The sequence below is a fragment of the Phascolarctos cinereus genome, unplaced genomic scaffold, assembly GCF_003287225.1.
Source record: "Phascolarctos cinereus isolate Bilbo 61053 unplaced genomic scaffold, phaCin_HiC Scaffold_2;HRSCAF=192, whole genome shotgun sequence".
In the NCBI taxonomy this organism is placed as follows: Eukaryota; Metazoa; Chordata; class Mammalia; order Diprotodontia; family Phascolarctidae; genus Phascolarctos; species Phascolarctos cinereus.
In genome coordinates, this window is record NW_027555625.1 from 16,253,063 (window position 1) to 16,325,151 (window position 72,089).

A 72,089-nucleotide genomic window follows, 5' to 3' on the forward strand; every position below is an offset into this window, starting at 1 on the left:
TCCAAATGGGGTCATGGAGAATTAAACATGATTCAACAACAATAAAACTGTGTGACCTCTGAGGGCTCTTCTCAGTCAAAGTTCCAGTGGTTCTGTGGGGGTGGACAGTTAATTTTACAGAAGAACATGAATGAGAGTCATACAGCATGAGTAGGTATATAATGTTTGCTACCTGTATCATTGGAACAGATACACACAGATGGCATCATGGAATCTTTTGAGTATTCAAGTTTCCTTAACAGTATTAATCATCTTTACCACAAGAAATAAAAATGTTAAACTATCATTTCCAATGAGCACTACCACAATTTAAAAAAAAGTAACAACCTTCTCAGAATGACCTCTTTGCCTTTTTGTGGTAGCAGATTGCTGAAAGTAGAATAATCAATATATGAACTCAGTTAATGTCAGTGAGGAAGGCAAAGGGAGAAAGGCAAAAGGCATTAATACTAATTGGCAGGAATTCAGAATGTTTTTTTTTCTTCATAAAGTCTTTTCTTTTTTTGTGAGATGATTAAAGAGCACTTAATATATCCATTTTGGGAAAGTTATGGATCTTGGGGGCTGCTTGAAATAGAACTGTCATTGTGAAAATTCCATCAGACACTCATTCATACTAGTGGCTATAATAAAAACAGGCAGGATTAAGAGGCTGGGACCATGGTGCAAATAAATTTTTCTAAGGTAAAACTGCACTAAAAAGGCATCATAAACAGAGTGAATGCTGGTGCAAATTTCACTGTAACATGATTTTAGCAGAACAGAGGGCCAGGCAGCAGGATGGATTCTATACTCTATTTGTTCTTTTAAGAAAAGGATAAAGAAGACCCAGGAGTAGAAGATAGAAGTATTGAAACAAGCTAGAAAGGGTCCAACTCCTCTGGGCTTTGATCTTCTTTGAGAAAAAGGAGGTTAGGCAGTAGTTGGAGACCCAGTGACAACAGAGAATGATATTTTTTTTCTTTCCACTTCACTAGTTGAGTTATATAGAGCAGAACAGGTAGTCATATGCTCAGACAGTTTTCTGAATTTTGCTCTATGTCTATTTCTGGTTGGAGATTGTGTGTATAATGAACCAAAGAAATCCAGTCTGGTCTCAATGTCATTTTATATGCAATATTTATAACCCAACTATCTCAATTACTAAACTAACATTGTATTTTCCTTACATGTGTAGCCCTTGGGGACACTCATCTGTGCCTACAGGTGCTCAGTACTCTTAAATGAAATGTTCCCTTCAATGGGACTGTAACCTCACCGATTTGGATCATTTGTCCCTCCCCCAAAAAATATGAAGATTAAAAGCCCCCCACACCTCCTCTTCCTATGAACCCCTCATTGCCATAGCCCTACATTGTCCTTTGGGTATCCCTCAAATTGAATTCCTTGGAGACTATGGAGTTCCAGGACTTGTGGCAAAGAATCACTAAAAAAAAAATTGGTGTTAAAATAAAGGGTTTTTTTTTTAATTTGATGGGGAAACTTGAAGCCAATGAAAGACTGCATATTTTCCTTAAATTTCCACTGCTTGGGGAAAAAAAGGAAAGGAAATGAATAAAGAGGATAGGAGAGAAGAAGAATAGACAGGAGGGGAGAGGAGGGAAGAGAAGAGGAGAGGGAGGGGAGGAGAGGAAAGATGGGGAAGGAGAGGAGAGGAAGAAGTAAAAAAGAAACACATTTCAGTGTTGGTTTGTTCAAAATCATTTCTTACCTCTCTTCCTTCTGTCTTTTCTGGGGAACCCCTTCCCTAACAAAATCTCTGCCATAGGACATTGTGAGGCCCTAATAGGTAAAGATTGCCATTTTAACCCTTCTATCGTCATTTATTTCATCTTTCGCTACTTCCACAGGGTAGCTATGTGGCACAATGTATACAGCACTGGGCCTAGACTTAAGGAGTCTCATCTTCCTGAGTTCAAATCTGGCCTCAAATACTTGCTAGTTGTATGACCGCGGTTAAGTCATTTAACCCTGTGTCTCAGTTTCCTCATCTGTGAAATGATCTGGAGAAAATAATGGCAAACTACTCCAGTGTCTAGAGCACTGCCAAGAAAATCCAAAATAGGGTCACAGTCAGATATGCCTGAAAAACACCTTAACAACAACTTCCTTACACCGTTTAGTGTCAAGAGCAATTGGTTTAATATTTAAGTATATAGATTCATGTCTTGGTTTCTTTATCTACTTAATGCAGTTCCAGGAAAAAAGTTATGAAACATCTACCATGTGCCTAAAATTCTGCTAGACACTAGGGATGAGCATTCTCTTTCTCTCTCTCTCTCTTTCTCTCTCTCTCTCTCTCTCTCTCTCTCTCTCTCTCTCTCTCACACACACACACACACACACACACACACACACACACACACACACCCTAGTCCCTGTCCTCATAGATTTTACATTCTACTTGAGGAATATAATTAGTACCTACTTGACCTGGAATAAGTCACTCCAACTCTATTGGTAATTTTTTTCCTTTCACTGTGTTGTACTAATGATTATGAAGGACATTCCCATTTTCAACCCCTCAGAAGCCAGACATTTTTCTGGCCATAGCTTCTGGTGTTGACTTCTACCAAGCACCACTCTCAGGCCTGCCCCAACCTACATTGCTGATTCCTTCAAAATTACCTTTCTGTTCTGTGCTTAAATAGAATGGTGCATTTCTTGAGATTTGAAAGACATAATTTTTGTTTTTTGATTTATATTCCTCGCACTTAACACCTTGGTACATGGTTACCTCTTAATGGATGCTTTATTGATCGATTGAAATGGGGGGAAAGTGATTGTAAATGCCAAGAAAAAAAGAACTGTTTGCAAAAACAAATTATTCCATACTGTTGTCATTTCTTTTCTCAGCATGGCTACTTGACTGGTAAGTGAGGGAAACTCTGGATACAGTATTGAAATAATATTAAAGATCTATACAAAGTCTTCATTGTTATTGTACAAAAGATAAATGTGGACTAGAAAATGTTATAATTAGATGTGTTTGAAACTGATCAAAAGGCCAGACTAAGGAGGGGAAAAAACAGCCAATAATCATTTAACATCAATTTTAAAGGAAGTCTGTAGTGGGGAGATCTTGAGATTTATGCTAGGAACAGTATCATTTAACATTTTGATCAATGACAATTTTAAGGTGTGTGTAGAGGGGGCCAGTACGGAATGGGGAGGCTAAAGCAATCTTCAGTGTGGAAGAAGTTGTGGAGCTTCTGGTGGTGTATAATGGTGGTGCTCTGATGTCTGATTTAGACCACACCAAGAAGTTTAATAATTGATCTATTGACCACAATAATGATTCAAATTTCAATTGGCTATGCAGCTAAACCTGGGAGTATTTAAAAAAGTAAATCAGTTCTTTCTTGATCTGGCTTCTTCCCTGTCTGGTTATGTTCTAATGAGAAAGACAAGAGTATAAAGGAAAGTCCTTGGGCCCTTCCCCATTTGAGAATGACATGTAACCTCTGAAAATAAGCTTTGGTTCTTTGACTTTTGTGTTTGTTACTTCTTATTTTGGGTGAAGGAAATTGGAGATGAATATGATTTTGTGAGCTTTGAAAGGGGGAGAGAATGATCCAACAGAAGGCTGAAAGCCAGAATTCAGGCTGGAATTTTCCAAATACCAAAGAGCAAGGAATGAAGTTGAAAGTGACCCGCTGACTCTTCCACGCATTGTCAATGTTACACTTGGAAGGGCAAATGCTATGTGGAAATTGCATTAAGTTTTATCCCACTGTCTTTGGGATTTGTGGGGAATAAGGCATGTGTGGAGTGGGAAATTATTATAACTCCTATTCTTTGTATATCTTCAAAGGGAATATCCCTTTGTAAAAGCTAATCATTGCCATTTATTAAATGGAACTATGATGCTAATCACTGGTAGTTAACAGTATTAGGAACACAGCATAATGACAGCTGGGGCTGATGCCATTAGATAAAACCATCCCATCAATCCTTGGGCTTACCCTAGAACTTTGAGATGTAGCAAGTTTTTCTCTGCAAGTGTGATTTCAGAGTATGGGTATACTTATATAAAGCCATAGATAACACATTTATTTGAATTGCAGGTCTCTCAAAGCTGGAAAGTAGTCAACACACTGGATGGATGGCAGAATTAGAATCCTTAAAAATTTTGATTAGCTAAAACACTAAGATGATTTAAATAAGATGAATTTCAGTAGGCCTGTGGATAAAGACTTATCTAAGAGAAATTGAGAGAGAATGCTGAGGTTGGGGAGCAGTTACTAGGCCAATTTGTTGATTAATATGTGGGAGAGCTTCCCAGCATGCCTAAGTGATAATATATTTTGTGAAGACGGATGCTCATTTCTTCCCAGAATTATGGTGTTCCTTGTCCCCTCCCCCTTCATGTCTAAATGTTTGTGTCATGAATGTGTGCTGTATGCTATTAGCCAGCTGTTATTCACTTCCCCTAAAGGTGGCTGGCCTTTGGTGATGAGTAAACTGCCACCGAATGTCATTCAATAGAGAAAAAGGAAGGCAATTTTGTAGATTTTTGTTATTCACATCTGTCTTCAATTATTCCTACAGCACCATGCAGATGTGCATGCCTTTCCTCATGTGAGTTGCCATATAAATTTAGAATTAAAAAAATGGTTTGACATTACGTGAATCTCAGTGACTTCAAGAAACTTACTGGGATATGTGCAACCACTCTGATAGCTAAATCATAGAAAAGGGTAAGAGATGCAGTGACTTGAGAGGAGGGACTCATCATCATCATCATCATCATCATCATCATCATTATTATTATTATTATTATTATTATTAATTATTATTATTATTGTTACTGCACATCACAAACTGTATATCTAGTATGTATTAGAAAAGCATGCTCATGGAATCATAGATTTAAACCTCAAAATGATACAGTGGGCCATTAAATTTGGCTCCTTGAATTTTAAAGGAGAATAAATTAGGGCTAGAGAACGTTCAAGATTTGTTTAAGGTTACTGACCTGGTGGGTGACAGAGCAAGGAAGTGAATCCAGGTCCTCTGTCTCCAAAGTCAGTGACCTCTCCATGGTACCACACTGCCTTCTTCTGGAATGGAGAGAATTAAACATTATACAGCATAGTGGGAAGATCATTCATTGGACAAAAAAGCAGAGAAGGTGATTTTATTTGTCTCTGGACTATTTCATCTTTGGTGAAATGAGAAGTTTGGACAGACTGACCAATAACATCTAGTGCTAAATCCTATGATGCTATCACTTTAATTCTTTCTTCTTTTTTAAGTTTTATTGTTAATTTATGCAATAAAACAAACATTTCCAAAACAGAGTACAATTGGTTAGTTGGTTGGCTGGTTGTTATCCTTCATTCTCAAAGAAGACCAAAATGATATCACTATGCCAGAATCAAGTTTCAGTGTCTCTGACTGTAGCTGATCAGGCCAATACTAGTTTGGAATGTTCTAATACAGGTTGTACACAAGTAGTCCATGTGAACATTTGGGGTGGTTTCTCCTGCATTCCCTTTGAGTTGTTTCACTTCTGCTTTGTTCATGGAGGACAGCACTTCTCTGATGGGGACATGCCATGCTGGGTGGTCCTGTGCCAGTGTCTCCCACGTCACACAATCAATTCAAAGTTCTTAAGAGAACCTCGAGAGTGTCCTTGTATTGCCTCCTCTGACCACAATGTGAGCACTGCCCAGTGTGAGTTCTCCATAAAACAGTCTTTTTGGCAAGCATACGTTTTGCATTTGAACAATGTGATGAGCCCACTGGAGTTGTGCTCTCTGAAGCAGAGTTTGAAAGCTTGGCAGTTTATTTCAAGAAAGGACCTCAGTGGGGGCAGAGCCAACATGGCTGAGTGAAAACAGTGACTTGCTTGAGCTCTTCCCCAAACGCCTGCAAATACCTATGAAAACGGCTTTAAACAAGTTCTAAAGCAGCAAAACCCACAAAAAGACAGAGTGAAACAAATTTCCAGCCCAACGGTTGATTGGAAAGTTCTATCACACTGGGCGAGGAGAGGAGAGCAGTTTGACGTGGGCATGCAGGCCTCAGAGGACAGAATCAAAAGCCGCTGTTTTGGTTTCCAGATTTCTCAATCCACAAATGTCAAAGACAACCTAGAACATCAGTGGGAAAAGTCTCTTTCTGCAGTGCTGAGAGAGGAGAAAGGGTCTCAGTTCCAGTTACCCAAGAGAATGGCCCTGGGCTGTGGCTGCTTCTGGCCCACAGACTGAGAGGGAATTGAGTGGCTGATCAGAGTGGGATTGTAGGGATCACTTTTCCAGTGCTAAGGCCAGAATCTCTTGCTTTGCCCATTCTTAGATATGAGTCACAGTTCTAGGTGTCAGTCCTGAGGCCAGGAGGAGCGCTTAGAGTGGTGGAGATTGTAGGGGCTGTGAAGAGAATATCCTCACAGTTTCAAGGCAGAAAAGGGTGCTTGTGGTGACTCATAGACAAGAGCACAGGCCAGAAAAAGAGTAAACACCTCGCCCTTGATCACAACACCTTGGAAGAACAGAAAATTTACAGGTCCCTAGAAGTATCTCTGAAAACAGCTGCACAAAACCCTGAAGCTTGGGACAGTACATTCTCCATGTTGGAAACAGACTCCTACCTTAACAAAGAGTTTATAGCTCAAATAATTGGCCAGGATCATGCGCAAGCAGTGCAAAAAGAATCAGGCTATATTATCTTAATTTTCTGATAAAGAAGATCAAAACATGCAACCAGAAGACAGTGAAGCCAAAGCTCCTACATCCAAAGCCTCCAAGAAAAATATGAATTGGTCCCAGGCAATGGAAGAGCTCCAAAATGATTTTGAGAAGCAAGCAAGAGAAGTAGAGGAAAAACTGAGAATGATGCTAAAGGAGACCACCCAAAAATGCTGAAGAAAATAACACGCTAAAAAATAGCCTAACTCAAATGGCAAAAGAGGTCCAAAAAGTCAATGAGGAGAATGCCCTAAAAAGAAAAATTGACCAAATGGAAAAGGAAGTCCAAAAGATTAATGAAGAAAATACTTCCTTAAAAATTAGAATGGAGAAATTGGAAGCTAGTAACAAATTGAGAAATAAAGGCACTGTAACGCTAATACAAAAGAACAGAAAAAAATAGAAATGTGAAATATCTCATTGGAAAAACAACTGATCTGGACAACAGATCCAGGAGGCAGAATTTAAAAATTATTGGACTATCTGAAAGCCATGATCAAAAAAAGAGGCTATACATCATCTTTCAAGAAATTATCAGGGAAAACTGCCCTGATATTTTAGAACCAGAGGGCAAAATAGAATTGAAAGAATCCACAGATCTCCTCCTGAAAGAGATCCCCAAAGGAAAACTCATAGGAATATTGTAGCCAAATTCCAGATTTCCCAGGTCAAGGAGAAAATATCACAAGCAGCCAGAAAGAAGCAATTTAAGTAATGTGGAAACACAGTCAGGTTAACACAAGATTTAGCAGCTTTTACATGAAATGACCACAGGACATGAAATATAATATTCCAGAGGGCAAAGGAGATAGGATTACAGCCAAGAATCTCCTATCCAGCAAAACTGAGTAAAATCCTTCAGGACAAAAAATGGTCATTCAGTGAAATAGGGGACTTTCAAACATTCCTGAGGAAAAGACCAGAGCAGAATATAAACTTTGACTTTCAAATGCAAGACTCAAGTGAAACATTGAAGAGGTAAATATGAAAGGGAAATCATAACAGACTTATTAAGGTTGAACTGTTTACATTCCTGCATGGAAAGATGTTATTTATAACTCATGAGTGTTTTGCCAGTATTAGGGTAGTGGGAGGGAAAAAATTATATGTATGCATACATAGATACAGAGAACAGGGTGAGTTTAAGATGAAGGGATGATATCTGGAAAATACAATTAAGGGGTGAGAGGGGATTATACTAGGAGAAGGAGAAAGGGAGAAGTAGAATAGGGTAAATTATCTTACATGAAACAGACAAGAAAGGGCTTTTACAGTGGAGGGGAAACAGGGGAAGGTGAGAAGGAATGAGGAAATCTTATTCTCATAGGATTTGGCTTAAGGAGAGAATAACATACACTATGGGGTATTGGAAATCTATCTCACCCTACAGGAAAATAAGAGGGGAAGGGGACAAGAGAGCACGGGATTGATAGAGTAGATGGCAGACTGGGGGAGGGGATAATCAAAAGCAAACACCTCTGAGGAGGGACAGGGTCAAAAGAGAGAATGGAATAAATGGAGGGTAGGATAAGATGAAGGGAAATATACTTAGTTTTTCACAACAGGACTACTAGGGAAGTGTTTCTCCTGACTACACATCTATAACCTGTATTGAGATGCTTGCCTTTTCAATGAGGGTGGGTGGGGAGGGAGGAAAGGAGAAAATTTGTAACCCAAAGTTTAAAAAAGGCATGTTAAATATTTTAAAAATTACAAAAAAGAAAAGACCTCAGTGTCTGTATCTTACCTTGCCAGATGATCTTCAAAATCTTCCCAAGATGATTCAAATGGAAGTGATTGAGTTTCCTGACATGGCACTGGTATATTGTTCAGGTTTCACAGATATGCAACACTGAGGTCAGCGCAACAGCTCTGTAGACCTTCAGCTTGGTAGTCAATCTAATACATCTTTTCTCCCATACTTTCCTTTGGAGCATCCCAAACACTGAGCTAGCTCTGGCATTGCATGTGTTAACCTCATTATCAATGTGTACCTCCCTGGAAAGTGCACTACCAAGGTAAGTGAACTTATGCACAATGTTCAAAACTTCTCCATTTGCTATAACATGTTCCAGGTATGGATGGCATGGTGCTGGCTGATGTAGCACCTGTGTTTTCTTTTTCTTTTTTTTTAATATATTTTATTTTTTTCTCTATTTTTTATATATAAATTTCTTTATTTTCAGTTTCCATTATTTACTTCCACAAGGTTTTGAGTTCCAAATTTTCACTCCATCTCACCCCTCCCTTCCCCCCAAGATGGCATGCATTCTGAATATCCCTCTGTCCTCTCTTCTATCTCTTCCCCCCTTCTCTTATCTCCTTCCACTTCTATTTTCCTATAGGGCAGGACAGATTTCTGTACCCCATTTCATGTATTTCTTATTTCCCAGTAGCGTATGAAAACATTTTTTTAAACATATGTTTTTAAAACTTTAGGTTTCAATTTTTCTCCCTTCCTCCCTCCCCAACCGCCCTCATTACAAAGGCAAGCAACTCAATATAGGTTAAACATGTGCAGTTATGCAAAACACTTCCATAGTAGACATGTTGTGAAACACTAACTCTATTTCCCTTAATCCCGTCCTGCCCTCCATTTATTCGATTCTTTCCTTTGTCCTCCTCAGAAGTATTTGCTTCTGATTACCCCTTTCCCAATCTGCCCTCCTCTCTATCATCCACCTGCTCTCTTGTCCCCTTTTTCCCCTATTTTCCCATAGGGTAAGACAGATTTCTGTACCCAGTTGAATGTGTTATTCCCTCCATAAGCCAAATCCTATGAGAATAAGATTCCCTCATTCCTTCTCACCTTCCCCCATTTCCCCTCCACTGTAATAGCATTTTCTTTTCAGTTTTTTTTGAGATAATTTGCCTCATTTTACCTTTCCCTTTCATCTTCTCTGAATATAATCCCCTTTCATCCCTTAATTTTATTCAACAGATATGACCCCTTAATCTTCAACTTACCCTGTGCCCTCTGTCAGTCAGTCTATCTATCTATCTATCTATCTATCTATCTATCTATCTATCTATCTATCTATATCTGTCTCTCTACCTATACACACATATTTTTTTTTTCCTCCAACTACCCTAATACTGACAAAGGTCTCATGAGTTACAAATATCATCTTTCCATGCAGGAATGTAAACAGTTCAACTTTAATAAGTCTCTTATGATTTCTCTTTCCTGTTTACCTCTTCATGTTCCACTTGAGTCTTGTATTTGAAAGTCAAATTTTTTATTCAGCTCTGGTCTTTTCATCAAGAATGCTTGAACATCCTCTATTTCACTGAACAACCATTTTTTTCCCTGAAGGATTACACTCAGTTTTTCTGGGTAGGTGATTCTTGGTTGTAATCTTATCTCCTTTGCCCTCCAGAATATCATAGTCCATGCCCTGTGGTCTTTTAATGTAGAAGCTCCTAAATCTTCTGTTATCCTGATTGTGTTTCCACAGTACTCAAATTGTTTTTTCTGGCAGCTTGTAATATTTTCTCCTTGACCTGGGAACTCTGGAATTTGGCTACAATATTCCTAGGAATTTTTCTTTGGGGCTGTCTTTCAGGAGGAGATTTGTGGATTCTTTCAATTTCTATTTTGCCCTCTGGTTTAAATATCAGGGCAGTTTTCCTTGATAATTTCTTGAAATATGATGTCTAGGCTCTTTTTCTGATCATGGCTTTCTGTCTCCTGGATCTATTTTCTAGGTCAGTTGTTTTTCCAATGAGATATTTCACATTCTCTTCTATTTTTTCATTCTTTTGGATTTATTTTACAGTGTCTTGATTTCTCATAAAGTCACTAGCCTCTAATTGTTCTATTCTAATTTTTAAGAAAATATTTTCTTCACTAATCTTTTGGAGTTCCTTTTCCATTTGGCCATTTTTTTTTCTTTTTAGGGCATTCTTCTCCTCATTGGCTTTTCGGATCTCCTTTGCCATTTGGGTTAGGCTATTTTTTAAAGTGTTATTTTCTTCAGCATATTTTTGGGTCTCCTTTAGCAAGCTGTTGACTTGTTTTTTTCTGATTTTCTTGCATCACTCTCATTTCTCTTCCCAGTTTTTCCTCTACTTCTTTTACTTGCTTCTCAAAATCCCTTTTGAGCTCTTCCAAGGCCTGGAACTGATTCACATTTTTCTTGGAGGCTTTGGATGTAGGAGCTCCGACTTTGTTGTATTCTTCTGGTTGTACATTTTGATCTTCTTTGTCACCAAAGTAAGATAATATAGTCTGATTCTTTTTGCCCTGCTTGCTCATGATCCCAGCCAATTACTTGAGTTTTCAACTCTTTGTTAAGGTAAGAGTCTGCTTCCAATGTGAAGAATGTACTGTCCCAAGCTTTGGGGGTTTGTACAGCTTTTTTGAGAGATTCTTGTAGGGACCCGTAAATTTTCAGTTCTTCCTAGGTGGTATGATAAGGGGCGAGGTGTTTACTTCTTTCCTGGCCTGCGCCATGGTCTATTAGTGACCTCAAGCACTCCTTTCTGTCCTGGAACTGTGAAGAAGATGTCCTGTCCACAGCCACTACAATATCCTCCATGCCAACACTCCTCCTCACCCCAGGACCCCCGTCCAGAACTGTGACCCAGATCCAAGCATGGGCAAAGCAAGAGATTCCTGCCTCAGCACCAGCAGAGAGATCCCTGCCATACCCCTCTGATCAGCCACTCAATTCCCCCTCAGTCTGTAGGATGGAAGATTGGTAAGCAGCTGCCCACCCCAGGGCCTCAATCTTGGGGAACTGGATCTGAGACCCCACCTTCCTCTCTCAGCACCGCAGAAACAGACTTTCCCATTGAGCTTCTAAGTTGTATTTGGCATTCCTGGATTGAGGAGTCTAAAAACTTGCACAGCTGCCCATGACTCAGTCCTCTGAGGTCAGTTTCAGGTTCTCTGCAGCCTGCATACCCATGCCATGCAGCACTTTGCTCCCAGGTTGGCCTGATGTACCTTTCTGATCAATCATCCAGGTTGTCTTGGGCTGGAAATTTTTTTCACTCTGTCTTTTTGTGGGTTCTTAGAATTTGTTTAGAGCCATTTTTATAAGTATTTCTAGGGGTTTGGGGGAGAGCTCAAGGAAGTTGCTGCTTTCACTCTGCCATCTTGGCTCCACCCCCTCCAGCACCTATGTTTTCTTGATGTTAATTATTAGACTAAGAGCAGAGAATCGATCCATACTTTCTTGCATCTTAGCTTCAGAGGCTGCATTGAGTACACAATCACCTGCAAACAGAGCAATCATATATGAAACTACAAACTATACTATGCACAACTTGCTATTCCTTTCAAATATACAACAAAATTATCATGCAAATTTTTCTCGATCCCCTGCCCTAGAGATGGCTACCATTGGACACAAATTCTACTGTGCTGTAAGAAATTATGAGCTCGATGATTTTAGAAAAAAAAAAAAAACCTGGAAGGAATTGCATATATAACATAGAAATGACCAGAAACAAGAAAATGTTGTATATAGTAACAGTTAATATTGTTTTAAGAATGACTTTAAGCACATAAGTTATTTTGTCTATTATAAATACCTAAATTGACTTTAACTCTTTCATAGGCAAGTTGGCCAACATCAGTGAAGTCATTAAGTTTAAGCATCATTTCATCTGTAAAATGGATATAAAAATATCTCACTTAATTCTTCAAAGGGTTGTGATATGGATCAGATTAGATAATGATTGTGATGAAGGAATATATATGTGTGTGTATGTATGATAGAAAGATATAGATATGTATATCTATATATACACAATTAAATGCTATATTAATCTAAGCCCTTATTGTTAAAGAGGAAACATAACATAGTAGATAGAATCCTATATCCTGTCAATTGAAAAGTTCTCTCATTTATACTGTCAAAGTATCTCTTATACCATCCCTTTATCTCCTGTGATACAGTCACCTCCCTAGTACAAACCCTCCTCATGTCACACCTGGACAATTCCAACCTTACTGCAAAGAGCCCAACTGCAATAGGCTGGTCATGTTCAAATGCCAAACATATGTTTGTCTGAAAGACTATTTTATGGAGAACTCAGACAAAGCAAGTATTCACCTGGAGGTCAGAAGAAGCAATACGAGAAGACTCTCAAGGTCTTTCTGAAGTACTTTGGAACCAGTTGTGAGATATGGGGAACGTTGGCATCAGACCACCCACCATGACACTCCTGCTTTTAAAAAAAAAAAGGTGCTGTGCTCTATGAGCAAAGTAGAATTGCAATAGCTCAAAAGAAATAGGAGATGTGCAAATTTAGATATCTCCATTCCAAGTATTTACATGGATGATTGCTATCTGACCTGTGGTAGAGGCTTCCAAGCTCGTATTGGTCTGATTAGCCAAAATCAGATTACTGTACACATAGTGATATCATCTGGGTCTTCTTCTCACACTATGGATAACAGCCATATATTATCAGTGGACAACTTCTACCTTTTCTACCTTCAAACCATCTTTTAAATTCACTTCTTTTTCTGCTTTGATATAGCTACTTCCCTGGTACGAATCCTTCTTACCTTGCAACTGGACAATTGCAATAGCCTACTGATTGATCTTCTTGCCTCAAGTATATGTCTCCCCAATGCAATCTATCCTCCACTCAAGTGTCAAAATGACCTGACTTCCTCATGCCAGCCCCTACTTCCCTACTTCAAGAAACTTTAGTGACTCCCTATTACTTCAAGGATCATATATAAAATTTTCTGATCTTCAAAACTCCTCATAGCTCCCCATTCTTCAGTATCTTTTTATACTTTATACCCCAACCTCTACTCCCATGTACTATGCAATCCAGTGACACTGGTCTCCTTGATTTGTTTGAATACAAACTTCATTCCCCACATCCATGACATTTAAATTGACTCCACTCCATGCTTGTAATACTCTCCCTCTTTACCTTTACCCCCTGGCTTTCTTGATGTCTTCAGCAAAAATCCCACCTTATGCAAGAAGTCTTTCCTCGTCATCTTTACTGTTAAAGTTCTCTTGTCTATAGCTTGTTAGGACATAGTTGTCTCCTTGTTATATTGTGAGCTCCTGGATGAAAGGGACTTTCATTTGCCTTTTTTATATGCCCGGCACTAATCACAAGACTAGGCACAAAGTAAATACTTAAACAATGTTTATTCACTTGACTTGGAGTAATAATGCCCAAATCTAGCCTCAGACACTTGCTAGCCATTTGACCTGGTGAAGTCACTTAAATATCTTTCAATTTCCTCATCTGTAAAATGAGAATAATAAAGTTTGTAGTCCTTACCTTATAGAGTCATGAGAATTCAGTAAGGTAATACCTGCAAGTGCTTTGTAAAGCCCCAAGTGATGTAAAAACCTGCCAATTCTTCCTTAAAAATCTTCAATATTTATCTCCTCCTCTATTAAAATGTTCTAGTACTCTAACTGAAAAAACAACATGTCACCTTTATTCAATCCTTTATCTTTCTCTTAGATGAAATAGAAGCAAAATATTGCAATAAATCTGCCTTTTTCTTGTTACTCGATTTTTGTTTCTATGCTTTAAAATATTGTAACTAATCTCTTTATTTTATCATTGTTTACACTCTCTCTGAGAAGACAGTTTTTAACAGCTAAATTGTCAGAGTCTAACCAGCATTTGACAATCAAGACTTTTAATTTGTTCTTAACTTGTTTCTGATTTGAAAAAAAAAATCCATTCAAAAACCTACTTGCCAGATTAGCATAGTGCCTGAGATATAGTGATGCTTAATACAAAACATTTTGGAATAGCTTTGAGATCTCTCCTGGAAAACAAACAAACAAACAAAAAAACCCAAAAACATACAAAACAAAACAATGTTGGTGGTTTTGGTTTAATCTTTTTGGACTGTCTTTCTCCTTTCCCAGACAAATATTCATACAGATGTGTGAATGGGAGACCAACCCTATGCAGCAACCCTATGTGGCACTATGAATGACAGTGTTGGGTTTGGAGTAAGGAAACTCTGAATTCAGGTTCCACCTCAGATACTGACTTGCTGGGTGATCCCAGGCAAAAATATATAACCCTCCTCAGCCTCACTTTCCTCATCTGTAAAATGAGGATATTTCTTATATAATTCTTAGCTAATTTGTCATATAATATTAAAGTGTATTTCTTAGTTACTAGTAAGAAATAGCATCCATGCTTCTTGTAAGCATCAAATGAGATAACCTAAGGATGGCCTGTAGCATATCTTAAAGCAATATGCAAATGCTATTGTTAGTTGTACCATTATTAGCTAAGAAATAGTGTGACCAACACGTACAATACTGTGCCTAAACTACTGAGGAAATTTAAGAGACAGCATGTGTAGAATATGACCTTTGACTTTAAGAATTTGATGCTCTAGCTAGAAAGTTAAACTAACAGATTGGCAACTGTGAACTGCCAAGATGTTTTATTCTGAAAAGCAGTCATCTTTGCTTCTTCCCTTTCTCTTACTTTTCAAGCCCATTGAGTTTCTGTGTCTTGTCAATTCTCCCTCCATTTCCCATCTTCACCCGCTTCGATGCACAGACTTTCCTACTGATATAGTTTAAAACTGCCACTATCTCTCATCTCTTACACTGGGATGGACACTGAATTAAAATGCTGAGCTTGGAGACACAGGGACGGCCTCAGCTGGCATCACAACTCTGCCATGCACTAGCTGTGGGACTTTGAACAAGTCATTTCACTTCTCAAGTTCTTAGCTTGCTCATGTATAAAAATGAAGCTACTGGATAAGATCACCTCTAAGGCCTTTTATACTGTATAGATATTTTCTTTTCCTTTCCTTTCTTTTCTTTTCTTTTCTTTTCTTTTCTTTTCTTTTTTTTTCTTTTCTTTTCTTTTCTTTTCTTTTCTTTTCTTTTCTTTTCTTTTCTTTCTTTTCTTTCTTTTCTTTCTTTTCTTTTCTTTTCTTTTCTTTTCTTTTCTTTTCTTTTCTTCTCTTCTCTTCTCTTCTCTTCTCTTCTCTTCTCTTCTCTTTTCTTTTCTTTTCTTTTCTTTTCTTTCCATATTTAATTATTTTCACATTTCAGAATATGAGCTCCTTGGAAGCAGGAGCTGTCTTTGCTGTTATTTGTTTTGCATTTATTTTTCCCCTTTCTTTCTATCCCCAATACTTAACAGAGTGCTTGGCATGTAGTTGACAGTTGATAAATGCTTCCTCAATTGATTTGACTTTTTGCCTTAAGTTCTATAAACTACATGAACATGGACTGTTGAAATAACATTCTTATGACATCCTTTCTCCTCATTTCTCCCTCCCCAATGCATCCTTTACAAAATTTTGTCTCTTGTTTACTACATCTTGTGCATAAGAAATACTCAAAGAATGTTTCTTGAATTGAATTGAATTGCAGTTAAATGAACATTCAAAGAAGGGAAAGGTTGATATGTGGTAAAAATAGGTTAAAAAATTCATATACATAGGTTGGACTTAAATTGGACATAGAAGGTTTCAAAGAATTTAGGAGGAAAATCAAAGCTATTGCAGATGGCGGTGATCATGTACAAAGCCACAGATATGGAAACAAGTATGGAATTCTATGGACTCATGAGTGGTTTTGGACAGTGGAAGTAGCTTAGTTTGGCTACGGTAGAGGGGTCATATTGCAAAGTAACAGAAAGTAAAGTCAGTCAAGTATGGCTGCCCTCTACAGGATACCAATCAAATGTTTAGCTGCATGAGAAATGGAGTGTTTGAAGTCTTCAAGCAAGAAGAAGCTGGATGATTGCCTGTAGTCATGTTGAAAGAGGCCTCCTTTGGGGTCATGCATTACTCCAGTTAGTTTTTGATATCCCATCAATGAATCTATGACCTGATAAGCAATAGAAAACTGTTGTACATTTTTAAGTAGATGAGTTACATTATCACAAATTCCTTGGGAACTTCCAGAAACAACCAAGGATTCTGAAACTTGAGCACTGCAGGTCCTCACTCTCCTGTGACATAGCAGGTCCAGGAGTGGACACTGAAATCCCAACATGGATCCTCTTTTAGCAGAAAAACTTGGGAAAATGACTAATTCTCTGATCTTCGCTTTCGTTAACCATCACAAAAGGCTAATAGCACCTCGCTTTTGTTCAATTATGTCCAAGTACCCTTGTAAGTACTCTTTTAATACAGAGCTAACAAAATTTCCTCATAAGCCAGCAAGTTAATTATTAGCTTTCTCCTGTGTTATTATAGTGCACAGAAAACCCAGAAGAAACTTATTTTTGTGCTTCATCCTTTTTACAGCTCTGAGAAGTGGTATCATTAAAAGCTCCCAGTTTTGGCATGTGAGGTGTGGAAATGGGGAACCGTCCTCATCATGCTCTGACTTTTTACTAATGGTGGGAATTCAGTAATTATTATTTGATGATGTCCTGGGTGCTCATTAGAGTTTCTGAGAGCTTTGTGGAAAGTTGTTGCTGGGAAACAGCTGATATGATGAATCTTAAAAAAAAATGTGATGCCTCCCTTTCTTAATTGTCTATTCATGCCAATTTTTCCCTTTGGAGGACAGGAGAAAATTGAAGTTTGTCTGTTTCTGAGTCCCTGTGTCAGCGTAGTTGTAGAAGAGGACCCTGAATCTGCCTACTCATTCCCTTTAACCTCCATCCCCTCTTTTCACCAAAAAGAAACCTATTAGACACTTCTTCCACTGGCCTTTTAGTTTTCTTCCTAATCCTGCCATATATCCTCTCCTCATTAGCACATATCTTGTTATTCTACAGCTTCCCACCCAGAGAGCAAGCAAATCAGCTGGAGCTTAGGCACTAAACCTGAGGTAAGTTTATAAACCACAGGTGAGTTTATAACCCTAGTAACTTTGAAGTACTCTTGTTCTATGTTTAGGAAATATTGGGTCTGACTCATTAGGGGATAGCTTCATGTTTCTTCTTGGGGGAAAAAGGACAGTCTTAAACAGGATTTTGTAAGTTCCAAATTGCTCAGGTGTAAAAACAAGTTTACTAGAATACTAAGCATCCTAGGAATCTGGCTTCCACATGTTTCTAAAATTTATTCCACTTTTTGATGGCTAGAATATAAAGAACATGGATTATTTCTTGTGTCCTCAGTTAGGTCCTCAGCTGCTGGTAATTAGAGGATATTTCTCAGATGCCTTTTATATCCCCAAAGCATCTCTGAATGTGTGGTACTTCTACTACGCACTCAACATGGTCAATAACCAATGAGCAAACATTTATTTATCACCTACCCTATGTCATGTACTGGATATACAAAAACAAAAAAGAGAAAGACACAGTCCCTGCTTTCAAGATTACATTCCCTTGGGGGAGATAACATGTAAAAAGGTAAATATTTACAAAATGCAAAGCAAACAATCAACCCATCAAAAAATTAAGGACCTACTCTGTGCTGCAGAATGCTAGGGAGTGAGGAGAGAGAGACAGAAATGAAATAACACCTGCCCTTAAATGGCTGGCACAACACATATAAAGCAGCAATTTTTGTGTAAATAAGTAATAAATCATTTAAAATTATCTATTAAGGGCAGGCAGAGCACTGGCCCTGGAGTCAGGAGGACCAGCTTCAAACACTTGACAATTGCTAGTTGAGTGGCCCTGGGCAAGTCACTTAACCCCAACTGTCTTGCCAAAAAAAAAGTATCTATTGAACACTATTTTTTTATACTGCCTAAGGTACTGGGAATACAAAAAGAAAAGAGAAATCAGACAAATCTTCCTTGAGAAATTGATCTCCTATCCAGGGGAGAAGAATGTATACCTATAAGCATATTTAAAATGGATAAATATATTCAAGGTGATATAGGAGAAGATTAGAAAAGATAGAAACTGGGGAATCAGGAAAGTCTTTGTGGAAAGGGGACACTTGAAGTGAACTTTGGAGAGGACTGGTCTTCTATAATTAGTACCCTATTTCAAAAGCAATGGCATTGATGTGAAGTACGCACTTCTGTAGCTTGAATAATCTTAATGAGTGCCAACTTGCTCCCTTCCCATAGCCATTTCCACTTCTTACCCCTTTGCCTGGATCATACATTCACAATAATGGGAATCATAAGATGATGGAACTGCTCTATGAGAACCTGAAGGGGCATAAGAGTAATACAATACAATACAACGCAACGTGACGAGACGCGATGCGACACGACACTACATGACACGATACGATACGATACGATACGATATGATACAACACAAAAGTAATACAACCCCTGTGTTTTACAAGCAATATGACTGAGACTCATGGAAGTTAAAAACTGTGGAAACACAGTTGGTGAGTGGCAGAGCTTGGAGAAAAACATGTCTGTTACCCCAAGTTCAGTATTTTAAGTGCCATGTTTTCTGTATTGTACCAGGTAAGAGATGATGAAAGGATGTTAAGTTAGCAGTAGGTGAAATGAAAAACACAACTCAGAGACATTATTGCAGATTAAAAAAAAAAAACCTAGCTCAAAGTCACTCCAGTAGGGCACAATAAAGGAATTTAAGAGTTGGAAGGGACCTCAGTGACTATTATTTCATACATAAGTATACGATCATAGATTTCATGTTAGAAGGAACTTTAGGAACCATTTAATCCAATGTCTTCATTTTATTGATAAGAAAAATGAAACTTATGGATGTTAAATGAATTACTCACATTCAAACAGCTAATAAGAATCAGAGGTGGTGATAGAACCCAGGACTTGCTGACTTTAAATCTCACATTTGATATGTTGCACCATGTGGTCCCCCCAATCTGTACCCAAGAAAGAGTCTCTTCTAAAACATAGCCAACAATTGGATGTCTAATCTTTACTTGAAGACTTCTACAGTAGGAGAACCCCCTTTTTCCCAGGCAAACTATTCTACTTAGTATAGCTAGAGTTTGGGAGTTTTCCCTGAAATTAAGCCAATACCTGTCTTCTGATTATTTCCACCAATTTTCCCAATTTTTGAGCCCTGTTAGAAACAAACTTCTACTCCTCATCCATATGAGGAAGCCAAGATCTGAAGGCAGGTAACAAAGTAACAGACCTAGGATTCAGATTCAAATGGAAGCCCTTTCACCTTGCACTTGTCAAGGTCTTTACTACAAATGCAAACATATGGCCTGTGGATGAAAATGTGTTATGTTTCAATATAGAATTTATGTAGCTTTGTTGTAGCAAATGGATTTCATTACTGATTTTGTACTCCAACACCTCAAACAGTTTGACACACAGTAAGTGCTCACTGATTCTAATTTAATTGAAGTGAGTTGAATTGGCCACATGGCATAATACAATTTCAACATCCATAAAATCAGTCAATATTTAGTCATTAGGCAAGTACTATTCGTGTATGTGTACATGTGCATATCTGCATGTATGTATATGGTGTGTGATTACATTTATGTATGTGTGCCATATATGTGTGTATGTATTTACAAATATAAATTTATATTTGTATGTATATGTATATGTGTGTGTGTACACATATATACATATACACATGCACACACACATACATATATGAAAAATAGGAAAATTTGTTCACCGATTGGGTATGTTGGGGTGAAAGTGAGAGAAGATTTGAAGGTAGGGGATAGTTGAGGATACTAGCTGCCCAAGAAGGCAGGAGGGAAAAGGATAAAGTGCATACACAGAAGAGTTGGACTTGGCAAGAAAAAGAACCACATCTTTGTCAGAAACTAAGGAAATGTAGAGTGTGGGAAATGAAGAGCCAAGGACCTTCCATGACTTAGTCATACATACCTATATTTGTTCCCTGCAAGGGGGAAGAAAGGTAGCAATAACTGAATCACTTCTACTCTCATTCTTTCACCATATGTCAGAGATGGGTGGCACAAGTCAAGTTCATCCTAAAGAATGAGAAGAGTTTAAATCTGGACACTGGCAAGCTGGCATTTTTCCAAAGTCTCCCCATTGATGCTTTGCAGTGACTTGCTCATTAGCCTGGATCCCAGTATCTTTTTAATAGTGGCCTTTCCCCTGACTTGGAGAGACTGAAACTTTCAAGAGGCCGCTCAGTCTCCTGTGTGGCTCAGTCCTTCCCCTAATTGAGATAGTACAAACAATCCATCCAACTGTGAAGATGACAGGTTGACATTTCTCTGAGTTCTTGTTTGAGAATTGGGGACCAAAATCTACAAGAAACCCCCCCAGTGAAAGAGGCTTTTAGACTCAGCTGGAGTTGAACAAGTGCCCTGTTGAAATGACAGACTCGTAATAGTGTTGGCTCACAGGGAAGGCTCTCTTCCCACTTCTCTTGCTGCCCATCTCATAGAATCACAGCAGTGTAGAGCTTTGAAGGACCAGAGAGATCATCTTGTCCAACCTCCTCCTTTTACAGTGGAGAATACCAAAGTCCAAAGTTGTAATGTGATTTGGTCAAGGCAACACAGAAAGAGTCTAGGCTAGGATTAGAATCCAAGGCCTCTCGTTATAAATCCAGATCTCTTCTCATTGCACAGAGCTACCTTTAATCTATCTGGGTTCTGCAATGCTCAAAGATATTTTGGACGAAACTTACCTGAACTGAAATGTGGAATCATATAAGATAAATAGTTTAGACAGCATGGTTGTGGTGTTGAGAAAGCAATAAACTTGTAGTTAGGAAGATTTTAGTTGCAATTCCACCTCAAATACTTATTAATTGAGTGACTGCAGACAAGTCATTTTACCCTTTGAAAATCAGTTTTCTCATCTGTACACAAGAGGAATGGGAAATCATAGCAGCCATTGTAATAGCAGCAGTCACAATTCTACAGGTATTTAAGTTTTACAAAGGTAGTATTGTTACATATTCTATCATTTGGTTCAAATTCTCTTCTGGGTCTAAATCTATGATTCAAAATCCACAAGAAGGTCACAATGGCAATAAGGAGTTGCTTTAGTGAGCTGCGGGGGTTAGCAAGCAAAAGGCCTATGGGTGGGGCCAGGATCAGAAAATGGCTGCATAACTTTGGATTAATGAAGTGACCTCAACAAATCCTTTGTCTCAAACTTGACAAGGAGGCAGTGAGGTGGTATACAGACTAGAGTACTAGGAGTGGAGAAAGGGAGACCTGAATTTGAAGCTCAGCTCAGAAACTTACTCTTTGGTGCTTGACATGTCACTTGAACTCTTTCTACCTCAGTTTCTTCAACTGTAAAATCAGGATCATAATGGCACTTATCTATCAGGGTTGGTTTCAGGCTCAAATGAGATAACATTCATACGGTATATATCACAGAGAGTGAGACATACTAGGTATGTAATAAATGTTTCCTTCCTTCCCAAAATAATTCTTGCACATAGCTATGGTGAGGAAAGTATGCTAAAAACTGGAATGGGCTCTGGAAGAAAAGAAAAGAAAGAAAAAACTATCATTATTATTTATTTTGTGTGTGGAAATTCTCATTAAGACTTTCATTGGGTGCTTAGATAAAACAGTCTCTTGCCCTATCCCACTTCCTTGGCATAACCTCTTAGAATCACTGATGTCATTTAAGGATCTACCCAGGTAACACCTGTGGTGGGAAATTGTTCATGATCCATCCCCTGGTGAGCTTGCTCTTTCCTTCCTCAAGAACCCTACATAAACTTAGCTATTTACTTGTGCATCCTTTAGCAGAATGTCAGCTTCTTGAGGGAAGGGACTATTGCACGTCTCATTTTTATTGTGTGCACACAGCTAGCACAGTATCTTGCACATAGTAGGTGCTTCATGAATGCTTGCCAGACTGGATTGGCCTGAGTTGGATTAAATTGGATGATCTGTCTCAGGGCCTATACTGTGACATAAGGCTCGCAGTGGACTATGGCTTCCTGTTGCTCATTGTTGTCATGTTGGCCAGAAATTGATAGATTTTCATGAAACTGTTGTGTGTCTTTTGTTTCTATTTCTTCCTAAAGAACAGCTTACATTATTTTTATTTCTTTTTTAATCATATTTCCACATCAGTCATGTTGCGAAAGAAGAATCAGAAAAAAAAAAAGAAAAAAAATAGCAAATAGTATGCTTCAATCTGCATTCAGACTTCATAGTTCTTTCTCTGGATGTGGATAGCATTTTATATCATCAGTCTTTTGAAATTGTCTTAGATGATTGTATTGCTTAGAAGAGCTAAGCATATCAAAGTTGGTCATCATACAATGTTGCTGTTACTGTGTATATTGGAATAGTTTAAATTCTACAATAGTTAAATTATTCCTTAGTTTTAAATTTTAAATGTTCTTTATTTCCACTGAGATTTAGAGATTGGTTTTAAATACATATTACAGCTATAATTTCCAGCAAGTATCCTTGTTTACCTCATATTATTGGTAAATTACCAAAGGTAATTTTCTAGAAATCGACTGTACCTATAAAATCAGTCTTCAGAACAGGCTATGAATGAATGTACACCCCTTGCATTTGCAATGAACTGACTGGTCTACTTCAAAACATTAACTCTGAAAGAATTGAATGTATTACATTACTGTTGAGAGAGATGAGATATGATCTCATCAATGTGAGTAGCCATATAATAGTGAAGTTCAAAAGCTATTCTTACTGTTATAGAATTTGGATTCTATATCTTAGGATTTAGAATTTTGGATTTGAAATTGGAAGGTAAATCATAAGGTGTGGAGTTCATTCTGCTTGTTTGACAGATGAGCAAAATGATGACCAGGGAGTCAAAGTGACTTCTCCAGTATCACAAAGTCACTGAGAATCTGAGGCAAGATTCAAACCAAGGTCCATGTGTCCAAACCACAACTTGTAATCATCATATAGAACACTATTTTTAATTCCTTCATTTAAAAATTGAAAGACCTAATGGTAAAAGAGTTTCCCAAGGTCACACATTACACTTTGGTGCAATATGATAATGTGTCTGAGCTGGAACTTGAAATATGACAGCCTTTCATCTTAAGGTTTTCCCAAACCCCTACTCAATGGCAGATACTCAATTGCAAATCAATATCTAAATGTCAATAACATCACTGAGCAGGAGTATCCATGTGATATTTAAAAATGATATCTGGTTTTCCAAAGTGAGTTTGGTTAAAATCAATTTTAAAATAATTAAATATATATATATAGATATATAGATATAGATATAGATATAGATATAGATATAGATATAGATATAGATATAGATATAGATATAGATATAGATATAGATATAGATATAGATATAGATATAGATATAGATATAGATATAGATATAGATATAGATATAGATATATGTATATATATATATATATATACACACACACACACACAAACACATACACACATATACATATATATAAACATATGTATATCTACGCATACATACATATATACAGATTTGTGTGTAAATATACATATACACACACATCTGTGCATATATATACATATACACATACACATACACATACACATACACACACACACATGGGTGTGTAGAGAGATATAGATATATTCAGTGATTTTCTGAAGAGGACAAAACTAGGAGTAATTGCTGGAAACTAGTGGGATGCATTTAAACTTGATGTAAGGAGAAAATTCCCAACAATGAGAGTCATCCAAAAGTGGAATGGATTTCCATGGTAAAGAGTGAGATACCATGGTACCTCTGAGGTTACTGGGCATCTTCAAGCTACAGCTGGTTAATCACTTGTCAAGAATGTTGTTGAAGGGATACTTGAGGCATGTATTGGACAAAAAGGCCTCTCAGGATCCTTCCAGCTCTGAGATCTTGTGACGTTGACCTATGCTGGGCAGAAGAGTGATACGAAGGAGAAACTTAATCATGATTACCCTTTCTCAAATACTACTCCAAATGAACTGTGTTGGTTCATAAATCTGTCCTGACCTGTGCTGCTCTTGCATTTTATTAGGAGATATTCCTCAAGGCAGAGACCTGTACAGCCTCTTAATAAGAGAAGCAGCCTTCTATACTGAAATGCTAAGTCCTTTTTTTCTGATAAATAGGGAAGAATAGGAATAGAAGAAAAAAAAATTCTCTTGGATCTATTCTTCAGCCTTACTTCACCTGCCAGACATACATCCGTTTCATGATTTTCCATCTAGTCAGTCAATAACTATTTATTAAGTACCTACTGTGTGCCAAGCATTGTGCTAACTTCTGGAAAATACAAGGAAAGGCAAAAGATGGTACCTGCTCTTAAGGAGCTCTATAACACCTGCATGGCCTCACTTTCTTCTATTTATAATCTTTATTCTGTAGTTAACTAGTTCAATTTTATACTGTCCTCTGCTCCCTAGAATCCCTTGCCTGAACAGTCCTTTTTTTTTTTTTATTTCATTCTTTTTTTTCAAAAGATTTTATTTTATTCTGAACTTAAGAAATAAAACAAGCATTTTCATAACATAGAACAAAAAAAGATGATTGTGCATGAAACTGCAAATCTATTAAGTACAACTTGCCATTCTTTTTAAATATATAATGCAGTTATCATATAGCTTTCTTTTTTTTCAATTTTTTTCATCCCTCTCCCCTTGCCCTAGAGATAGCTACCAGGCACAATTATAAATATCTACATATGTATCTCTCTCTCTCTATCTACCTATCATCTATCTATCTATCTATCTATCTATCTATCTATCTATCTACCTATCATCTATCTATCTATCTATCTATCTATCTATCTATCTATCTATCTATCTGTAAAACCATTCTATACATACTTCTATTGACCAGTTCTTTCTCCGAATGCAGATAGTATCTTCCTTCATATGTCCTTTGTAGTTAATTTGGGTATTTATAATAATCAAAATGACTTATTCACTCAAAGTTCTCTCTTAAAATAATATTGTTGTTACTATATACAATGTTCTCTTAGTTCTGCTCATTTTGCTCTTCAATATTTTGTGTGTCTATGCATGTTTTTTTCCTAAGATTGTCAAGATCATAATTTCATCCTCAGCTATGAATTGTGCTTTGTGATGTTCCCTACCTTCCTTCAAGACGGCTCAGACACTACCTCCTACTAGAAACCTCTCTTTATCCCAGGTTCCAGTACCCTCCTTCTCAAAGTACCTTGGATTTGTTTTGTTTTTATTCTCCATGCACATTTGTGTCTTCATATCTTCTTAGTTAAAAAATGTAAACTCTTTGAGGATGTGGTCTGCTCCATTTTGGTCTTTACAATCTCAGCACTTATCATAGTACCTGGCTTATTGTAGGAATCGAATAATTATTAATTACTGACCTATTTCTACTCGTGTACCCCTAGAGAAATGCATTTAACCATTCTGACTTGGTCCTTATGATAATCTTAGCTAGACACAACACTGCATGATAATTCTTCCACCATTTTGTGACTGCTTCTCTATCATCTTATAATTGCTTTGTTTCATTACCATTATGGGTTCAGCCTCAAATAAACAATTTTGTACAGGATCTATTTCAAACCTTGATTTCACTCAAACAAGATCAAATCAAATTAAACAAAATTTGTAAAAGAGTTTACCATCATGCTTGACACATAGTAGATGTTCTATATTTATTCGCTTTCTTTCCCCTCCCTTCATGTGACCTACATGACCACTTCCTCACCTCCCTCTAATCAGAGACTGTCACCTCAAATTTTACCCATTTTATTGGTATCTTTTGTTTCAAATCATCTTCTGCCCAACCATAACATTCATATATATCTATCTATATCTATCTATCTATCTATCTATCTATCTATCTATCTATCTATCTATCTATCTATCTATGTATATATATATATGTGTGTGTGTTTGTGTGTGTACATATATATACACACACATACACAGACATGCATATGTCTGTGTGTATACATATATACACATATACATACATACAAACATATCTATAAACATATACATGTAATACATACATACACATATATGATGAATAGTTATAGATGTGGGAGTAATATTGAAAATCCCCTCCCTCTTCTACAATACAAAAATTATCTGGATTCCTAATATTGTAGGTAAATCAGACTAATGTCTCCATGTCACCACTGGTCCTTCTCACATGTATTCAACTTGTGTTTCCTTGAATCTCATGTCATGTTAACTTTATGCCCAGTGTTCCTTTCCTCCATATATCTCCTTTCTTCTTTTTTTTTTTTCTTGTGACATTGCTTTCATTTCAGCATCTCCTTTAGCATTTAGTATCTTTGCTTTCTGACCATGTTTTCTTTAACTAGTTCCATGGTCTTCTCAAAGTGTAAGCCACTGATTACACTGAGATTCTTCATTTAATAGTCCATTTATTTTTATTCCTGATGTTTTGCTTTTATTTTTCATTTTTCTTAATTTATAGTTGTTATTATAATGAAAATTCTCCCTCATTACCTGCCTCATTGAAAACAAGCATTTTGTTTCATTACCATTATAGGTCAGTCTCATCAATTCTAGCTTCACAATATTTCTCATATTTGTCCCCTTCCCTTCACTAACATTACCACTATGCTATTTTAGGCATTCATTGCCTCATACTGGGACTATTCTTTTCTAACTGGGCTCCCAGATCCCAATATTTTTTTCCCCGCCAATCCATCCTCTAGACAGTGACCAAATTGATATTCCTGTAGCACAGGACTGTCATATTCCTGCCTAAGAACTACTTTCTATCAACCCTCTCTATCTTATCCCTATTGCCTCTACTAGCAAATACAAATGTCTACATTTGGTAGTACAATGGATTGAAGGCTTGGCTAGGAGTGAAGGACATTGAAAGTCAAATCCTGTCTAGTCACTTACTAGCTGAGTGATCTTAAGCAAAACACAATTTCTCAACCTCTGTTCCTTCAAATTTAAAATAGGAATTGTAGCACCTATTTCACTTGCTTGTTGGTGGATTGAATGAGATTGCATAGGCAAAGTGCTTTGCAAACAAAGTTCTGTACAGGGTGTTCCAAAATATTTGGTGTTGTTTTCAACTATTAACGCTTCAGTGGCACTAAGATTTTTGCGGTACTCTGTATGAAGGCTATCATCATCATCATAATCATCGTCATCATCATCACCACCACCACCAACACCACACCATCACTTAACCTTCAAAAACCTATTTGAGCAGATTTTGACAGACATACTAGATAATTCCTCATTATGTATTCTATATTCAGACAAACTGCCTCAATCCAATTTTTCAGCACATGACCTTTCATCGCCTATCTCCGTTGCTTTGAACAACCTGTTTGGAGTGCCCTCTGTCCCCACCTTTACCTTTTAGAACCTCTCATTTTCTCCAAGTCTCAGCTCATGCCCAGAGTTGCTTATTCCCTTTTCCCACTCCAACATTACTTACCTGTGTATGTGACCCACTGGTAGAATATAAAAGTCTGCGACTATTTCATTTTAATCTTTATATCTTCTGTGCCCAGTACAGTGTATGGTGGAACCTGGATAGCTATCCTGAAAAGGGTGAAGTTTGAGTTGATTCTTTAAGGAATTCAGGGAAACTAAAAAGCAAAGACCAGGGCATTCCAGACATGAGAAACTTACCATACACTTATTTGTAGATCTCAACACTGAAATGATACAAGAAGAATTTGGCAACAAGCAAAGGATCATGTGTACATAAATGTTCATAGGAACATAATTCATGATGACAAAGAAGTTGGGAATAATATACGTGGCTAAGGGTTAGGGAAATGCTAGCCGAATTATATTATGTGAATTTGACAAAATGTCATCGTACTCTGCACAAGTAATGTAGATCACAGAGTGACAGAACATGTGAGTTGGAAGAAACCTCATTGCTCATGTAGCCCAACCCATGCAGCAAAGGAATTGCTGACTATGACATTATGAACAAGTGGCCATTCATCCTGAGCTTTGAGACCACCAAGGAGAGAGAAAGATTGACGCTGTGCATGTAAAGAGCACAGTGAATTCCAAAGCAAAGAGACAAGAGATGAATTGTCATATCTGAATGATAGCAGATGGGCTGGTGCAGTTGCATTACAGAGGTGTGGATGGGGGTTTACTGTTAGTTGTGGAGTATAGCTTATGAATGGGCTGTGTTGTGAAGAGGTTTAAATTCAAAACATAGTTTTTATTTGATTGTTTAGATAACAGGAAGCCACTTATCAATATTTGGGAAGATGACAAGGTCAGGAAAATTGCTTTGGCAGCTTTGTGGAAGATGGATTGGAGTAGGGAGACACTTGAAACAGGGAGTGAGAAGTTCATAGTAATAGGGTAAGTGACAAAGAAGAAAGGCCTGAACTAGAGTTGTGACTGAGTAAATGAAGAGAAAGGGGTGAATACAAAAGATGTAAGGAAAATACAAAGGATTTGGCAAGGTGATTTTGTCCGAGACAGCCAGCCAGCATGAGTCAGGAGTGGGACTGGAACACAGACCCTCACAAGTATGGAAGCTAACTCTCCATCTTTTATATCTTACAATTTCTCCCAAAAATAAACAGGCCAAGTAGTGTGCCAAGTGATGGGGACAAGAAAAGAGGCCAAACGTAGTCCCTGACCTCAAGGAACTCTCTGTCTAATAGGGGAGACCACAAAGACATATGTATAAACAAGCTGGATGCACAGGAAATCATTAAGGCACTATAATTAAGAGGGGTTGGGTAAAGCTTCCTGTAGAAGATGGGATTTTGTTTGAAACTTAAAGGAAGCTAGTTAAGCCAGTAAGTAGAGATGAAGAGGAAGACATTCCAGGCATTGGGGACAGCCAGAGAAAATGTGTGTATCTGAGAGAGGGAGTGTCTTTTTTATGCAACAACAAGGAGGGCATTGTCACTGTATCAAAGAATACAAGATGTAAGAAAACTGGAAAGGTAGAAGGGGTGGGTTAGAAAAGGTATTGGATGTCAAATAGAGGATTCCCTATTTTGTCCTGGAGGTGATAGGGAACTATTGGAGGTTTTTGAGGAAGTGAGTGACATTATTGTACCTGAACTTTAGAAAACTCACTTCCATGACTTAATGTAGGATGGATTGGAATGGGGAGACAATAAGGAAGCAGACCCTAGTAGATTATTGAAATAATCCAGGTGTGAGGTGATGATGCCCTGTGCCACAAAAGTAGCAGTGCCAGGGAGGAGAAGTGTATTCAAGAGATGATACAACAGTGAAATCTACAGGTCTTAGCAACAGTTTGGATATTAGCTTTGAGAAAAAGTGAGAGGTGAAGAATAACACCTAGATTGTGAGCCTAGGGGACTGGGAGAATGATGTAATAGTAATAGAATAGAAGGAAAACATGATGATTTCAATTTTGAATATGTTGAGTTTAAAATGTCTACTCTGTACCCCCTTTGAGATATTTCAAAGGCAGTTAGAGATGTGAAATTGGAGATTAGCAGACAGGTGAGGGAAAGCTCAAATCCTTTCTTAGCTTCTTCCTACATCTGTGGATTTTGAGAAATCCTTTCACCTCCCTGTTTCTCTGTGTTCTCATATGTGAAAACAGGGAGTTAAACTAAATTGTCTCTAAGGCCCCTTCTAACACTGAATCAATGGTCACATGAGGTCATAATATTGAAGTGTATCACTGATGTGCTCAATAAAGGTCTCATGACTTCTCAAAAGGTGCCCATGATACTCTCTCAGAAAAATCAGGTTGTTTGTCTGCACAAGATATTTGAAATCATATCTAGAGAAGGCATTGCCCTAATGGGTCTCAACACCCATACATGTACTGGCTCAGATAATATTATTGTGTATGATCAGGGATTTGATAAAATAACTTGGGGGTATTTAAGTGAAGTCTGAGATAGGAAATGGTTGGCTTCTTTAAGCATTTGAACATTCCACACTTGGAATGATTAGATATATTACATGTCACCTTGGGGGAGCAAAAAAAAAAGTAGCAATATTTGGAAGTTGCTAAGAATAACATTTTTCCACCTTGATGTGAGGGAAGAAATTTTTTAGCAATTTGAGCTGTTATGGACTACCTCGATTGAATTCGAAAAGCATTTAAAGTGCTTACTATGTGCCAGAATCTATGTAAAATGCTGGTGGTACAAAGAAAAAATAAAAATGAACAATGCTTTGAATGAGTTCATAGTAAAATGGTGGAACAGAAAGCGGACAACATGCAAATGATTATATACAAGCTAGCTCCATACAAGATAGATTGTAGATGATCTCAGAGGGAAGGCTCCAAGATTAAGGAAGACTAGGAAAGGTTTCTTGAAGAAGGTAAGATTTTTGCTAAAACTTAAGTTGGTCTGGGAGATCAGGAAACAGAAATAAGGAAGTAGAAAGCCTCTGGAAGTGGTCTCTATCATTGGATGCTCTCAATAGATGCCAAGCAAAGACTCACTGAGACTTTCTTTTTTAAAGTCTGGGTAGGTCTAGATGGCCAATGAAGTCCCTTGCCAGTCATATTTTATAATTCTGTGATTAAAACAAAAGGATTTCTGATGAGATGGGAGGACCCCACTGAGATTGTGGGCCTTGTATTTATCATGGATATAATCAACAATTATATGATTTGTAAGGCAGATTCCAGAATCCATGGTCTCCAATTTTTTCTATGTTTGACTTTACTTGACAATCACCACAGAAATGCATATAAACAAATTAATATGATTAATTTATGTTCTTGTTTTTAAATTGCCTTTCCACTTTCTTCTTTTTCTTATCTATTTGGCTAGAATGGACAGATGGAGAATGACAGTTGCTAAGGATGGATTTGTGAAGGAAGTGAGAATCCTCACCCAACCCACCTAGTTTGAGATGGCATTCTGCCTTTGATTGAGGTAGGGTAAATGAAAGCAGAACAAGCCTGGACAGAAGGGAGAGCATCTTGGGACAGTGCAGTTTTGTGTATTATGAATCAGGACAGGGAGGCTTAAGTGAGAAAATCAGATATGTTTTATTGCTTTAAAGAATTTCTGAGTTCAAAGATCATCTAGTCTACATGGTACAACAGGAAGGATCCTCTATTTGTACTCATAGGACCTTTCTTTTCTTTTTCCTTCCTTCCTTCCTTCCTTCCTTCCTTCCTTCCTTCCTTCCTTCCTTCCTTCCTTCCTTCCTTCCTTCCTTCCTTTCTTCCTTTCTTCCTTCCTTCTCTCCTTCCATTTCTATGTAATTTGCATTATAAAGTAGTGCATTAGAGATGTATTTGTGTGTGTGTGTGTGTGTGTGTGTGTGTGTGTATTTGGTAAAAGTTTTGATGCAACTTTTTAATTTTTTATCTGTCCTAATGTTGTTCCTCACCATCCATAGAGCCTTTGATGAGTGATTTCATCTCTCTGGGCCTCCAACTCCTCACATAAAAAATGAGGTAGTTGAACTCAATCCCAAAGTCTCTCCTATCACTTAAATATATAATCTGTGAACTTGGTGGGGGAGCAGGTCAATTCCTTCCCTTTTAAAATGAGGGGATTGAGGTACAAAAGTCATTCGAGTTCATTTAGTTAAACCACCTCATTTTAAATATGAGTAAATTAAGGCTCAAATGGGTAAATGACTCATCCAACACCACACTGGTGAAAAGCATCTGAGGTGAGCTTTGAACACAGGTTCTAAAACACCCGAGCCAGCACTCTTTCCAATGTATGTATTCCCTTATCCCATTGGGAGTTGGGCTAGATGGTCTCTTCAGGCCCTTCCATCTCTCAATATCTATTCCTATGATCCAGGCAATTTTCTCCCTCTCATTATGGCTGACATGGATGAAGGTGTCTAGAGTATGACTGGGAGCACGTAGTGTATAGAACAGTCACAAACACCTAACTGTCAGGTGCCTCTCTAGCTCTGTCTTTCCACATGCAAGAGAATAAGCATTCAATCTAGCCTATTATGAAAAATGTCCCAATTAATTGCTTTAAAAGATGATTACAGGAAACGTGGTTATAGAGTTCCATTTCAGTTCATTCTCTGCAAGAGCAATCAACTTTAAAGGCTCATAATTTCCTTTAATTGGATATTTTATTACTAGGCAAGGGAACAAAAAGCAAAACTGATTTTGTTTGCCTCTTGTTTAGCCCACTCTGTCTGTAAGGAAGGGCTTTTGGTATGGGTCTCAGTGAACGCAGACATCTCATTTTCTCATGCCTTGCTTTCCTTTCTTGAGAAACAGGAGCTTGTGTATACCAACAGTGTTGTTGTTTTAAATTTTCACGAGATGATATTTCTGCCTAAGATCCCCCAGGATTATACCTACTTGGTTTTTGTGATCAAACCAAATTAATTTTGACCTTTTGGTTTTTAGTATACAGATAGCAGGGAAAGCACAATTTTTGTAGTCAGGCCATGTAAGTTTCAAGATGGAGATCTGTGTCTATTGTGTCAGTGTGGAAAGTTATTTCAACTCACCAAGTCTCAGTTTTTCCACCAATAAATTGAGGGTGTTAGCTATGATAACATTATCAAAGATTTACAGCAGGAAGGGATCTCTGAAATCATCAAATTCAACTTCCTCTTTTGACAGAGAAAGAAACTGAAGCCTAGAGACATTAAATAATTTGTCCAATAATGCCTAGGTAGTTAATAGCAGAGTTAAGATTTGGATACAAATTTGTGTATACAAAATGTATACATTGGTTTACACATATATGTATGCAAATACATGTGCACACGTGTATACTACATATAAATATGTACATAAAGGTAAACTAATGCGCATGTAAATATACAAACACATTAGTCTATCTACATACATATTCATACAGCATAAGGATGTATATACATTTGCATATGCATGTATGCATGCACATATACATGTGAAACATCTTTTCATTATGGCTAGTGGGCTCTTAATTGGAAAGACTTGAACCCAGTACCCCTTCTGAGAGCTACCACCTTTGTGATCTTGGGTTAGCCACTATTTTTTTTTAGTGTCTCAAGTCCATATTTACAAAGCTATTGAAGGTTGATGATAAACTGTGGTACAGAGGGTTTCCCAAATGGAGGTACTTTGCTACACTGCTGAAATCATAGGTCTGCATAAAATGTGTGTGTGTGTGTGTGTATACATATATATATATATATATATATATATATATATATATATATATATATATATATATATATATGTATATGCATACATACAAGCAAATATATGTGTGTGCAATTATAGGCACACATGCATACACTGCACCAGACCTGTAGTTAGGAAGACTTATCCTCTCAAGTTTGAATCTCGCTTCAGAAACTTACTATGTGCCCCTGGGCAAATCCTGTAACCCCATTTACTTCAGTTCCTTCATCTGTAAAATGAGCTGGAGAAGGAAATGGAAAACCACTCTAGTATCTTTGTCAATAAAACCCCAAATGGTGTCAAGAAGAGTGACACATGACTGAAAATGGCTGGACAGCAATAAATATGGAGAGTATTAAGTAAATGACTCTTTCAAACAAAGTTGAACATCATTCACAAATAACATCTACATTATTTGGAAAAGCATTAGTACACATATCCATGAAGTATTGTATTTTCTGCCATAATAATAATAATAATAATAGTAATAGTAATAATAATAATAGTAACAATAACTAAAACTTATATAATGCTTTAAGTTTAGCAATTTGATTTGAAAATGTCTCATTTAATCCTCACATTGACCCAGGAAATTAGGTACTATTATTATCCCCATTTTAAGGATGAGAGAACTGAGGCACAAAGAGATTAAATGATGTTTTATGTATTACATTGAGTGATTTATGAGATGAATTTGCAAAAAAATAATACTTTGTTCCTAGGTTCTAAGATAATATAATAAACACTACCATTTTACAGATGCAGAAACTGAGCTCCAAATATTTTGAATTATGTGCTCAGTCATACAAGTAGTAAGTGACAGAGTCAGAATTCAAATTCTTTGCCTCCCAACCTAGCCATCTTTTCAGGCATAGATATAAACAGATAAGACTCCTATTCTTTGACCTAAGATCCAGCATGAGTGTGCTTTGGTGGACATGAGTAAAAAAATTAGGAAAAGGGATCAAAATCATGTTCACATGTGCATAGACTTCAAAACTCATTCTCCTTTCCTTTATTTTCTCATTCAGTGGTTGATATTCATAAAGTGCTTGAAAGCACTTTCTTCACAATCAAGTAAGGTGAGCAGGTCCTACAAGGGTTTCCAGCTCCATTTTGCACAATGAACAAATGATCCTATGAAGATAAAGTGGCTTGGCCAACTTCACAGTTCCTTGGGAGATTTGAATATATGAAGAAGGGTTAAAATATTTATTAGACACTGATTCTTTACCAGTCACCATGCAAAACACTAAAGACGTGCCAGCCAACACATTGTCTCTTGCACTCAAGGTGCTTACGTACATAGGAGAGTAATACCCAAAGTGGAGAGTTTTGGACAGGGCAGCCATCAAGTACAACTGCGCTCATTTCAAACATGAGGAAACTAAAGCTCACAGATCTGAAGTGGTTTGGTCAAGGGGACAAAGGTACAAAAGACTAAGGAGCCCAGGTATCCTGCATCTACACCCACCAAGCTGGCACAGGTGGAGAAGGGCATTATCCTTGATAGGTCATGCTGTTCAGAGTGTCAGCTGCTAACACGTCCTAGGGATGATGAATGGCCACTCTCCCAAAATCCTAGTCATATTGTGGCTCTTGTGTTCAAAGCCATGGTATCAGTTGATTGTGAACATGTTTTTATTTCTGACTTTTAGCTTGTGCCAAGTATGCTCCTTTATATTAAAAAAAAATACATCACATTATTTTTTTCTCAACATGTTCAATACCAGGATTGTACATGACTGCTCCAGTGGGAGAGGGGTGAGAGACAGAGAGACAGAGAGACAGAGACAGAGACAGAGAGACAGAGACAGAGAGAAATACAGAGAGACAGAGAAGCAGAGACAGAGAGATGGAGAACAAAAAATAGACAAAATAAAACATAAAAATCATCTCATGTTCATTTCTAAATATGTATATGTTTACATATATATATACATACATACATATATATGTGTGTGTACAAGGTAGTTCTACAATATTATAAAGAGCAATATTTTTTCTTCTCTTCCTTTTTTTTTAATACTTGGATTTTCCTGTGAGTCATTTCCATAAAGAAATATTGTTTGATAATTAATCATTTATCCACCTCATTAGGTATCCTGCTGGGCTCCGAATATGAAGCAAGGCTGGTAATTTGCAAAATCCATGTCTGAAGCCGGGTAACATGATACATCAGCTCCCACAAAGGGAGGGGCTCTGAAGTCTATCACTGGAGGGTGAAGGGTCCACCGCCTAGCTCTCTGGACAAATGAGTCCTGACAAATAACATAAATCTAGAGAGCACTGGCTTCAGCAGCCCCAGTCATTTGTCCACTGGTCCACTGACTCAAGACTCAAAGAGGTGTCACCATGAGATCATTATGGATTAAAGAGTCTAAGAATGGACAAATATGATCTGTGCATATAATATGTCTAAAAAAACCCAGACCCATAACCAGGGAAGAACCAATGAGGCTTTGCCTCAGAACAAAATAGAGGACCTTGACAATAATATTTGATTCTATGTCACCTCCTCTGTCTCTTTCCCTACCTAGTCACATGTCCTATGACAGGAACAGCAGTGACATCCTTCTTGGGGTATGCTTCTTCCTGGTGGAAGCCACATATTCCTACCAGCACCCCTCTACAGTGAGTACTTCATCAGTGCAGAAAGTTTAACTCCTCCCAAGGCACACTTCCTCCATGCAATAGAACAACCCTGGAGAGTCCCTAATTTATCTCTGCCGCTTGTCCAAGACACACAAATTGCTAAATAAGTGTCAGATTTTTTTTTTTTTGTGACTGGCCAGGCCTGTGATTTCATAGGTCTGGAAGGAAATAAGGGGGCAAACAAACTTTTATTATGCAATTACTATCTGGCAAGTACTGTTCTAACAATTTCACAAATATTGACTCACTTGAGCCTCACAACAATCATGGAAAGTATGTGCCATCATTTTCATTTTATAATTGAGGAAACTGAGGCAAACAGAAATTAAGTGACTTGCCCCTGGACCCTAAGCTATTAATATTTGATGACAAATTTGAATTCAGGCCTTCCTAACTCCAAGCTCAGTATTCTATCCACTGGGTCACCTACCAGCTTCATGGGTTAACTCCAAGAAGGAAACTGTCCATGCAGATCAGAACCTATTCTGCAATTTAAAGTCTTAAAAATTTGCCTGAGACACTAAAATATTATGTGACTAACTTAAGGCCCCCCAGGCAGTACATTTCAGAGATGGGAGCCCATGTCTTCTTGATTCAAGCTTGCTTCCTATACCACATTGCATCAATAATGAAAGGGGGAAAAGGGAAATGTGGTTTTTGATCGTATTTTCCATCACATGGAAACTGAGGTATGACTATGGATTATAACTTCTCTGAGTAAAAAGCCCCTATTTTATCTAACTTTCAATTCTCTTTAACATCCCAGGAAAGTGATCTGAACAATATCAAGAATCAGGAATTGGGTCATGTATTTTGACAAGGTCACAGAACTAGTAGTTCAGGAAAATTATGTCGCTAGTTTACCAAAAAAAAAAAAATACCAAAGCTATTCATGTGGAAAAGGCAAAGAGATGGACCCTCAATGTTAATATTATTATCATTAATACAAGATGTATTCTTTTCAGCCACAAATGTAAGAGTTAGGAGAAAGGAGGTGGATGCAGCAAAGAGATGAATTGAGATTTGATCTCAGTGATTTGGAACTGACTGAATGACTGACCTGAAACTTGTGAGCTTGTTTTAAGTTAGTGGGACAGATCCAGTGGAGTACCCAGTGATCTGGGCTTGGCTTTTTTTTTTTTTAATCATTGACCTGGATAGAAGCACAGTACATGTCATGGTCTCCAACTTTCACAGGGCACAAAACTGGTAGGGATAGTTGGAACACTAGATGAAAGAGTCAAGATCCCAAAATATCTTGAACTATTAGAAGATGAGGCTGAATCAACTTAAATATATATGGACTTAAAAATCAACTTTACAAATACAATTCTGGCGAGACATGGGTAGGTAGCATTTTTAATGAAAATATTCTGATGACTTCGGTGAATTAAAAGCTCATCATGAGTTAATATGTGGATAACAGGGCAATATTGCTCCCCCCCCCAAAGAAAAAAGAAAATAAGCTACTGGTATATCCTAATGAGATGAAATATAGAGGGCTGTTCTCAATTATATGCATCAGAGTTTTAGGACATTAATAACTAGAGGATATCCAAGAGAGATCAATGAGGGTGTTGAAGGCCCTTATCCTCATATCATCTGGGTATTAGTTGAAGGTAATAGTCATGTTTCCCTTAGAGAACAGAAGACTCAAGGTAGGTTAGGGGCAAGGGAAATGAATGTATCTATGATTGTTTGAAAGGTTTTCAGGGCAAAGCTGAATTAGAGTTATTCCTTTTGACCACCAATATAAGAATCAGAAAAAGAAAAAGAAAAACAGCAAAGAGGTGAATTTAGATTTGGCTTCAAAGAAAAGGAAATAAACAATTACACAAACAACCCCCCCCCCCAGATGAATAGCAATTAGAGCTGTCCAAAAATAGAATAGGCCACCTCTGGAGGCCCTGCATCTACTTCATTGGAGGCCTTCTAGCAGGGGCTGGATGATTACTTCTTGGATATATTAGAGTGAGAACGATTTCCAAGTAGGGGGTGGACTAAGTGGCTGTTGAAATCTCTTCCAAGTATAAAATTCTATGATGTATTTGAGTGAAGAAAGAGTACCTGACAATGAGTCCAGATATCTAGGGTCTAGTCTCCAATCCAACATAAATGCATTAGGAAATGTTGATCAAATCGTTTAATTTCTATCAGCTTTCATCTACTTAGCAAAAAAAAAAAAGAAGAAGAAGAAGAACTATAAACCCATTCTTTGGTATTATTGTTATAATATGAGATAGGAAGACTTATACTTGTGTTCAAAAAATCAGTTTAATAAGTACAGAATGGAAGATATGTGGTTAGAAAGAAAGTGTTCTATTAAAGATCTTTGTGTTTTACATGAGTGCAAACCCAGAATTGTGAACAGCAGGTTGCATACAGAAAAGATCAGGTGATGTTAAGCTACATCAAATGTGGATGGACTATGGCCCATGGGCCAAATCAGGCCAGTACATGTTTTTGTGTGCCTCTGTGAGATAAGAATGCTGCTAAATTATCAATGTTAGTTCACGGGGTCACACAAAATCAGGTGGTGGGCCAGATGTGACCTGTAGACTTTAGGTTGCTGAGCTCTGGGCCACACTAAGAGACATTGTATAGGGGAATGAGAAAATTTTATCCTATACTCAACTCAAATCACATCTAAAATATTCTGTCCAGTGCTGAAGCCACATTTTGGTAAGGAAATGGATAACCCTGAAACTGTAGGGCAGGCCAATCAGGATAAGTGAATGTATTTAAATGATTATGCCATGAAAGGATTGGTTAAGAGAACTTAAGATCATTAGCCTGAAGAAGACTTAGGGAGGATAGGATAAGTTTCTCCAAGTATCTGACAGATTTTCAGGTGAAAGAAGAAATGTACTCAAAGCAATTGATGGATTAGGGAAAGAGAGAGAGAGAGAGAGAGAGAGAGAGAGAGAGAGAGAGAGAGAGAGAGAGAGAGAGAGATTGAGGCTTGTAGATTATTTTAGAGTGAGAATCCACATACCCAGAGTGAACTTGGAAGCCAAACTCAGTGCCTCCTTTCAAGTTTCTCCACTCCATATTCACTTAGGTTGACATACTTCCCCTCCTCCATCCTAACCCTCCTTCAAAACAGGTATTTCTCCTCTTCTCTTCCTCCATCTCACGTTTCTCCTTCAAATTTTTTCATGTTCTCTCAGCTTTCCTTCCTCCAATTCATTCTCTAACCACCTTCATAAATGAAAAGCTTTTTAAATTCAATTTACAATTAATTTTTCCTTGTTATTCAGCTCATGTGTGCCTTCTTCAGTAACTTCTACTTAAAAATCTTCCCCTGGAAAATTTGGAATAACAGAGAGAGTGAGAGAGAGAGAGAGAGACAGAGAGAGAGACAGAGAGAGAGACAGAGAGACAGAGACAGAGACAGAGACAGAGACAGAGAGACAGAGAGTGTAAAGCTGACTAACCTGCCCTCTCATGTTTTGCTTTGTTTTCTGGGTTAAGGTCAGCCCTAAGTGTGATTTGGCCCAGATTGATGTCCGCTGGAAAAAACCCTGGTCTCCCTTCTCAAAATAACTATAATACAAACTAGCATTTCTACAGTCCTTCAAAGTTCACAAGTGTTCCAAGTATGTTACTACAATTGATCATAACAACAACCCTGTGAATTAGGCATTATTACTATCCCCACTTTACACAAGAGGAATCTTAGGCTGAGTGAGGTTAAGTTTTCCCTTAATCTCTTATTTGTTCATCTTCTCCCTTCCCTCCAATACTCATGTACTATGTAATTGATTCTGACCCCGTTCTCTTGTAGCTGAATGTATTATATTTGACTACCCCTCCCCCAGAGTTCTCCGACACCTGGTTTTCTTTCATGTACTCCCACTATGACTTATTCTGCCTCTTTTAGGAGCACGTGCCTGGTGTTCTTACTGCATTTAACCTTTTAACATAAGATTATCTTTTACAAAAGGACACTTACTTCGAAGATATGGTTACCAATGGATATACAGCTGTTTTCCTCAATACTTTGGCTTATAATCACCGGCACCACCACCCCTTCTTTCTCGAGGAAGTAGAGGATGATAGACTTATAGTTTAGTTCAGTTATTACGTAGCATTAGTGCCAGCCAATTCAAGTCCAAAGGCCAGCAGGGCAAACATTTCTTCTGGTCTGGCAGCATCAACACTTGACTTAGATACCTGCACTTCTGGATCCCTTTGGCTTGAGCTCCTAGGCTGCATCAGAACAGAACAGAATAGAACAGAACAAAGGAAAAGGCCAAAGTCCCATGCTCATCACTCGAGGCCACATGGCAAGGGGGAAAGGAGAAAGATGAAGGCAATCATTCCCCTCTACTGCATGGTATGAGTGAAGTAGTCACTTTCATCCTCAGGCTCACATGTAGGAAAACCCACACAAATATTCTTTGAAGCTGTTTTAAGGCATCCATCATTCTGGCTCCATGGCCGATGGAAAAAGAGTGTTCCCAGCAAAGTGGTAGGCCAATGTCGAATGTCCACCCAGGTTCCAGTCTTCTTTTCTCTCTGAAGAAGACCCTTTATAATCTTCCACTGAGGGATACTGTTTTAGATTGCTTAGGCATGTGCCAAATCCCCATTATAATTACATATACACATACATACATACATGCATATGTGTGTGTGTGTGTGTGTGTGTGTGTGTGTGTGTAATGACTACTCCTTTGTGAGTAGAATGGAGACTACAGGAAGGCAGAGACTGTTTTTATTTTTGCCTTTATTACCCTGGCACCTAGCATAGAGCCTTACATATAACAGGTGCTTAATAAACTTGTATTTTAGAAATTAGATGGTTGGATCAATCCAGGGAAAAGACAATAACACATAGTGGAATTAGAGACAGCATGTACGTGACCAATGAAGGTTTGCAGCTTTTTCTCAGCCTTTTGTCTCGGTCTTTTTGAATGTGTCTGTTCATCACAGAAGAGGATTGAAACTTTAGGTAGTTCATTTCTGGAGACAGCTCAATTTGAATGCACTTCAGGGAATGAGGCTGGTGCAGGGGCAGGCATCTTCTGATGCAGCCTGCTTAGCTCCCAGCCCACAGCTTTAAAGAGAGTTTCATTGCCAGAAATGTCAATTTTGCATTTCAAGTTCTTCCAAAAGGCAGCCAGAGCTATTCTTGGGACAAGAAACAGCTGGAGGACTCCAAGCTTAAAACTGTTGTTAGGAGCAAGACTATGGAAACCATTAATTCTACAGTCTGCCTAGGCCAGTGTCCGATAGGATACAAAAATGTAAAATTATTCTTTCCTATTTTCTCAAGCTTTTCTCCTATACTACAATGTACTACAATGGAGAAAAATGTCAGAAAACTTGGCTTCTAAATTCTAGCTATAAAACTTATGAGCTGGATGACTGTAGGGAAGTCACGTAACCTTTTTGAGCATCCTTATCTCTGTTATAGTAAAAATTCCATTTCTATTACTTTAAAATTGATGAAGAAAGACAGTACTATAATTAGAGCTGACATCAGGACAACCTAGTTTCAGATCCTACTTCTGATTACCTGGATGGCCATGAAAAAAGAAAAAAAAAAAAGCCTCTCTGAGCCTAAATTTCCTTAGCTGTATTATAAATAATATTACAATAGGTAATAGAGTATTGTACATAATTAATATTTGTATATAAACAGATAGGTGTCTTGGTAGATAAATCACTGAACTTAGTGTCAAGAAGATCAGAGTTTTAATTCTTCCTCGGATAGTTACAAACTCCGTAACCCTAAGCAAGTCATTTAACCTGTCTTAGACTCCATTTCCTCATATGTAAAATGGGTAAAATAATGGTACCTACCTCATAGGATTGTGACGAGAACAGAATGAGATTACATGGATGGATGAATTTTTCTGCAAAACTTAAAGCACTATATAAATTTTAGGAATAGAGATGGACTCGTGATGCCATCCTGGAAGGAAACTCCTTGTACTGGTATAGGTCAGCACCTTTTCCGCAACTTCTAGCCTTAGAGAACTGAAAGCTTAGGTGACCTGCCCAAGGTCACACAGTCAACAAATATCAGAGAGTTGATCAGAGTTCTTCCTGGCTCTGAGAATAGCTGTCTATATAATATCGCATGCTACCTTCTATTTAAATATTATTATTATGTTAACAACAATAATATACTTTATTGCAAAAATATAATGTATTGTTAGTACAAGTATCATTTTTCCCATTTTGCAGAGGAGCAAACTGAGTCCCCCAAAAGTAAAGTGTCTTACCCATTGTCATACAGCTAGTGAGTGTTATATAATTAAATCATTGTGAATCGATAGCAGAGACCTTAGAAGCTATATACTCTAACCCCCTGATTTTAAATATGAGGAAACTAAGGAAAGGGAAGATGAAAGGACTTGAGGAGAGCCTCAAACCCAGGTCTTCAGACTCTGAGTCCTGCACACCCTATACCCTGTGGGCTCTAGTCCACATCTTCACCAATACTAGACCATGGTGCCTCTGCAGTAAGGAAAAGGTTGACAGATTTTGCCTTCTCTGCTCCTCATGGATTGGGGAAGGAATATATTTGGTGAAATTATTAAGCAAAAGAACCTCAGAAACATGAGAATGTAACTTACAGTTATTATCCTTGGTTCATAGGGGAGATTTTCTTTTCTTGTCAACCCCAGCACGCACCCACTGCCTATTAGTTTCATCTGTGGCATCGAGCCAGCATCCTAAAAGATGGGGATTAATTATAAGACCAGCCACTTGTTCGCATTGATGCAACACTTGCTGATTGGGTGACCTGTGAACCATTGGCTTCCCCTCCGCTAGAAGCTGGTCAGGGTGGAGATTCACATAACACCATTTTAACTGATATGATAAATCTATACTATACTCAGCAATTGTCTGCCAAATAGCAAGAAACTTCCAAAGTATCTTTTTCCTCATTAAACTCATGTCTGGATCAGGAGTGGGATGAAGAGACGACAATTCAGCCCTGTCAGCTGCAGCCCACAAGCTTCCTCTTCTGTCCCTGAGGCAGCTATACAAGCTGCCAGGGAGTGACAGCAAGAAATTGTTCAGGATGTGGTCAACTTTGAGTCTGTGGGCATACCTAGGCTATAAAAAAGCATATTCCTATTTAAATGACAGTATAGAATAGAAGAAAAACACTCATTGTCTCTGAAGTCAGAGGATCTGGGTTAAAATCCCATTTCAGATTCTTAATATGTGTGTGACCTTGGGCATGTCATGAAATCTCCCACATGGTCAATTTTCTCAATTGAAAAATGAAGATTTTCAACTACTTGGCCTCTGAGGTCCCTTCCATTACTATATGAATGATAGGATATATCTGGGTTAATAACTAGGTTTCCTCTTCTGTAACAAGAGGGAATTGAACTAGATGGCCTCTAAATAGCCTTCCACTTCTAGATGTGTGACTATCAATATTTCGAAGGGCATGTGATTCCTTCAGTATTAGGCTACATCTGTCCTCAGAGAAGCCTCCCTTCCCCGGCCTTAGAAGAACATCAACATGAGTTTGTTCGACTGTGGACAACACTCTGGTGATGGGACTTTCCAGGCTTTAGCCAAATTGGTCCTCAGGTGGCAGGCATGGAGCCTCCCCTTAGCTCCTCCTCCAATCTGTCTTCCTAGCTTGCTGACACCTGCCAGAACTGGAATTTCACTGGCAGTATTTTATAGCACCCGTGCATCAGAGGAGTTTTTCAGTCAGTCAACAAACATTTGTTAAGCTCTTGCAATGTTCCATGCATTGGGCTAAGCACTGGAAGGGGATGCTTGAAGAAGGTCCCATCCATTTTGGTGGCCACCCTCTTCATGGACAGAAATGACCAATGCCTCCTTTCTTTTCCATTGCTGGACCCAGGAGGTTTGCCCAATTCAATTGGAGTCAGAAAGTAGAGGTTGAACATTCTTCTACTCCCTGGATTTCTGTTTTTGTTGAGATTACAGGATCTCAAGATCATGGATGCAGAGCTGGAAAAGAGCTTAGAAATTATCTCATCTGCCACACCCCCATTATACAGATAAACAAGCTGAGTTCCTAGCTTGGGAAATGACTCACTCCCCAAAAATAAATACATTATTTTGGTTTTTATTCTGTATCTTTCCCATTTAGACTCACACTTTATCAGTACCCTCTGCTCTTGGAACCCCTCTGAGGGTGTAACAGAGAGCTCTTCCCCAAAACCTCCATTTAGAGAGGATATTCAGACCTTCATATCTCTTTGTTTCCCACCCAGCTGCCCTCCTTCATTATGCCTCTATGCTGACTACCTTCCACTCGCCCCCTCCCATTTTTCAGTTTTCTTTTGTGCACTGTCTTTCCCCATTACATCATAAGCTTCTTGAGAAAAGCTACTTTTTTGCCTTTCTTTTTATCCCCAAAGGTTAGTACTTTGCCTAGTACATAGTAGGTATGTAATAATGCTTGTTGCCTAACATATATACATATGTACATACATACGCTCTCTCCTGATTGAATGTAAGCTCTTTCAGTGCAAGGACAATATATTTTTTTTTTTAATCTTTGGATCCATAGTGCCTAACAGAGGGTACGTACTTAAAATTTCTTGTTAATTGTATGATACCTTAGACAAATTGCTTTCCCTCTACTGACTTATTCTTAAAAGTTGTCAAGTCAGGGGGTTAGACATCCTTCTTAGAAAGGTGTTTGGTCTGGAAAAGAAAAATAACAAAGTATTGTTCTGAATTCTTTAATGTTTTGTGTGTATAAGAGCAAAGCATTATGAAATCGTCATCATCATTATAACTTTTATATGGTGCCTACTGGGCTTCAGGCACTGAATCTCATTTGATCCTCATAACTCTGGGAGGTAAATGCTATTGCTATCCCCATTTCACAGATAAGGAACTATGAAGCACTTTAATGGCGTAAACAAAGAGACAGCATATCATAATAAGTACAGCCGACCTCCAAATCAGGAAGTCCTGTGTTCAATTCATGCCTCTGATATAATAGCTCTATGAGCCTTGAAAAATCACAATACCTCTTGGAACCTGAGGAAACCCTTCAATGATCAGATGCAAAGCAGGTGCCACTGTGTGTTGGTAGAAAGCTCTGGCAAGCTGGCAAATTCAAGCTCTCTGTGCCAATGAAATCACAGAGCTGGTCCAAACAAAATTTTAAAAAAAAAGATAAAATCAACTTATCTCAACTCCTTTTATTACACAGGCACATTCATTGGTCAGTTATTCATGCATTACCTGCTCTCAATGAAATTAAAGAAGACTATCTCGAGTGTGTTTTGTCATATATATGTGCCTTGTGCTTGTGTGTGAGAGGGTATGTATGTGCGTGCATGGGTATGTGTTTGCATATGTGTATATATTTGTGAATGTTCATTGTTGTGTGCGGGCTTGTGTTTTCAAGGATGATTGGAGAATCTTCCAGCATGGTACTACATTAGGCAGGCATTCAATACTCATCAGTGGAGCTCTTGCCTTTGGAGAAAAACCCCCATTTAACACCATTCTGCTCCTTTACAAGTGAGATTCTCGTCTTTTCAGCTGGAAAAATTAAAATTTGAATAAATGAAGTGGAAGTGTTTATAATTAACAGAAATGGAAATGATTGACTCCTGGCCCACCATAGCCATTGATTCTTTTCCAATACACAGAGGATACATCAGGTGCCAGAAATTCCTGAAAATGAACCAACCCACAAGTAGTTATTCCTAATGCAAAATGTCTGATATTTTGAATGCTTTTCCACCCAAGATATGCATTTTTTTTCCAAAAGCTTTTTCAATTCCTCTTCTTGAAACAGGGAGAAAATATCTATTCAATGTTAGCGGTCCTTAGCACTTTAATAAGTGCAAGCCAATATCTCCTTTTAATAAGAAGGATGTGTTCTTGGGTTGTAGTCATTCTGCAGCCTCAGAGGTGTGGAATGTCAGTAGAAAGAAAGAGGCAGTAAGGATGGAAAAATACAAAATTGTCTCACAGGACATTTTGCTACTATTAAATAATGAAGATAAAGAGCATCAGAAATGACAGGAGAGTGTTATAGACAGAGATCTGATCTCAGAGTCAGGAACAAATGATTCATGTTTTCTTAAGCACTTTTTATGTTCCTGGAACTGTGCTAAGTGCTAAGGATGCAAATATAAGCATATGTAGAAGTACATGCAAACATATACATATATATATAAATACACACACATACATACATATATATGTGTATATATATGTATATGTATATATGTATATATGTATATATGTATGTGTATATATGTATATGTATATATATGTATATATGTGTATATATGGTATGTTTGTGTACATACACACACACATACACACATCTGTATAGAAAGAACAGCCCCTGTCCTCAGTGAACTTACATTCTAATAAAGGAAACAACTCATCCAGGGGATTATGCCTAGGAAGGGTTATTTTGTCCCAGGGAATCACAGGGATCAGGAATGGAGACCTAGGACAATTGAAGAAGACAATGGTTCCAGTTCCACTTCTGTCACACTCTGGTTGAGTGTTAACTCCTCAGAACTCCAGCATACTAAAGGGAAAAATAAGACCACAAACAGGGCAAACACTGATTTGCGTTGGGAGAGGCTATCTCCTCACTAGGAATTCTTTGTATCACAGAATTCACAAAGGGATTGAGAACCCCCCACACACACACAAACACACACACACACAGACACTTGAAAGATAAGGTTAAATGAATCCAAAGACCGAAAGATCCAAAAGCTTGTTTCTACACTGTTTTCTCCTCCTGACACTTCTAAACCCACATCCATTCCTTCATTTCCTCCTCAGGTGACCTCATGAGGTCACCTCGTAGCCTCTTTATTTATTATATGAGTGATAGATGATTGAACTGTTTGCCTCCTCAGAAGCTTTACTAAGGGAGAGAATCAGATGGGTGTCTTACACAATGGTTCTGGGCCCTTCCAATGCCACGTGGAACAACCTAAGTTGTGATGTTCATCCTGGGGTTCATCTTTTGACAGGATACTTGAACCATGGTCTGGTTTTGCTGATGACAGCCCAAGTGTTAGCTGCCTGACAACCACTGAAACAGGAATTCTATTTTTGACTATTTTTTGACTATCATTTCCCCACCCAACTCACACATGTTCCCAGATGGGAAGTTCTTCGAAGAAGCCCCACGTTTATAAAGCAGGCTTTAGCTTGCTCAATGATAACAGTGTGAGTTTTCATGGAGTGGTATTTTTAAGTGACTGAAGAACGCTGACTACTTCTGTCCATGACTGTGCTCTAGGTCTGGTTGGAATGACAGCAGCAGCAGCAGCAAAAAGAGGAGGAACAGTAACCAAAACAACTAGAATTTATATAGGACAACAAGGTTCATGGTTAGGGTTAGTGTTTTATATGTGGAAACTCACTGAGACCCTTTAACAGTCCTGTGAGGTAGGCACTGTTGTCATTCCTATTTTACATGTGAGGAAACTGAAGCTGAGAGAAGCTAAATGCCTTGCCTTGGGTCATGCATGTAAGAAAGTAGGTGAGGCAGAATTCAAACTCACCATCCCAGCTCTAGGCCCAGCAATGTATCCACTGCACCTGAGTGATGGAATCAGAGAACTTGCATCACTCCTTGGCAGGTCCAGGGGTTGTTTATTGGTAAAATATTAATAATAATAATAATAGGGGAAAGGGGCCCAGTGTTTGATCTCAGGCAGGTCTAAAAGCAGCAGGAGGGCCTGGAGGAGAGAGAGCAAGGGCACAAAGGAGTAATAAAGTATCATTATCCAACCACTGCGTGTTGTAAGGGAGCGCATTTTAGGACAAAATAAGAGTTGATTGAGGGTAAGAAGAGGCAGGTTCTCCTAGAGCAAAACAGTTACTCTTTGTCCATAGCTTTGTGTGAAGGAAATATACTTTCACATGAACTAAGGCAGGGGAGGAAATTTTAATCAATATACTTTCTGAAGGCTTTTTTATTGTTACTTTTTAGTTTATTTTGATTTATCAACAATCACCTCCGTAAGTTATTGAGTTTTAAACGTTTCTCCCCCTCTCTCCCCACTGCCCTCCCCAGGATGGCATGCAATCTGATATAGACTATACATATACATTCCTAGTAACCATATTTTCTTATTAGTGATGTTGTAAGGAAGAATTAGATTCAATAGGAGGAACCATAAGAAAGAGAAAACAAAACAGAACAGAGAAAAAAATAGCAAATAGTAGGCTTCGATCTGCACCCAAACTCCATAGTTCTTTCTCTGGATGTGGAGAGCATTTTCCATCATGAGACTTTTGGAGATGTCTTAGATCCTTGTATTGTGAGAAGGGCTAAATGTATCAGTTATTCATTGCACAACATGACTGTTACTGTGCACAATGTTCTCCTGGTTCTGCTCACTTCACTCAGCGTCAGACCATACAAGTCTTTACAGGTTTTTCTGAAGTCCACCTGCTCATCATTTCTTATTGCACAATAGTATCCCATTACATTCATATACCATAACTTGTTCAGCCATTCCTTAATTGATGGCATCCTCTCAATTTCCAATTCTTTGTTACCACAAAAAGAGCTGGTATAACTATTTTTGCACATGTGGATCCTTTTCTCATTTTTATGATCTCTTTGGGATACAGCCCTAGAAGTGCTATTACTGGGTCAAAGGGTGTGCACATTTTTATAGCCTTTGGTCATACAAATTATATTTTTCAAAAAATGTATATTTCAAACATTCCATCCTTTTGCTTAAATTGAAACGATTTCAAGAAACCCAAGTAAATGTAATGTACAAGGATGTACCACGACTCTGCTCTTTCTAACCAGATACAAAAATATGATCTGGTCTCAGTTTCAAGTATTGGCTCCCTGATTCATTCATGTTTCTGCTTGTACAATACTCAAATATGTATTATGGTATATAATGTGTTTAAATGACTACTATGTGCCAGGAATTGTACTAGTATTTGGACATCTAGTTTGTATAAATCAAGCAAGAAAAAGCTATATTAATTACCTCCCATTTTGCTATGTGCTGCACTAGGCTTTAGGGATATAAAGAAAAGGGAGAAATAGCTCTACTTTCAAGGAGTTTATATTCTAACGGGGAACACAACAGGCACACACACATATGTATGTATGTATGTGTGTGTATGTTTGCATGTATGTGCGTATATACAAAATATGAGGAAAGATAAAAGGTAACCTGGAGAAGAGTGGGTGGAGGGGAGGAGGCATGAATAATTAGGAGTACAAGGAAAGGCAAAATGACCAGGTATCACTTCAGCTGAGTCTTAATGGAGCCATAGTGTCCATGACAGAGAAAGAAATAGTCAAAGCATTCTAGGCCTGGGGGTCAACCAATTCAAAGCCACAGAGAGGAGAGATGGAATTTCGTCTGAGGAACATGAAGACAAATATGTCTAAACCACAGAGTGTGTGAAGGGTTTTATTTTCCAAAAAGAAGAGGTCACATTTATTTATTTTTGAAGAGAAATATGACATGGTTGAACTTGGCTCTAGGAAAATCACGTTGACTAAACACTTTGATTGCTTTCCCATATCCTGATTCATTGCATCACAGGACTCTGGAATTTGCAGCTCTTTGTAGTAAAAGGATCTTAGGTGCCATGTGGTCTTCCCACCTCATTTTGCAGATAGAGAATCTGAGTCTCCCAGGGAGCAAACTTGTTCCAAGTTACAAAGGTGGTAAGTAGACAAAGTATATAGACAATACCTATGGCTCTGTTGGCATAGAAAACACAGAACTCACCATAGCAAAGCAAGTCAGCATCTTCTCTGCAATGTGTACTCTTAGTTGCCTGTCATGCTAATTAGTTAAGTGACTTGTTCAGGATCCCACAACTACTCTGTGTCAGTTGTAACAATTGAATTCATATCTTTAACATGTTTCAATCCTGCTCCTGATGCTTGTTAGTTACTGTTATTTGTCCTTTATTCTCAAAGAAGACCAATGACATCAGGAAGGTGATGTTTTGACTTGAAAGTGAATTGGAGTGGGGCAGCGGATGGATTAGATAGATTCAGTGGATAGATTTAGGCCCTGGATTCAGGAAGACCTGAGTTGAAATCTGGCTTCAGATCCCATTGTCTAGCAAAAAAAAAAAAAAAGTGAATTGAATTTTAGTAAAGCAGAGTTGGGAAAAGTCAACAGCTTCACTCTCTCCTCCAGAGTCATTGGAGTCCAGTGGCAAGAAATGTCAAGATGACTGGTAATGGCACTGCTTATTAGCTCTATGGTATTGAGCAAGTCAACTGATGTTTCTACTCTTAAGGGATCTCCTAGGGAATTATTTAAAATGTCATAAATAGATCATATTCTACCTTGGTGGAGTCTGTAACATTTGGAGTTCCCTTTGATGAAATCATGAATACTTCAGAATACACACACACACACACACACACACACACACACACACACACACACATACATGTATTTGTATTGATATGTGAGATTATATATATACACATAGATTGTCTGTCTCTTTTTCTGTCTGTCCAGATAGATAGATAGAAATTTAGATTTAACTTTCCCATTATTAACGACTTGATTCCTCAACTAGACATCATGTTCCTTGAAGGAAATCATCAGGTCTTACATGCTTTATTATTTCACCAAGTGGCACTCAATAAATATCAAAGTAATCAATGTCCTCTGGGAGAACTATGCATAGAAAAAATGTAGTGTCAAAATGTCATCTGATACCTGCCTTGTCCCAAACATAAGTCAAGTGATTAATCAATGAACAACAATGGTTTCTTGTGCATCTTCAAGAGTATCAGCTAAGACCTGTACTTGACATAATACAATACAACAGTATTGCTAGCAATAAAGCCCTGTTATAAAGATATCACTGACAGACATTTCAATGTGGCCAGACTTTGCTACGCTGGTCATCTTCAAACCACAGAATCTCCATGTGAAAATTATAGCAGTTCTGGGCATATCATTGGTATTTCATAAATGTTTAGTGAATGATTGGTGGGGACTATAGGGGTCATGTAGTGCAAATTATTCTCAAACAGGAATCTCCACTGCCAACATCACCAACAAGGAATTATCTAGCTTTTCCCTGAAGCTCTCAAATGAAATAAAACTCATTACTTCCCAAGGTGGCCCAATTCACTTTTCAATACACTACTCTATAATTTGGGGAAATTATTTTTCCCCTGTACCTTTCTTCAAGCCTAAATTTACCTCTTCTCAATTTCTTCCCATTACAATGTTCAAAGGCTAGAGGGCAGAATGCCCTCTGCCAACGCCAACCTGAAAGATAATCACCTCTACACTGGCTGGTCCATCCCAGCCTTGAAAGAAGATAGAGGAGCCTAGCTTCAAACAATGGGACATGGCCAGAAAGCAACAGAGGCAGCTGGTGAAAATATCAGCAGTGAGCCGAGTGTCTTTGTGGACAAGTTGGAGACAGAGCTGTGAGCCATGACTGGGGATGGCAGCTGTAGCTATAAATCAAAGAATCATCTTTTGTGTGTGCTGTGTGAAAAGGACAGTTGGTTATACATCAGTCTTTTCAACTGAACCCTCCTAGACCAACAGGCATCACTGTCGACACTATCATCTTTGAAAATGAAGGCACATGATATACACCTGAACTTTCAATTGCGGCCAACATAACTCCTCAGCTTTGTTTAGGATGTGTCAGATCCAAGTTTTGAAAAATGAAAATTATGTCAGAGGTTGAATCAAAAAAGACTTTAAAAATTTATGTTGAGATGCTATTTTTTATCCATGATTATCCCTCTGTCCCAGTACATCACTAGAGCAAGGATAAAAGGGTGGATGCTATTACAGTCTTCAAAACCCTTGGGAACTGAATTTTAAATGGATCCTTTATTCATTTCTGTCTTTTCTGGGATTTTCTTTTTTTCCTCTTCAACCTGTTATCTGAAAATTATACCACCAGTCATTTCTAAGAAGCATACTTTAGGAAATAGGCTTTTTTTTATTAGCATTTAAGGCATTAGTATTTCAGTGTATTACCCACAGATGAGTTATTGTCAAACATGCAGTTCAATTTATAAGAAGGTAGAAAAATCAGTACATGAGATTGGTGGGATTCATTGCAACTTTGCAATGGATTTCTTCTTTTTCACTAGGGTTTTTTAAACATTTTGTTCATAGTCTATCTTGAAATGTAACCATATACATGTTATCATACTTGTAAGACATGGAATTGAAGCACTAACTAAGATTCTAGGTAGTGTAGTCAGTCATGTGTGAGGCTTAGAGTCAGGAGGACAGATTTTGATTCTGCCTCAGAAACTTACTAGCTGTTTATGTCCTCAAAATTCTCTGTGCCTCAGTTTCCACATCTATAAAATGAGAGGGTTGGACTATTTGGGTTCTATGTTCCTTCTAAATTGTGACCCATTGACGTGTATTTTCCCCTGTACATCAGTACATCAAAGCTAGTAGGGAATGAGCAAGTGCTGGTCAAACTGAATAGAATCAAACTTTTTGTGTTCATTTTCTCTATCACCATAAGGCACTTTTGTTTAAGGACACTTCAATTCTGCAACATAGTCATGATCTAGAATGTGTCAATGCAAAGACAACAAATGAATAATGGCTAAAGCACGGCTGCTGGGATCCGAAAGACCTGACTTCAAGGCAATCAGTCAAGATACAAGCATTTATCAATCATCCATTATGTACTAAGAACTGTGCTTTTTGACAGAGTACAATGAAAAAACAAGTTATATAGTCCCTGCCCTCATGTTACTCATATTCTTCTGAGAGATTCAGTGAGCTTATTAAGCTCTTACTACATGTCAGGCACTGTACTAGATAGATAGATAGATAGATAGATAGATAGATAGATAGATAATATATATACATATATATGCATATACATATGTGTATATATGTCAATATAAACATCTATCTGTGTGTATACATACCTATGTATAAATGTATGTGCATACATTATGCATATGCAAAAAAGAAAAGGATAAGGATAGGAATTCAACTGCTGGCTTCATTGGAATAATAGCTTTCCAGATGAGAAACCTCTCACTTCCAGTGCAGGTTGGCATATTCTCTGAAATTTTTAAGTCTTCACCAATTGTTTAGGCCTCTAAGACATTGTAGCATGTCATATAGCCAGCATATATTGGAGGTGCGAGTGCGTCGTAGAAGATAAAGTACTGGCTTCAGAGCCAGGAACACTCAAATTTAGGCTATAAATGGAATATATTAACCACAAACAAAAGGTATTTTGGGGAGGAAACAGAATAGTAGATTGTGAAAGCAAGGAAATGTTCAGATAGAAGGCAGAGCCTTATGTGAGTCTCAGGGGAATCAAGGAATCTTCCCTAGATATCCAGAATTAAAAACTTAGAGCTCAGATGGATCTTAGAAATTCTTTAGCACAACTCTGTGAAACTTCCTTCCTTACTTTTCTTTCTTCATTCTTCCTTCTTTCCTTCCTTCCCTCCCTCCCTGCTGCCTTCCTTCCTTTTTCTTTCCTTTCTTTTTTCTCTCTATTTTTACTTGGAAGAAGGTGGTGGGTTATAAGAAGCCAGATCAGTGATTTATTTTTGAATAGAGAAACTCCTGATGAGAAAATTGTCTTTACCATTGCATAAAAGAACCCATTTTGTACCTTATTTTCTCAGAGTTTTGACTATGGTAATGAGAGTTTAAGTGACTTTATTGTTGTTGTTCAGTCATTTCAGTCATGTTTCACTCTTTGTGAGCCCTTTTTTACTTTTCTTTTTTAATTTTTGGCAAAGATATTGGAGTGGCTTGGCCTTTGCTCCCAGCTTATATAAGTCACTTACCTAGAGCCATAAAGCCAGTGTCAAAGACAGGCAGGAAACGCATCCAGATCTTCCACTTTAAAAGGATAAACAGAACAGATGCATTTAGGAAAATAATACATTGGTCCCGAGGCCCAAAAATGAACTGAAGATCTTTTCACATCATTTCTTGCAACCTGCTAAGCAAACAATCGTTTCTGGGTGGCACAGTTTCATCATTCCACCCTCATAGATGATACTTGACATGGGCGATTTTCTGAGGAGGTACGTTACTTTGAATGCTGAGTCTCCAAAGAAAATAGCAGAGGCTGTGCGTCAACAACATGGTATCCAAAACATCTAACTCCCTCTTCCCGGATCTTCATTGATGCTTATTGAAATGCATTTAACCATCCTCCTCACTCTGCCTGCCATCTTTTCAAGTTATTAGACAATAGCATTGAGCCATCAAACACAGCTAAACTCATTGTTTCATCTTAATTTACGAAGGAATCATCTTTTCATCTGGATCATCAATCATCTCCAGATTCCCTTGATACCTTCTTTCATTTTATGGTTATTTCATCCCTCAGTGCATAGATACATTGAGCTATTCATTCCCTTCCAACATTTCTTGGTTTGTAAAAGACTTCAGGGAAAGCTAGATGGCACAGCGGATAGAGTGCAGGGCCTAGAGTTAGGAAGACTGGAGTTCACATTTGGCCTCAGGCAGCTACTAACTATATGACCTTGGGCAAGTCACTTAAGCCTGTCTGCTTAGTTTTCTCATCTGTAAAATGAACTAGAGAAGGAAATGGAGAACTACTTTAATATCTTTTGCCAAGAAAACCCTAAATGGGGTCACAAGAAGTTAGATATGATGGAGATAACTAAACATAAGTTGTCAGGCCAACCTGAAACACTGTCACACTAGTGGAAAATTTTCACACAAACATATACACATACGTATGTATGTATATGAACGTATGTGTATATCTACATATGTATGCATAAATACATACATATGTATATATGTACACATATACATATTTACATATAGTTTAATAATAGTTTAATGGTATAAAACAATACTAAAATTCAAAGGATTCTTCAAGGTCATGCTCAACCTAATTAGTTAAGTGATCCTTTTTACAACACTTCTTCCTGATGACCATCATACACCCATCAATACTTCTAGGCTTCTGTATTCAACATATATCTATTAAATACTTTTTTTGCCAAATGGTTACAAAAGTCCCACCCAGCTCTGCACCAATGATCCAAATTAATTAGTGATGTTTAAAACATTTATTAAATGCTCAGTATATGCAAAGCATAGGGTTACAAATAGAAAAGCCAGACAGGCCCTGCCTTAGCAGAGCTCACATTCTGTTGGTGGGAATGGTCATACATAGGATATATGTGGCATGGTGTACCATCTCTGTGCTAGTTGTCAGTGTCAGGAGGCTGTGATGCTACAGGACAGGAGACAGACAGAAGGGCACCATGGAATATGTAAGAAACATCATGACTCCAAAACCCCATTTGAGTATTTAGAAATAGAAAGAATTAGCCTCAGAACTTATGCAGCCCATTGATGGCCAAGAGCCTCATCTGGGAAAGTCAGATGCAACAACATAAAGTAAAAACTGGCAACTGTGATGATTATGTGTTTTTCTGGTTAGACAGAGTGTAATTGGAAAACAAAAAGCAGCATGTTTGAGGAGTGAAGACCGAGTGAGAGTGCTTTTCTTTGATGGTCCTATTTGGAGTTCGTGAGAGAATGAAAGACTGGGTGTGCTAACCTAAGGTCAAGATGATGAATAAGGACAGGAGATTCTGGACATAGAAGGGCAGTCCAGGCACAGATGCTGAGAATTGCCTGCTTGGAATAGAGCTGTGACCGTGATGTGTGTCCCCTCTTGTCCCACTGTTTCAAATGCATAATAATCTACTAACACAGAGCCAGCTTCAAAGATAGATCCTGTAGAGCGGATCTCTTTCCAGGACTTTCAAGTTTTTCCTGGCTCTGGAGGCATTTGCAGGGAAATAATCTAGAGGTTCCAAAGCGAATATATGTGAAGGTTGATTGTATCTATTTCCACTACCACTAGAATTCTAATACTTGCCTGCCCTCATTGCAATATGCCTAAACTATTATTAGAATGTAAGTTCTTTTAGGGCAGGGACTGTTCTTGTCTTGATTTGTTTTGCTTTTATTTTTCTTCAGCATCTAGCACGATGCCTGCTGGGAAGTTATCACTTAGTAAATGTTTGTTAGTTGAGTAAAGTCACCTCCTATATCATAGTCCTCTAAATAATTAAAATGGATACTCTGCCTCCCTTTCCTCATTCTTCTCAGCTCCAGAATAATCACTCCCTTATGATACCATAAGCAGCTAGGTGGCACAGTGGATAGAGAGCTGGCCTGGAGACAGGAAGATCTGAGTTCAAATATGGCCTCAGACACTTACTGGTAGTGTGATCCTGGGCAAGTCACTTAACCCTATTTGCCTCAGTTTCCTCATCTGTAAAATGAGCTCCAAAAAAAAAGGCAAACCACTCCAATATCTTTGCCCATAAAACCCCAATGGATTCACGAAGGGTCAGACATGACTGAAAATGACTGAACAACAACAATGAGCATACCATCCCTTATTTTTCACTGGCTCCAGCCTCTTCACCATCATATTCATCACAGTCTAGAACAAGGGTGGAGAATCTGTGGCCTCATGTGGCCCTCTAGGTCCTGAAGTGTGGCCCTTTGACTAAATCCAAACTTGACAGAACAAATCCCTTTAATAAAAGCATTTGTTATACAAAACTTGAACTCCGTCAAAAGGCAGCACCCAAGGACCTAGAAGGCCACATGTGGCCTCCAAGCTGTAGGTTCCCCATCCCTGGTCTAGGAAAAAACTTAGTTGTATAGAGGACCTTCTTAAGACAAGGTGATCAATAATTTGATTCACATCCACATTAAGCTCAGAAAACACCAAGAAGAAATATTCCTGTGGGAATTTATTCCTGTATTCTTAAATTTTACTCTTCTCCTCACACTCTATAACCCTTTACAGCATCTCTCACACATATCTCCTCTCTACCTACACTAGCAAAGCTAGGCAAAGTACTTATCATCTCTCACCTGGAATACTGCTACAATAACACTATAAAAACAAGCAACTTAGAAGGACTTAAGAACTCGGGATGATATATTTCAAGAATTCATCTTGTGATTTAAGTCTCTCTCTGCTCCAATCCATTCTTCACTCTGGTTTCTAAGTGATTTCCCTAAAATGCAAGTCTAAGAATAACAAACACTATACTACACACAAACACACACACACACACACACACACACACACACACACACACACACACATACACACACACACACACACACACACACACACACACACACCTCTACTTCCAGTTACCTCACAGGTTCAAATGCACACTCTTCTTTGTGGCATTTAAAGGTCGTCGTTCACTGCTATACAATGCTTCATCTCATACCTTTGTGCCTTTGCATTTTCTATCCTCCATGTCTGTAATGTTTTATAATGTTGTTTAGTTTCCCTGTCTTTCTTCATGAGCCGACTTCCGCTTTTTCCAAAGTGCTAATCGTTTCCCTCCTAAGGTCACCTTCCATCTATTCTCTACTTACACGTGGCTTCCTCCATTAAAATGTGAGTTTCTTGGGAGTTTTTTTTTGTCTTTCTTTGAATGTCCAGTACTTAGCACAGTGCCTGGCACATTGTAAACACTTATAAAATGCCTATTTTTGACTGACTATACCACCTTTTTATGGCATACAACAATGGAAGGGGAAGAAAAGAAGTAAAAAAAAATAACATTGCCCATATTTACCCTCAGAGGAAGGGAGGAGGGTGGGCAAGAAGAAGCTCAAATCAGTGAAAAAAGAAACCAAATGAGACAAGCATAGTTAATCATGTTTCTCCTTAAACATTGCAACTGAAAATGCTGCTATTGGAAGAGTAAGCTCATTCATCATCTCTCCTGGGTGACAAAGTGAAGCAGCATTTTTATTATTTTGGGCTTCCCAGTTTAAAATGGCAACAGCAACAATCTAACAATAGGGCTGTATCATGGCTTCGTAAGGCTGTGTTCTGGACTTAATGCTCCCCTTTTTTTGTGTGTCACCTAGTTTCGAGGGGTCTAGACAAAGAAACAACTAGGCATTTCAGACATTTGAGTGACTCATCTTAAGATTTTTTTGTTTTTAGTGAAGGGCTGGCAGTTCCATGTCTTTAGTTGGTATTCTATCATGTCTTCAGTTTGGGGTGGACAAGGGAATTTTGAACTCCTTGCAAGGCAAATTCCTGGTGGTCAGCTGAACAATCATCCATAGGCATCAGGAGTCCATTTCACATTAGTCAAGGCCATATGATCAGCAAGATGGCAAAAATAAAAGTTATTTAAAAAACTATCACCTTAACAGATTCAGAAGAAGCAAATGTTAAAAAAAATTGGAAATAAGTTCCAAATAGATTCCAAGTATTTAAAAATTAATACATAATATGGGAATATGGAAATACTGACAAGGTGAAAATCTCATGAAATCACATTGCAAATTTTAAAGACAGTTTGAACTTGCCCTCATATCTCCTACCCCACCACATGAGATAGGCTTAGGTACTTCAGAAAACCTTTAAATGTTTGTGTTTCTGAATCTGGATGAGACAGTCTCTGCTGGTCTCCCATAGTGGTGAATTTTTGTTACTCCCTTGACCTACTCCACCTGACTAGAAGCAGTAAAAAAAAATTAATCTGCTGCCCATATCCATGAAGCAAAGGCTAGACAATTTGGTAGAGAGGGAGCAGAGCATACCTACCTCTTTCTCTCAATTATGACTCCCGTATCTCACTCATTGAGGCTCAATGCATTGTTGATTCATATTGACCTTGAAATGCACTTAAAAACCTTGGGTCTTCTTCATATGAGTTTTTATACATAATTATCATTATCATCATTTTCTTTATCATCATCATCATCATCATCTTCTAGTTCTGTTTCTTAATTATTGTCATAATCATATTTCTATACAGATTTAATGCTTGCACTGAGCTTTATAAACAATAATTATATGAGCTAGGCAATAAAGGCGTTATAATACATCTTACAGTGAAGAAAAGAGGTTCAGTCAGGTGGTGATTTACCCATGAAAGCATAGTTAATAAGAATCAGAGGAGGGATTCAAACTCAGTTCTCACTCCATTCTAGTGCCATCTCCACTATGCTATAACTTTCTCATGCTAGACCTTGGACCTATGACTTCCCATTTATCACCATTTCATTTAATCACACAATATTTGGCTCAACTTTCTAGCCAAACAGTGTTTTTTTGAGTCCTGTCATATAATGTGTGCTCTATCTATGACTTCTAGGGTTGTGTCATCTGCGAATTTGACAAATAGGCCACCTATGATTTTAGATGAAGTATTGATTATGAAATTGAACAGCATAAACCCAAAAGTCTATTTCAGAGGAAATTGGCCAGTTACATTTACTTGTAAAATCAATAATTCTTCTTTGGATTCAGCCATTCAACCAGATCTGAAGCCATCCAATTGTATTATCATTTAGTCCATTTCTCTGCATCTGTTTTTTTTTTTTCCCCAAAAGGATATCATGAAAGAAAAATGCCTGATAAAATCTAAGTAGATTATATCTATAGTATTCTCCTAGACTACCTGTCTAATTATCTCTGTCAAAAAAGGAAACGAAGTTGCTCTTGAATAACCTACTCTTAATGAAGTCAAGACAATTCTGTGATCAATGTTTTCTTTGTAGATGTTCATGTACCATCTCTTCAGTAATACTTTCTAGAAACTGGCAGTAATCAAATGAAGCTCATTGTAATTTTTTCCACTCTCTTGCTTTTAAAAAATATCAAGACCATTGTCATTCTCCATATATGAATTAGTATTTCCATTTCACCTTGAATATTATCCATTATTTTGGTATTAAGGTATAAACAGGCATCTGCGTGGTACAGTGGATAGAGCATCAGGCCTGGAGTCGGGAAGACATGAATTTAAATCTTGCTTTGGACACTTACTAGCTGTGTGACCCTGGGTAAGTCAATTAATTTTGTTAATATTGTTTGTCTCAGTTTCCTCATTGGAATGAGTTGGATGAGGAAATGGAAAACCACTCCAGTATCTTTGCCAAGAAAACCCCAAATGGGGTCATAAGGAGTCAGACACAAATGAAATGTTTGAACAGTAATGAAAGGTGTAGACAGCTGATGAAATAATTTTACTTCTGACTCCCTTTATTAGATTAGATTCATATGGATTACATAATTTCAGAATCACAACATTTGGATCTGTGATCTCACAGATGTGTATATTACTTCCATGCACACACACACATATGCACAGACACATATACAGACATATATGCATGAAGGGATTATACACATCAGTGAAATCACAGCTGCATCAGGATAGATATAGATGACAAATATAGATCAGCATATCCATAGCTTCCTGTCCTGTGCAGCTCTTATATAGATTTCCATCAATTCTTCATGAAGGGTATACACACTGCGATAGAAGAATCATTTTCAAAGTGTGGCCCTTGGGGTCCCACAAGATCCTTGCAGGGAGTCTACAAGATTAAAACTATTCTCAAAATAATACTCATATGTTGTTTACCCCTTTCACTCTCACTCTCCAATAGACAGTGGAATTTTCAAGAGTCTATATGACTTTGAATTGAAGGTTTAGAAGCAAAAGTTGAAGACTGAATTAATATCTCATCTGTAGAATTATAATTTGACCTTAAAATAGACAAATATGCAGATGTTACTGGACTTGCTTATCTGCTGATATTTGTCCAGTATTAGCACCAACTAATTGAAAAAGATCACTTATGTGGTTCATGGCAATGAGCACAAGTGATACTGAAATATTCCAAATGCTGAACATTTTTTGGACTCTCATGTTTTGTCCTGGATCACCTTTGTTGACATTTGCACTAAAGGTACAGAAGCAGGGGTAGACAAAACTTCTGAGGCTTTGGCACGGTCAAGACAATGGAACAAGTAGTAGTCACTGTCTTCTTAACTACTGTGCTCTCTCAGTTTAAAAAAAAATCAGTCTCAATGAAGAATGTTCTTGATGAAACAATAAAAGTTATTGATTTTTATCAAATATGAATACTTGGATTATGTGCCTTTTTAAAATTGCGTGAGATGAAATGGGGAGTAGCCATGAAGTTTTATGGGATATTAGATGATATTTGTCTCAAGAAAAAGCACTTTCGCTATTGTTTGAGTTGTGAGCTCAAATAGTCACTGTTTTCATGTAACACCATTTTGACTTGAAAGAATGCCTGATAGACAAACTAGAGTTAATCAGACTTGGGTATTTGGCAGACATTTTCTCAAAAATTAACCAAGCAAGCCTGTCACTTCAAGGAAACAAGTGATGGTATTTGTTGCCAATGAAAAAATTTTAGTTTTCAAGTGAAAATTAGAATTTTTTAAAACTTATATCTTCCACCACAAGTTTGACAGCTTCCCAACACTTAAAAATGTTTCTTATGAAATTGGTAGAATAATAAAAATGTGATATTTTAAATATCGCATAATGAAACTTATGAAAATTTGGATGATCTGCATAATCTAGTTAACCAATATTTTCCAAAACTTCCATTCATAGTGTGACAAAATCATCCATAGGTAAAAATCCATTTGAATTGCAAGATAAAAAATACAATAAAAGTATTATGTTATTGTTACTAAAAATTCATTGATTGGAAGTCAGAGTTCACATTGCAATGCACTTTTAGAATGACCACTTGGGAAGACTTGTTGTATCATCAAAGAATAACCACAATTATTTGAAAAGTCAATTAAAATACTTCTTTTTCTAACAAGATTTCTACATAAGTCTAGTTTTTTTATGGCTTCAACCAAAATAACATATCACAACAGATTGCGTACATGAGATAGAAGAACTCAGTAGCTAAGTCAAACCTTAAAGAGATTTGCAAAACTGTAAACAATGGAAATTTTCTCATTTTTGTTTTGAAAAATATAGTTATTTTTCACTAAAAGTATGTTATTTGTGCTAGTATGTAATGAGTTCATTATTGTTGTGCATATATATATATATATATATATATATACATATATGTGTGTGCATCTATATATGTGTGTATATATGTATGTTATGTCTGTGTATATGTGTGAATTTACTTGTCAATTAAATTTCTAACATGGAAAATATCAATAGATATAACCCATATAAACAAAAGCTATTTGAGATCCTCGATATTTTTAAGAATTTAAAAGGGTCATTAAACCCAAAAGGTCAAGAAGACTGATGCTAGAGAACGTTCTTCTGAACTCCTGTGTTTATATAAATGCTAATGGAAAATGCCACCTATCACGTTCCCTTCACATGCACGGGCCAACTTTTTTTAATGGGGTCAGGTATGTCTCTGATTTCCTTCTTTATGTAGTAGGCTTTTCTAGACAAATTTCCACATTAGAGATTTGTAACTGTCTACTTGCACACTAGTCCCCACACTAGCTGGTCCCAGACACAAGACTAGAAAAAACAGCAACTTCACATCCATTCTTCCATTCACACAAAAGGTCTTTCTATCCAGTAGGCTTCCTGCTGCTTATGCCCTGCTTCTCTCTACTTGGACCAATAACTTTCACATTTGACTTCCATATGAAAATATCATAATCCATATCTCCAATCCACAGGAAAGTGAATCCACTCCTGCTTGGAATGCTTACAGGATATAGCTGCCTTGATAGTTGACTGGATTCATATAAACTTGCCTAGCCCACTATAACCCACTATCTCCAGGCCTCAGGCCAGATGATGCTTCACCTTCACATCTCATCTAGTTGTCATCTGCCAAAAAGCATTCCACTTCTTGTTCTTTGCACAGTAACCAAGTCAGAAATACTGTTGTTTCTAGAAAGTGCATGTCACTAGACTGTCCTGTCCATTAATTCATGATCCTAGTGATTCTTTGGACCAGAACACATTGACTGGCCACCATTCCTTCATATAAATCATCTTCTATTTATTCGGTAATAATAAATTGAAGTATATTGTTTTCATAAATCTCTAGTATCCTCCCCTTTCACATGTTTTGGTCATTGATACCTCCAGTCTTACCACGGTCTTTGATTCCAATATGGAAGCCCTCTGTGTATACATTGCAGCTGGTCTTCTGGCTTTGTTTTCCAAAGGGTCATTTATTATGTATTGCTATAGTCTAAACTGCTGCCAAAGTGATATTCTAAAGGCACAGGCCAAAACATGCCTCTCCTCTACTCAGTAAACTCCAAAGGCTCTCTAATTACTCTAGGCACAAAATAGACTTTCTGTTTATATTTAGTGCCCATCACAATGTAGTTTCAATCCACATTTCCCATCTTAATACACATCACTCCCCTTCAACCACACTTTCATTTAATCTAATTGTCCTTGTTGCTCTTCACACATAAGATTCCATCTTGTGTCTCAGTACAATTACACAGTCTGTCTGCCATATACTTCCTCCTCAGCAACACCTCTCAGTATCCGTAGATACCTTCCAAGCTCATCTTAAGAGCCATGTCCCTCATGAGGCTGTTCCATATTGCTCTCCTCCCCTCCCAAAAAAAAATACCTTTCATCTCTTGTGTACAGATTTGTATATGCTTATATATATATATATATATATATATATATATATATATATATATATATATATATGTGTGTGTGTGTGTGTGTGTGTGTGTGTGTGTGTGTGTGTGTGTATGTTGGCTCTTACATGTAAGGCTTTCCCACATATACTTCCATATATAGTACATATACATGTAAGAACATAAGGTATTTTAGGTCGGAGATAATTCTATTGTTGCCTTTGAATTTACAGCAGCCAGCACAATACCTGAAATTTAGTAAACAATTAATAAGTGCCTGTTATTTCACTGAATATATTATAGGAACTTTACAAATATTTTTTTTCTGGAAAGAGTGAATATTAAATAAAATAATAACACAAAAAAGAAAACTGATCATATATTAACTTAATTGATTGTATCATATCTTAGAAAGGAAACAACTGGCTTCTTGATGCATTTCTGAATCAATTGTATGTATGTGTAGTGAGATTATAAACTTTCAGAAAAAATAATAAAATCGATACAAAGATGGGACAAATGAGCAGATGCGAAACCCAATTGCATCAATAATAACCTAGCATTTAAACAAGTTACTGACACACACAAAAACATGAAATAATTAAAAGAACAAGTATGTAAGAAAATATAGCATATTACAACTATGTAAGAGTATTTACTGAAAGAGGTTCACCTAGGAATTTTAAGCTGTATAAGTCAATCCCATAACAAGTAGGACTAAAGAGTCCAGAGGTTTCCTAGTCAGCAAACCATTATTCTCTTTGCCAAATGGAAAGATGCCAAGAGTAATCTTGATTTATATCATGTTTTATTTATAATTTTTCACATAAAAATGAAATGGAAGATTATGAGGAGCACCATTCCATAAAATAGTGAGAAGCAGTGATGGGAGGAAAAAAATTTAACCCACGGAGTTTGAAGATATATCCAACTGAAAAAAAAAAACCCAAACAAGTTAATATTCACACTGGAAAGAGAACCAATTTGCTAATTGGCATGTGGACTGTTATTGAGGAGATAAAATCACAAATTTTTTTTGTTAACATTTATGTATTGTTGGACACATATTGATTCTTGCTTTAAAAAAATAACAAATAATAAAACTGTGAACATTTCTGAAGAAATAACTCTTATAGTAAGACAAGTAAAGGCAATAAGCATTTGGAAAGTGATTACTACATGCCAGGCAGTATGCTAACTGTAGAGGAGGATACAAATACAGCAAAATGCAGTGTCGGTTTTAATACAATCAGCACATATTCAAAAGTTCAAGATATATTAATGACAATGGAATTAGTCACTGCCATAGCATTTGCCAAAAAATGTTTTCTGGGTTTGCAATTCACTAAAAATGAATAAATGTTCATTTATATATACTCAACGTCATTAATTTAATTTTTAAATTATTACCAATTTGATAGTTGAAAGGTGGTACTTAAAACTTGCTTTACATATTTACTTGTCCATTTTTACATTTTTATGCTGTTGTTGATGAGGTTAAACATTTTTCTTTCAAGTAGCATTAATAATTTATGTTTCATCTTTTGAAAACTGACATTTATGTTTGATAATTTATTAGTTTGGATGACTAAATTATCTTTGTTCATTTTTAGTCTTCTTTCTTTTTTTTAGAAATCACATTCATGACCTCATATTTTCCATAATGAATGTGTTAAAATATGGATTTTGGAGGGAAAGAGAATATGCAAATGAATGAGATACCAACTCCATTTGAGGATTTGCTATTCATAATTTTCTTCAATCTGTCGTTTTATCTCATAGGTCAGAAATCACAAAAGAGATCTGCTAAACTGAGACACTCGCCATGAAGCTGGCACATGGTACTCAGTGGTCATCTTCTCCTCAGCAAAATGTGCTGTTGACAAAATCCCCTCTCTTGCTTTTGCTTGAAGTCCAAGGGAAAGAAAGGAAAAAAAAAGGATAATAAAGAGAGTAGTCATTTCCCCATCCGTAATAAACCTTGCTTGGGGGCTGCTTCTTCAGACAAGTACATGTTGTCTGATTTTCAGTCACCAATCACTTCAGCATAATCCTAATCATTAGGACAAATCAGGAGGTCCTTGCATCATAGCAATAAGGTATGTGTTCTTCTGGTCAGAATTTATGCCCTGCTCAATGCCCTGTCCAATAATCAGTTAGTGATTATCTTTTACAATCAATATTTTTAAAATCATTGACATTGTTTGTGTTTTAGCCAACACACATAAGGTATAATGTTTTCTATTTAATGGAAAAATCACCTCTTCTCCAATATTGAGGAATCTTATTTTTATCTTCCTTTTTTTTATTATTTTTTAAAGTTTAGATTTAAAATCTTGTGAGAATTTGATATTTCTTTAGTTATGTAGTACCACCTTTATTTTTAGGCATTCTAGTTTTATTGTTGTCCTTAAACAGGTCTTGAGTATTTCTAGATAGGTTAATTCACAAATATTTTCTGACTCATGTATTGCATATTTCTTTGAACCCATGATTTCATTTGTGTAAGATGCTCAAAGTATCCAAGGCTTCTTGAACTCTAAGTCAAGTTCCTTAGACACCATGCAAAAATGTTTCTCATTTTTGTAACTGGGGTAACTTTTTAATATGAATACTTCATACTTTTGTTAATAAATAAGAATATGGAAGATTGTCCAGGTAAAATATAATATGACTTTCCTGAAGTTATTTTTATTGTTGCTTTAATAATAACTATTATTATTTTGAAGTAGATGAATTTTCCTGAAAAACTATTTGCCATCCACACATGGTGATAGTTCAGCCCTTTTTGATATTAATTTCCCTTAAATTAATTGCCATTTTATTACAATTACTCTAATTTGCAAAAAGAAAAAAAGTATATCTAAGCAAAGGGTAAAAGTTGCGCCTGTTTTTGTTAAGAGCAATTCTAATATTTTGTATTGACTAGGACGTTGGTTACATATATAAGATACATTTTTTATCATGCTGAGGGGAAATCAATCTATATAATTTTTTTTTATTAAAATGGCACATTGTGCTTTTTGTATCTTTTGATATGTTTTCTAATCTTTGGGTTTATGCATATTATTACATTGATAATCTTTCTGACAATAAAACAGCCTTCAATGACAGATATAAACTGTGCTTTTCTGAACTTTTATTCTATAAGTAAATATTTTATTCATGTATTTTATATCCATGCTTATTAGTACCAGTTCTCTATAATACTCTCTGTCTCTCTCTGTCACTATCTTCATCTCTTTGTCTCTGTCTCTCTGTCTGTCTCTCTCTCTCTCTGTGCCTTTCTTTCAAATTAACCTCATAGTTGCCTCATAAAAAGCATATTTCATAACTCCCTAAATTTACCAAAACAAATCTATGTAATATAGATTGTTCTTTCTTTGAAATTTTGTAAAGAAGACATTGTAATCCATCTGTAAGAGATTTTTCCCCTCCCTGTGAGAAAAAAGGAATTAATGATTTCTCTTATTTCTTCCTTTTAGATTGATCTTAAAAACAAAACAAAACAAAAGCGAAACTATTGACCTCCTTTTGTGTCCATTGAGGTTAATTTCTATCTTTGTAGTTAAGTACTGGAGTATATAGACTGCTAGACCTCGAGTACGGAATATTTGAGTCTATGTCTTCCCTCACACACTTATGAGCTCTGTGATTCTGTGCAAGTCACTTATTCTTTTGCCTCAGTTTCCATATTTATAAAATGGAAGTAATAATAAGACCTCTCTTTTAGAGTAGTTGGAAGGATTAAGTGACATAATGGTCATAAAGCACTTTGAAAACCTAAAAATGTTATGTAAATCCTTGCAATTATTTTAATTTCTCGGAAGATAGTTATATATAACATACTCAAATGCTATTGGTTTCTTTTCTGCTTGTTATGTTATCAGTTTTGCACTTGTAATTTTGAATATTCTTTTTTTAAATTTTTTCTGACAGTTACTAATGGTTTACTAATTTTGTTGACATTGTCAAAATATACAATTACATTTTATTTAATGTTTCCCTTGTTCTTTCCTTTTCTAGTCTACTAATTTCTACTCTTATTTAATACATTGCTACTCTTCTTTCAGCACTTTTAAGTGAAAATTTATTTTATATATTATCTTACTCCTTTCATATTAATATAGTCCCTTGTTTACATATTTTTACTCATGAAATTGGGCTGCAACCCATGGATTTTAATGTGCTATTCTGTTATGGTTTTCCTGGTTTCATCTTTAATCTATTTATTATTTAATATATATTTAAGGTTCCATTATGATTTTTGTTTATTATTGATATTTAATTCAAATATGATTGTTTTTTCTTCTGAAAATATGGTATGATTTAATTTCTGCTATCACTCCTTAATCAGAAATCTGATGATTTCTAATAAAGTGAAAATTGGGTGGGATATTATAGGTTTTTTTTTTTCAAATATCTAATGATTGGCAACGTCCAAGACATTTTACTTGGTTTCTACTCCGGATAACAGAACCAGAATCAACATATAGAAGTGGCCCCCAGGTGGGTTTTGGCTTGATGTAAGGAAATGTCTCCTGACAGATAAAGCTATTTAGCACTGGAAAGGGCTGCTTAAAGCTGGATATGTTCTCTCATATAGACATCATCATGCAAAGACTGAATGACCCTGTGAAGAGGATGCTGGGGACGTAATTCCTATCCCCTATAACACTGGACTAGGGTGTCTTTAAGATTTCTCTAACCTATGAAATGCTGTGATTCTGGAAAAATCTGACTCCTCTTCTACCCCTTAAAAAGAAAAAAAAATAATGATATTGTGCTCTCATGTTTTCATGGCTTTCTTTAATAAGTTCTCAGTAACTGCAGAGCTCTTATCCCTCTCTTTTGCATTTGAGAGTGTACTCATTTTTATAAGCTTTCTTCAAATGATCCTTCCTTCAGGAAGTCTTCCCTGATTTCTCCTGATGCAATTGCAATTATCAATAAGGATCACACACACACACACACACACACACACACACACACACACCCCCCATACACACACACCAAAATCTCACATGGTGGGCTGTTGTCCTTTACTCTCAGAGGAAGAAAGTGGCATCATTATATTACAGTTAAGTCACAGTGTATCTGACTGTGGCTGATCAGACCAATAAGATCTTGGAACACTCTACCACAAGTCAGGTACAAATAGTCCATATGAACATTTGGGATGGATTCTCTAAATGTGCGCATCTCACATTTCTTTTTAGCTACTGCAATTCTGCTTTGCTCATAGAGCATAGCGCCTTCTTTAATGTGGGCATGCCATGCTGGGCAGTCCTTTGTCAGCGTCTTCCATGTCACAAATCAATTCCAAAATTCTTCAGAGAGATAATGTCTTTCTATTCTTCTGACCACCCTGTGAGTGCTTTCCTTGCATAAATTCTCCATCAAATAGTCTTGGGCCTGCATACATTTGGCATTCAAACAACTTGGCCAGCCCATCAGAGCTGTACTCTCTGCAGTAGAGGTCAAATGCTTGGCAGTTTAGTTCAAGAAAGGACCTCAGTGTCTGGTACCTTATCCTGCCACGCGATCTTCAGAATCTTCTTACTTATTAAGTCATATTGTGTGGGAAAGTTATGTGGGAATCTTATGTTCTGCCTTACTGTAAATTCCTCAAAGGGAAGGCTCTGCCTTTTCTAAATGCTAAGTTGCCTCCAACTCAACATGTAACATACAAGGTAGATTATTTCATTTTATTTATATCTCTACATGTATTTATATCTCTACATGGCAGTAAGTTTCCAAGAATGGAATTTACCTAAGAAATATAATGATTATGGTTCCATAGATTTTCAAAAACCCTTCGTTTAGACAAGAGAGAAAGGAGTCAAAGGACCTGGTTTGGATTCTATCTCTTGCATTAATTACAGTGCAGCTTTGGACAAGTCATTTATCTTCTCTACATGCAAGTTACATTACACATAAAATGAAGAGGCTGGATTAGATGAAAAGTAAAGTCTTCCCAGCTCAAAATCTAAATCTATGTTCCTTCTGGCTTCACAAGCTAGACATCAAATCTTTCCTTATTCCTACCTTTAATGTCTCCAATAAAATGAGGACTCCAGTGAACTTAGAAAGGATGAGGACTGATTTTATATACAAACCTACTACAGGTGCACATTCATGTTGGTTGATGGTGGTTTTTTAAATCACTGAATATGATACATCTTTATAAATTCTGAATGCAGATGTTCCACAAACTTGTGAATACTATTGTCAAAGAAGCTACTAAGTTTCAATCTATCAAGAGCCATACCTCTTGAGCCTTCACCAGTGTTTCTACCTTTACTAGTTAGGCAGAGGACACAAACAAGACCAAGGCCATTAAAAACAAAAAAGTTTACTAATGAAATTAGGAGAAAACATCTCCCTGATAAAACTGTGATATTCTCTCCCACAAATACATACACCATTACTAGAAAGAGAGGACAGGGAAAGAATAGAGGACATATGATGGACACTTGTTGTCAGCATATCTAAAATTAAAAGCAAATTGTACTTTCAATGGGACAGAATTGCTGATGTCTTGTGGAGGCACTGCCATGCTGGGGCTGCTGGCTCCTTGTGTTGCCATGGTGGGTAGCCTCTTCCAGGTGTATAATTTCTTCTAGATTCTGAGGAGTACCTCTTGACTTCCTTGATAGGATATAAGTTCTCTGAGAGCAGAAACCATTTATCTTTTTATATGTTTTTTGTAACTGTGTCCACAGAGCCTAGCAGGATGTTGCTGGAACACAATAGACATTTGGTAAAAGTTTGTTGAGTGAATAATTAAGCTATAGTCCTATATGTTTAGTTGCATGTTCAGTCTCCTGCTCCTTCTTGTTCTTGTATGACTGTTGTTCAGCCCTGCTCTGCAGGTAGCTACAGTGTTAAGATCAAATTGGTACATGGTTGCACATGGTTCTGAAGTTTCTCTCTGTTTCTGGTCTCAATTGGAGTCCTTTTCTGGAGGGCACTGTCTTTCTTATTAGATAGAAATAGGCTCTCTCATTGGTCTTTACTTTACATTTCCAAAAAAAAAATCCTGCTACAGTTTTTTTTTTTTTTAAAGAAATCAGAAGCCCCCTCACAGCCAGTCAGTGGACTAAAGGTGGGAGTGTGATGGGGAAACATCCTTCCTGACTTTCTTAGCTTTTCTCCTTCTTAATGAGCAGTCTGTTTCTCATACAGATGGTGATATTTCGTCTGTACTTTGTCTTCATTTTCTCCTACTAAGAGTGTCTTTATGAAAATCCAAAGCTTATCTATTTTTTTCATGTTTAATGTCTACTTACATTTCTGTTTAATTAGCCCTTTAATGTCAGCTTATTTGGTATAAAGTGGTATCCGTCCTAACTGTTTCTGATTTGGGCACTCCCTTATTTATCAATAGGGAACTGGAAAAGGAAGAATCAGTGGCCAGGTTATTATACAGGGAGAGAAAGGGGGTCAGAGAGCAGGACTCATCTCTTTCTGAATTTCTGTTCAGATCTAGCTAGGAGCTCAGAAGCTATGAGAAAAAATTTAATTAATTGTGATAGTTCCTAAACTTCCCAAAGTTAGGTAAAGTCAACATGAATCCAGCGTTTTACCTTTTTTAAATTGTGAATCAAAAGTAGGCTGTTGGGCTTATGGGGAAGGACTATTGCATTGAATTAGCCACCTATTTACTATTTTATTTTTTTTTCATGATTGACCTATTTAAGTTGAGATAAGCATGTTAATGAGAAAGTAAGTGATACCTAGTGAAAAGCAAAATGGAATAGGTGAGCAAGATAGGAAACACCCACATTCCAAGGGTGGAAGTCAGAGGAGAGGGAGTGTGATCTCTCTCTCCTCCTGTAGGCAGTAGTTTAATAAGTAAATTTTTCTACCTTATACAAACAACCCATGCAAAAAGGTTAAGTGACTTTGTCCAGGGTCATACAGCTAGTAAGCATCTGAGGCTCAATCTAAACTCATGAAAATGAGTCTTTCTGACTCCAGGTCTGGTCCTCTTTTTACTTTGCCACCTAGACTGATAAAAAAGCATTCCCAAATCACTGAAGACCAGAAGGTCAGATCCAGGATGAACCTTAGAAGAGATCCTTTCAAGGCCATAAGAGACCTTTGAGTAAAGTTTCAAGGCCTTAAGAAAGATAAAGCCAAAGTCAGGTGGAACCTTAGAAATACATACTATCAGGTCTAAGGAGGAAAGGCTTAACATTTCATTTCAGGGTTTAGAAATCAAAGAGATTTTACCTATCTACTTCCATGTATCTATGATTTCATCAACACGGAGATTTCATTCAAAGATGCAAATGGCAGTCCAACCTACGTGACTCTAAGCCATGCTTTCCTTCAAATCCTTCATGAGGAGCTAGTTCAAAAAGATCGTTTCATCTAGAGCTTGGGGCATTATATGAATGTTCAGAAAGTCCTGGGCTGTCTGTAAGTCAGTCAACAATTCATTCAGTTGAAT